This window comes from Lacerta agilis, chromosome 15 (genome assembly GCF_009819535.1).
Source record: "Lacerta agilis isolate rLacAgi1 chromosome 15, rLacAgi1.pri, whole genome shotgun sequence".
NCBI classification, from domain to species: Eukaryota; Metazoa; Chordata; class Lepidosauria; order Squamata; family Lacertidae; genus Lacerta; species Lacerta agilis.
The window spans coordinates 12,731,220-12,793,641 of NC_046326.1; the positions used below are offsets into that span (position 1 = coordinate 12,731,220).

Here is a 62,422-nt window from a genome sequence, read left to right on the forward strand (position 1 = left end):
CGTAATAGAATACCATTTCGTTTTTAAATTCTGATATTTTACCCTATACCCTCCCTTTCAAAGAACCTGGCCCATGAAACATAAAAAAGAAGATCCTGTAACTGTCCAACTAATCGCAGGTCTGTAGTCTTTTGACAATCCAGTGGCAACAGGAACCAGTCTTTAACACTGTTAAATTCTTCTTGCCTAAAGGCTCCAATTAATGTATCCTGTTCCAGCTCCTCTTTTTCAGCATTGTCACTGTTCCCTCCTTCCTTTCCCTTCTGTTCCAATGTAAAGTCCTCCAAATTGTCCACAGTCTCAATCTCCAATTCTTTATGTGCCAATTGTGCAATGCTGTTGATTCCCACGGCTACTTGCTGCAAAAGTTCCAAAGCTTGCTTTACAAACCGCGAGGACAGTTTTCCCTTTGTCATTTCAAGGTCGAGCTTCAAGTTGCTAGTCACAACAATTTATTTCTTGCTACGTAGATCCTTACTGCATAAGTACACCATTTTTATTTTTAATCATTGCCAAAGTTTATAATATCCACTCCATCTGGACCTCCAGGAAAGAGGAAAATAGATCCAATCCACTTTTAAAACTAAAAACACCCTTACAAAAGTTTCTTTGTTTCAATCGCATTGAAAATAGCTTCAGTTACAAAATCACACTGTCTCTTAATCTCAGCAGAGAGGGATTGACTTCCGTTTTTAGAATCCCCTCCGAAGCCAAATCAAATCAAATTACTTACAGTTTTCTCTTCAGATTTGTTCATTTGTCCATTTTTTATTTACTTGGAAGAATTGAAACGCTGTAGCCCCTCAGTATCGCAGCTTCGTGCAGGCAGGGAAAGCAGTATGTCCGATTTGCCGGGGCTCCACTCCCTCGCTCTCGGGGGCTCAAAACAGAGCCTTACCGGGGAGGGAGGAGCACCCTTCTGGCACCAGCCGGACGACCATGCCCCCAAAACTCTCGATTTGGGGTTCCTTGGGGGTCTTCTGCGCTGTAGAAGACACCCCGTCCCTGCCGCACTCAGGTTTGCTCAGCCGAGCAAAACCTGCGGCTGATGGAGCTCCGCGCTCAACCGGAAGACTCCAGATTGAAATGTTTTATAATATTTTCCTGGCAAGAGCCTGTGAATCCCTCCTAAAAGAATAAAGACGCCACAGTCTTATTCATAAGCAATAAAAAGAAAGTTTACTCACAATCAGGCAGAGCACAGTGTGACCCCTGAAGGCAGGCTTTAGGCTTAAAGTTACAAATGTATAAAAACAGGTTTATGCCATAAGGGAGATGACCTGAGGGACTGCTTGGCTGGCATCCAGCAGTTCTTTCCAGGAAGTTTGCAGGACGAAAGGAAGATGGAAAAGAGAGAGAGAATGGCAGCATGCCTTGGCCTTTGACCAGGTCTGGAAAGGTCATGCCCACCCATTAGCCACATGCAAGAAAGGATGCTCCAGGCCAGGGGGAACAGGAAGCTTCAACTGGCTGGACCAAACATTCCCTTGCATGTCCACTCTAGCAAAGCAAGGAATGTTGTATTTGACAGCTCCCAGTGGATTACATCCCACACAGAGGCGTAGGAAGGTCAGGTGGTACCCAGTGCGGAAAATTTCTTGTCAACCCCCCCCATTGATTCCCCCCCCTGTAAAAATGGTTTTACGTTATTTCATATTTTCTTACAAAGGAATAATAACAAGTAATAATAATAATAAAACTTTTATTTATACCCTGCCCTCCCCGGCCGAAGTCAGGATCAGGGTGGCTAACATCAGATACATAACATTGGTATAAAATCAAACAATAATTAAATTACCTCCTGAAAACAACTCAAAATCAAATTAAAGTCTAATTAGATGGCTTTCCACAGGGTTGGGAACAGTAAGTGCTCCACTGAACTGAAATTTCAGCCTTCACAACATAGGAAAACAGCCAAGTAAACAGCTATTTTGGTGGAGGAGAGTCAAGATATTAACCGATATGCATGAAATTTCTTATATAGCTATATAATCCCTAGTATAGTAAGATAAGACCTTTGGAGCAGGCCTTTTTTTAAAGTTTTTTATGAATCACCCTAGTAGGGCAGTACTTGTTCCTTGATAATTTGTCACCCCCTCCATGATGGAACATGGGGCAGTCCGCCCCCTACGCCCCCCTTGCTACGCCCCTGCTCCCACAAATATGACCCAGAGTTTCATCAAGGAATTCCATTACCTCCTGCAATTAATTCACCCCCCCATGTCTAGTCACATTGCACTGATCTTTAGTACCTAATCAGGTAAAGGTAAAGGGACCCCGACCAACAGGTCCAGTCGTATCCAACTCTGGGGTTGCGGTGCTCATCTCGCTCTATAGGCCAACGGAGCCGGTGTACAGCTTCCGGGTCATGTGGCCAGCAGGACAAAGCCACTTCTGGCAAACCAGAGCAGTGCACGGAAACACCGTTTACCTTCCCGCTGGAGCGGTCCCTATTTATCTACTTGCACTTTGACATGCTTTCGAACTGCTAGGTGGGCAGGAGCTGGGACTGAGCAACGGGAGCTCACCCCGTGGCAGGGATTCGAGCCACTGACCTTCTGATCAGCAAGCCCTAGACTCTGTGGTTTAACCCACAGCGCCACCTGGTTCCTAATCAGAGCAAACATCAATTTGAGTTTTCTCCATTTTTGTCATTTGCTCCAATTCAGCTTTAAAAAAAGGTGTGCTCAAACACAGAGCTTTGAAGTGCAGGCCATGTCTGGAAAGCATAGAGGAAGGGCAAGTGTGGATAAGCCCTGGGAGATGCTAATGGATAGGTTTTGGCTTGGTTAGGGAAATGGTGTAAACTAGGTATAGCTGCATTTCCAACCTGCAAAATCAGTTGTGATTGCTTCCTCCTAGAATGGGTTTTCTCACACTGTCTCACTTGCTGTCACACTAAAAACTCAAAGTTTTTAAAAAGCTCTAGCACTGGAACAAGGAAAATCATTGTATTTTGATCAATGAAGAACAATGTCATGCAGCGATCAACACTGCCACCATATTTTTCAGGATGTTGTTGTTCAGTCGTGTCTGACTCCTCGTGACCCCATGGACCAGAGCACGCCAGGCATGCCCATCTTTCACTGCCTCCAGCAGTTTGGCCAAACTCATGTTAGTAGCTTCGAGAACACTGTCCAACCATCTCATCCTCTGTCGTCCCCTTCTCCTTGTGCCCTCCATCTTTCCCAACATCAGGGTCTTTTCTAGGGAGTCTTCTCTTCTCATGAGGTGGCCAAAGTATTGGAGCCTCAACTTCAGGATCTGTCCTTCCAGGATAGTCATAGCCTAGCTCAGACACAACTTGTGCCAGACCCATTTCCCTGCTTCTTTCACAGTCTCTGTTCATAAAGCCCATACCAGAAAGCAAATAATGTATGCCATGTCAATGTGCATAGAGTACAGAACTATTATTATTATTATTATTATTATTATTATTATTATTATTATTATTTTGTACCCCACCAATCCAACAGGGTTGCCGCAGCCAATCTAGGTGGCTTCCAATATATATAAAAACATGATAAAACATTAAACCTTATAAAGCTTCCCTATACAGGGTTGCCTTCATAGTGTAGTGGTTAAGAGCCAGCATGGTGTAGTGGTTAAAAGCAGTAGACTCGTAATCTGGGGAACAGTGTTCATGTTTCTGCTCCTTCACATGCAGCTGCTGGGTGACCTTGGGCTAGTCACACTTCTCTGAAGTCTCTCAGCCCCACTCACCTCACAGAGTGTTTGTTGTGGGGGAGGAAGGGAAAGGAGAATGTTAGCCGCTTTGAGACTCCTTCGGGTAGTGATAAAGCGGGATATCAAATCCAAACTACTCTTCTTCTTCTTCTTCTTCTTCTTCTTCTTCTTCTTCTTCTTCTTCTTCTTCTTCTTCTTCTGATGTTTTCTAAAGCTTATATAGTCGCACAATAATAATGGCCTGTATGATCTGCCGATGCTTCAGGGAGCAGAAACTCAGTTGAGACAATGGTGCTGGGACCTTAGCCAAAGGGCAATGCTGAAGTCTCCTTGTTTGCATCAGTCTTTCCTTCTGCAGACCAAGTAAATCTGAAGGAAGCAAGAATATTTACCTGGCAGAGGAATGTTGACTGTCAAGCCTACTGATAAAACTATTTGTTTAGGGGAAATCATGGCCCAGAGGTTGGCCAAATGCATGTGTGAAGTCCCACACATGCTGTGCTATTAGCTCATAATTCTCATAGATAGTCCCATATGATTAAGCTGGACTCACTTGTGTATCTGGAGACAGATAGATGATGCCAGGAACGGCTGAGGGCAGGATTCCTACATTGCAGAGGGTTGGACTTGATAACCCCCAGGGTTCCTTTCAATTCTATGAGTCTATGTATTCCTCCAAACACTCTGTCTGGCACAAGGGGTGTATGGACTTTAGAAAACAAAGACATCTAGGATACTGCTGCTAAACCAGCAGCAATAATAAGGAAGAAACAGAGCCATGAAATTACAGATAGCTTTATTGGCAAGCATGCAAAAGATTTCTGCAAAGACTGGTACAGCAGGATGAAAGGCACCCATGTTTAGATGCAGGCATGGTTGAGAAAAATTGCATTCTGGTTTCCTCTAGTGCTTTTTTCCATAGGATTCAATGAGATGTTAATTCTGGCTGAAAACACAACAGGCCCAGCTGTGCCTAAAATTATTCATGGTTGTGAGGAAAGTGAGTAGAGAGCCGTTCTCTTACTGTCTTACAAAACTAGAAAGAAAGAAAAAACCCAGTGAGACTGAATTGTGGGAGATTTAGAAGAAAGAAGAGGAAGGACATCTTGACACTGTGCAGAACTGAATGATGGAATTTCCTACTCCAGGAGGAGAGGGTCGTCATCTGCTGAGATGGTTATGAGAGAAGAATAGGCCAATGGCTCCTGGAAACATTTTGAGTTGGCGAGGCTGAAATTTTTAACCTTGCTGCTTCCATCACAATAGGACTTGTGTGGCACTTATTTAGGAAAGTGTGCCATTACCCAATAACACGGTGCCGTATTTTCCACCCTAAAGAAACAAAGCCAGGTATTGATTACACCTACACATCAGTTACCAAAAAAAAAACAACCCAAAGACACAGAAACTTTTAACATATGAAAACTTATTTCCAGCTCCATGCCATGGAGCACATTGGCTTAGTACACTACCAATGCGTGGCATGCCTTGGTACAACACCAGGTCATTGTACTAATCTTTCAAAAACATTGCTTTGGTTATTCTTTGCTATCATTCTGGACAGGATTGGCGAGCCATGGGGAATGGTGTTCATCTAGCCTACTAGTGAAAAAGTAGTTTGCAGCAAAAAATAAAAAAATAAAAACACCACCTCTCCAGCAATTCCTGGGGGGCATTTTGTGGGGTTTTTTTTAAAAGGGGCTCTGCACTTTTCTTTCTCAACTTCTCCCTCCACCAGTAACCTGTCCTTTGACATTTCTTAAAGGAAGGCATCAAACAGAGTGCATCTGCTTCTATCCTGATCCATAGCTAAAACCTATTTCAAGAAGAAAAACTTTTCCCTCTCTCTCCTATGAAATAAGGACATTGAGTTAATGCAGTAGGATCAGAACGACTGCATACATAAAGTTAATATTGAAAAAAGCAGGTCTCTCTCTTGGACTCTCTCAAGAAGTGCTAAAAACATCTATGTCCTTACTATGTGTCGCACATGTGTCAATGCAATCCTCTTTGGTCCGAAAGTTATTTTCGTTGCCGTTGCAGCCGCCATATTTGAACAGCTTGCACTCCTTGGTTTTGGCATCATAGTAAAAGCGAAGAAGGCTTTTTTTGCATGGTCCTGTGTCTTGTGGCTGTTGGCATGTGGGAAGCATAAATTCTGGAATTTCAGGAGGGAGAGAAGGACAGAGACAAGAAAGACACCTATTATTTCACTGTTTGAATGACAAAAGAAAACAATGTCTGAAGGTGTCATGTTTGTGATCGCCACTCTTAAGATGATCTCAGTGACATTAATGACATATCTGCTTTGAGATTCAATAGTTACACTGATGGAGGGATAAAATCATATACCAAAGGAGACTGGCTAAAACTAGCTAGGTGCGACTATGATTTCTGTAGTTCCATAAGGCAGATTTAGCATGGTACCATGAAAAAAATCACAAACAGCCTTCAGGATTTGGTGCATCCTGGTTTCAGGTAGCTTTATAGGGAGAAGTCAGGGTGTGAAATGAGAACATTGAATTCTAAGCTGTCCTTGCTACATTCTGAGGTAGTGTGAACAGTGGCGGAGCTTCATGCTCTGGCCCTGGGGGGCAGAGAGAAGGCTGGGGTGTGTCCTGGGGGTGGGGCACGCTGCCTGCAGGGGCGGGGCACCCAGCGCAGGTGTGGGGGACAGCCGCAATGGCACCCTGCCAGAATCGCACTACCGGAGGCGGTGCGCTCCCTCCGCACTCTTCTTCCTTTGCCAGTGAGTGTGAAGCTGCTGTATATCCCACCCGGTTTCCTTCAAGCAACAGCGTCACATCCTTTTCTGGCATCTGGTGTGCACACATCAGCACACATGCTGGGCAGGGATGGGGCACAAAAGGTCAATAGAACCCACTACACTAGGTCAGCCCAACGCCTCCAGACCAATATGTAGTTTAGAGAAGAAAAGAGTGAGAAGTGATTGGCTGAGAACCTTGAGTTCAGAACTGAATGACACATGCAGAAGATAAATGTCCTCTTGGGACATGATCCTGTCTTTCCCCAATCCATAAGTTGTGCAATTCACGGTAGCCTCTTCTGAGTGATGACAAACCCAGTGGTTGAGTACAGAAGACGAATGAACCAGAATGTGGCTTCCAGGTGGAGCCCTCTTCCAGTTGTGTTGTGTACTTATGGCCAGATCCCTTTGTATCTTGGAAGGAAATAAGCCCTAGAGTCTTTGGACGCTGGTGGAAAATACCAAGTAGTTCAGACACAGTGAAGAAAAGCGTTAAGAAGTAGTATTCAGTACTGAAGAAAGCCAGCAGGAGTAGAAGGAACAATGCATATGAGGGTCAATTCTTACCATCAAACAAGTCAGGATTTATCAGGAATTCAGGGCTACCTATAATAAAAAGGCAAAGAAAAGTAAGGACAAGGAGGACCATGGGAGAGATGAGAACCCTTTTTCAGATGGAAGGTTGCAGTCCCTCCTGTCCAATCTAGAACTACTCTTTGCCTCAAGTTATATCCTGTTATTGAATAAGCACTATGTTGTTTCAGCTTAGGACCTATTAATCAGAAATACTGCCTTGCCTTTGCCCATGAATCTGACAATAAATTAACATCTTCCCTTTTCCATGTGCCATCCGATATTAGGTGGAAGGCAATCAGATTAGATACAGTTCCCAGCCTATCTTACCATGGTGTCCTAAGGGATACTCCCCAGCTCAGCTAGACAGTAAATTGACTTTTGTTGCTGTTTCTAAACAATAACTTGAAAAAATAAAAAAACATCCTGCCTAGTTCTTATTAGTGTTTCTTCTTCAGAAGCTCTATTCACTCATGCAATCCTATTTGGAAAGTAAATACTCTTGGGAGTAAAAAGGGGAGTACCAGAAAATCACCACCCATGCAGGGCATTCTCTAGACTTCTTTTTCCACTTTGAAGCCTGGGCACTTTTCCTATTCTAGCATCAAAAGTTGTGTTTCTTCTCATTTCTCAAATAGCATCAACAGGAGAACCCATTCCCCAAGAGGAGGCCTGCCCCCCCCCCACTCCCAAAGCTAACCTTCCCCAATGTTTATGGATCAATATATTGCAGAGTAATAATGCTACTACAGCATGATTAATGTTTAGAGAAAAGTGTTCTGTTCTTACCATACTTTTGACACTCCTCATAGCACTCCCTGAAAGATTTAAAATGATTCCTGGTGGCTCCACATCCACTGTATTCATATTCCTGACATATATTCAGCCTGCTGTTATAATAATAGCGTTTCATCAAAGCCATGCACAATCCATTTTTTACTGGCTCCTTACATTTCGGAGGTAGCCCTGGAGGAAGAAAGTGTGTGTGCAAAGCTTGCATTTATATAATCCATATATAACAGCTGGTGTAGATTCTATTTCAAAGTCTTGCATCTATGATTCAATTGGCTGAGATTATCTCTTCCGAATGCGCAGCAGCAGAAAGCCTAGAGGGGCATCAGTGGTCACAATGCCAGGGGGTTAAAATCCTAAAACAAAGCCCACGTGGGGTTAAACTGCTACTGCAATTCAGAAGCATTTAGCATTCCACCATAGAGGCAAGTTTAATGGAAACCTGTTAGGGTTGCATACAGACTAGAGATAAGGGGGTATATGAGGGAAATGTAGGATTATGAAATAATAAAAAACCTGAAATTGTGCTTGGCCCTTGACCTTCAGCCACATTATTCTACAGCCCTTGACCTTCAGCCACATTATTCGGCAGGTAAACTGTGCCTTCCAGATGATGTTGGACTACAACACACAGCAGCTACTGCCACCATGGCCAATGGTCAGGAATGATGGGAACTGTAGTCCAATAACATTTGGAAACCCGTGTGTGTGACATGTTCCCTCTCCCATCTTTCATTCCCATCTTCTGTCATGGGAAAATGAAGCCCTGCTTGCTAAAGTGCTTCTGGGGACAGGACAGAATATCCAACCCACACCTTGAATAAAGAGGCAAGATGCTTGTCATTGGGTTAACTCTGGCCACAGCTTACTTAAATGTTATGTTACCAAACAAGGTGATCTTTGATTATTAGTATTATTCAAAAATGTCAGCCACTTTCTAAAGTGGGAGCAACCATGTGAAGGCAAACCTAACTGGCCCATGAATTCCATGAAGTGGAAGCAGTATACAGCCTGGTTCCATCCTATTGAGTTGAGCTACCCCCAGTGTTGAAGGAGGCCCCACCCAGCTCCCAACCCCTTGATTCTCAAGGTTCTGGATGTGTGAACCATGAAAGGCCACAGCAGGGCTGCCCTTCTCTGCTCCCAATTCCCACAGAATCAAGTGGCATCCTGAAGTGGGCCCTGCTCATCATACTGGTGCTTATTGTTAAATATACATAGTTTAATGTGCATAAAATGCAATGTTTGTATGCACAGAAGTCTGAAAAACTTGTGCAAATGTTGGCATTTGCAAAGTAGAGAAGTTTGCATTAGGCAGGAGGTTAATTGACAGCTCATCTCTCATAGTAGGAGATGAATCCTGAGAATTCAGCTTCTTTGTCAGCAATGGAGGTAGTAGCCAGAGTAACAATAGTGGCTCTGTAGTGATGAACAAACAAATTGCTCAAGATCTCTCTCTGGCTAGGAGTAGAGAGAGGAAAATTTATTGAATTGTACTAAGGACAAAAAAGAAAAGAAAAGAATGCGGGGCCTCATTGTTGATTGTTGCAGAGCAATGTGTTACTTTGCATCTATTAACCTTTAATTGTAACTATTTTAAGACTATTTCCAGTAAAGTTTCAAAACTCATTCTTGTAGTGGAGAGCCAATTCTTTTTTCTTTTTTCTTTTTACTCTATGCAGGGTCCAGACCAGGCATTCCCTTGCAGAAACTCTAACACATACATGTCCTGTCTCTTCTGCGGTGCTTTTTTCCTGGGGGTACTCTATAGTATGCAGTACCAGAACCTTTTAAAAAATGTTTAAAGTGTAGCACTCAGGCCATTTTTTCAGCCTGAATTTGCCTGAACTCAGATCCAGCACCTCTCAGGTGGGCACCATTGCCATTATAAGAGAACAAGGGAGGCATTCATGATGAGTTCCAACACCTCTGTTTCTAGAAAAATAGCACTGGTTGCACTTTCAGTAACAACTTCATGCTGAGTACAGACACTTTTTTCTATTAAAAAAAAAAGCACAGCTCTTCTGAGTGAATTACCTCTTGAACTAACATGTGGTCCCTGGCACAATTTGTGTGACAACAATAGGAACTCTTACCTTGTATTAAGTTAGTCTCACCTATCGGGCTTTGCCAGGATTCAGGAACTCCTATGAAAAGGAGAAAAAAATGACACACTATGGCATAAGTAATGCCAGTGTGAGAGCACATTAATAATATGAAGAAGGGGTATTTGGGGAGCTGAGACTGTATGCTGCACACTCATTTAGGAACCGTTCTTCATCCAGTTCTTAATTAAATATTATTTAAATATATTTATTTTAATATATTTAACTGGGGACATATTGGAAGCTTGAAAGAAATCATCCTAATCTTGACATGGCCAAAAATAAAGTCAGGCTCCATGGTATCGTGTCAACCAAAGCTCAGTACAATATTTTTCCCCTTCATCATATATTAGTGGTATTGGGGGACAGAGTTCCCCATTACCCACTGGCCACCAAGCCACACACACTGAGCACACCTTGAATTAAAAAACCTGACCTTCGTCCAACATGCTGCATTCAGATTTCTAGAGACAGATGCTCAAGATGTTCAGCTAGAATATTCCTTGTAATTGTGAGTTAGGTGAAGAATGGGTTTATATGGACAGCATGGGTTCTCCTTTAAAACCCATACAGGCAGTAATAATCTTCCCAATTCCCTGAAACTGCCTTGGTCGCGCTGGTCGGTGATCTCCGGCGGGCTAGGGACAAAGGTGAAAGCTGTTTCCTAGTTCTGCTGGATTGCTCAGCGGCCTTTGATACCATTGACCACAACATCCTTCTGGACTATCTAGAGGGGCTGGGAGCTGGGGGCACTGTTATAGTGGTTCCGCTCCTTCCTCCTGGGCCGTGTTCAGAAAGTGGTGTTGGGGGGTGAGTGTTCAGACCCCTGGGCTCTCACTTGTGGGGTGCCTCAGGATTCCGTCCTCTTCCCCATGCTTTTCAACATCTACATGAAGCTGTTGCGAGAGATCATCAGGGGGGTTGGGCTGGGTGTTCATCAGTATCACCTCTCTTTTAAATCAGAACCAGTGAAGGCAGTGAAGGTCCTGTGTGAGTGTCTGGAGATGGTTGGAGGATCGATAGTGGCTAACAGATTGAGGTTGAATCCTGACAAGATAGAAGTACTGTTTGGGGGGGACAGGCGGGTGTGGAGGACTCCCTGGTCCTGAATGGGGTAACTAAGCCTCCTGGGAGTCATTTTGGACTTGCAGCTGTCCATGGAGGCACAGGTCAATTCTGTGTCCTGGGCAGCTGTCTACCAGCTCCATCTGGTATGCAGGCTGAGACCCTACATGCCCGTGGACTGTTTTGCCAGAGTGGTGCATGCTCTGGTTTTCTCCTGCTTGGACTACTGCAATGTGCTCTACATGGGACTACCTTTGAAGGTGACCCGGAAACTGCAACTTTTTTAAAAATAATTTTTATTAGGTTTTCCAATTACAAAAATCACATCATATAATTATAAATATCAAATAATCCAAATAGTCCAAATAAGTCCAAATATATTGCTAAATTATTAATTTTTATATATGACTTCCCTTGCTTCAGACAATTAGGATTTTGATCATAATTCTGTTGCTTTCCGTAGGAAACTACAACTAATCCAGAATGCAGCATTTTAACTGTCAATCCCTGGTGACTGGGAGCGGCCACCGAGACCACATAACACCAGTCCTGAAAGACCTACATTGGCTCCCAGTACGTTTCTGGGCACAATTCAAAGTGTTGGTCCCCAGCTTTAAAGCCCTAAACTGCCTTGACCCAGTATACCTGAAGGAGCGTCTCCACCCCCATTGTTCAGGCTGGACACTGAAATCCAGCTCCGAGGGCCTTCTGGTGGTTCCCTCACTGCGAGAAGTGATGTTTCAGGAAACCAGGCAGAGGGCCTTTTCGGTAGTGGCGCCCACCCTGTAGAACGCCCTCCCATCGGATATCAAAGAAATAAACAACTATCTGACTTTTAGAAGACATCTGAAGGCAGCCCTGTTTAGGGAAGCTGTTAATATTTAATGAAATATTGTATTTTAATATTTTGCTGGAAGCTGCTCAGAGGGGCTGGGTATGTATGTATGTATGTCTCTAACAACTCTCAGCACCCTGAGCAATCTACAGTTCCCATGCCAGAGAACTGTCATCATGAAGGCGCTAGTCCAGTCCTCCCAACCCCGTATGTATGTATGTATGTATGTATGTATGTATGTATGTATGTATGTATGTATAAATAAATTATTATTATTATTATTATTATTATTATTATTATTATTATTATTATTATTATTATTACATTCCATCATCTGTTTAAAAGAGAGTTGGGGGACCTTTAGCCCTACAGACGCCATTGGGCCCCAGTTCCTATCAACCTCTGATAGCACAGCCAGGAAGGGGGGGTACAGCTTCACCATTCCTAGATGAATGTGTCTTGCTTTCATTTCTAATTATTTTACTAACATGCATTAAAAAAAAAGATGTGCAACATAAATACAGCAACAGCAGAAAATGAATTCAGTCAAACACCCTAGCAAAACAAGAGGGGCTTCTAAATGGATTTTCACTTCAAACATTGGATAATTTTAAAGGTTTATTAGTCCTTACCAAACTTTTTACACTCTTCAAGGCACTGGGTGAGAAAATTAAAGTTGTTTCCATTTCCTCCGCAGCCACTGTAAATGAAGGTCCTGCACATCTTGCTCTCAACATCATAGTAATAATTTAGATGGAAGGAACTACAGTTTCCATATTCTGGACGAAGTTTGCAATTGCTAGGCGTGGTTTCTGCGGGAAGGGTGGGAAGAGGATGAATGAGAAGATCCATAAAAGTTATCCATTCTTGTGAAACACAGAGGAAAATGCCATTCCCTCAAATAATCCTGGGAACTGTAGTTTCTAGGGGTATGAGGAATCATACCTGTATAGACCACTACAGGACTCTTTTGTGTGAGGGGAGCCATGTGCTCTTGATGTGCTTTCAGTGTTTGGTGTGTGCAAAGCCAGTCTTTCCAAAGGCTTTATTGGGGGGGGTGGATATGGGTGCTCCCATGTCATGATTTGGGAGAACAACAACTTCAATTAACTCTTTAGCACTGTTTCCAGAGACTTTCCTGCCTCTGTTCTGAAAGCACACTACGGAAACTGCACTTCCTGGTCTCTAGGAGATGCTGCTTTTACCTTTAGTAAAGTTATAGAGAATAAAGAAATATTTGCATTCCCTCTAACATCTCATATTGCTGCAAGTTCAAATGTCAAGATAGGAATTTATGAAACTGAATTTGTAAATCAGAACCCTAACGGTGAATTCTGACAGGGTCAGATTGTCAATTGCTTTTGTAAACGGAGGCGAATAGGGGTCTCTAACAACTCTCAGCACCCTGAGCAATCTACAGTTCCCATGCCAGAGAACTGTCATCATGATGGCGCTAGTCCAGTCCTCCCAACCCCGTCCAATCTGCAGGGGTTGTATGGCAGCTTGCAGACTCGAAGCCTATGAGGGCCAGAAGTTTTACCTGCTGAATAGGCAAAGAAATCCTGCTTCTTGGACAAAGGTGCCAATAATCCCAAGATGAGGACAAGGAGTGCCGTATTAATGCACTGCATGGTGGCTGCTTGATGTGAATGCTCAGTGCTAAGAAGAGCCACGTTATATAGTATTCAACAGTGATATGGAGGGAGATAGTCATTTGGACATCAAACATTTTTTTTAATAGGCAGGGACATACTGAAATAGCTCTGCTTAGATCAAGGCAACCTCCTGCTCATGAACAAGGACTGTTCCGAACCAGGGACATAGAGGAGCCATCAAGTTCATCAGCATAACCTTTTCTGTGCCCATAAAATAGTGGTACAAACCCACTTTGCTGCCTCCCCCATCTCTAGGTACAACAGGGGATTTGTGGAGTAATGAGCTCTCCTGCTAGGTGGCTAGTATAGGCTTTGGGAATGTTCCTCACCATTCATGCAGTTTTGAATTTGACTAAAGAAATCACCTTTTCATTTTGCAGAGCCTGTCTCTGCATGCATGGGCACTCCTTGCATGGCCATCACTCTGTATACCAGCAGAGGGGAACCTCCAGTTGTCAGGCCAGATTAAGTTGAACAAGGGTCCTAATGTATAGCCTGCAAAACCATTTCCCTCCAACCAAACGCACTTGCCCCACACCTAATGTCCCATGTGACATCACATCAGGTGTGTGGCAGGTAAAGTCACAACTGCAAGGAAACCACCCGCAGCCTCAGTGTACATTCAGCAGGGCCCACTGGGATTGGCTGTACGAGCAAGTTTTCAGTCAGGAACTCTGTAGCTGATTTGCTCTCACAGCAAGGACCATGTGGAAATGCTTCCTTTCCCTGTGCTGTTTGAAATTCAGCCTCTCAAGGGGGAAAGAGCATTTCACCTGATGCTATGGTGATGTCAGATGATTGACAGGTGGGTCAAAGTGTCTCTTGTGGGCTTGAGGAAAGCAGAATCCTGCCCACTGGCCTGGTCCACTTCCGTACCCCTGGTGTATAGGTATATACAGCCAGAGCCAGCCTTGTCATTAGACAGAGTGAAGTGGCCACCTGAGGCATATGTGATGTCAGGTGTGAGGCTGGTAAAGATGGGGGTCCAGAGGAATGTTTGGGAGCCTGAAAATGGCTACTGCTTGTCCCTTGTCTAGTGAGGTTTACTGCCAGGGCTGGTCAGCTGATCTGTGATGACAGCAAGGATCGCAAAGGAAAACCATTCTCGGGGACAAGGAAATACTTCGCCTGATGTCATGGTGATGTTGTATGATTATTGGCAGGTGGGTGCCCACACCTACCTGTCGAAGTGGTCCCTGGGGTTTGGGGAAACATCTGGATCCAGCCTCCTGGCTGAATCCAATCTTTGACCTCTGTTGCCTGAGATGGAACAGGCAATGGCACCTGCACCAGAGTCACATTATACTCAGGTTGTAAAATAACTTGGCCAGGCTCAGTATAATGAGGGAAAGTCGTAGCCTAGAACAGTGTTTTTCAACCTTTTTTGGGCAAAGGCACACTTGTTTCATGAAAAAAATCACGAGGCACACCACCATTAGAAAATGTTAAAAAAATTAACTCTGTGCCTATATTGACTATATATAAAGTAATTCTCTTGAATAGGAATCAAATAAACACAAAGAAAGTATTTTATAATTACTTTTCAATTTTTTCCACGGCACACCAGGCAACATCTCGCGGCACACTAGTGTGCTGCGGAACAGTGGTTGAAAAACACTGGCCTAGAAGGTGAACGAAAGCATGTTTGGAGCCCCACACATGGTGTTCTATCAACACATGGTTTCCATAGATCCCCTCATAGCATCTCTTCCCACTGAACTAATCTGGACTCACCTCTCTCTCTCTGGAGGCAGACAGATAATGTATGAATTGGAACACTCCATATTAGGGTAAAACCTCTTTCTGATTGGGAGTTGCTACCCTTCTTCAAATAACCTTGCCCTGGTTAAAAGACCATCACTTCCCATTCTCCCCACATTCACAAAAGGGAAATGTGGACTTGAAGATGGCAACAACAACAACAACACTCAAGAAACACAGCCCACAGGGTGCAGAAGAACATGTGAGTTTATTGGCAGGAGCGTGAGAATTTTTGGCAAAGACTGGTACAGCAGGATGAGCCATCTGCCTTTACATAAAGGCACAGCTGAGAAAAAGAATGCCTTCTGGTTTCCTCTTCTGCCTTTTCCCCACTGGACTCAATGAGATGTTAGTGGGTGTGAAAATAGAACAGGCCGAGCTCTGCACAAGGACTCAAGGTTAACCTGAAGAAAAAAGTGAGAGGCGTGAACAATTAAATGTGAAGGTGCAGCCGAGACCCGTTTCCACCACGAGGAAAGTTTTGGGGGCACTTTTAGTTTGTGGAGAAACTGAGTTACGGGAAGCATGAGACAAGTTTATAACATCATGCATGGCAGAATTGGTTGAGTGGTGCAGGCAGCTGATTGACCAGAGAACAGGAGATTGACAGAACCCTGCCACCGCCGCCTCAGTATACTCTAAAAAGTATGAAATGCATTGGTGGGGTGAAAAAAGAGTCTGTGTTTTTGAGATTTGGGGTTATATTACTTCCAATCCATTGAATGTTCTCCAACAGTTTTACTGCATTTTCCTTTCACCTTCCCTACTTTAAAAGGTGTTGTTTCTTAAAGCGGGAGAGATTTGTCAATTCTGCAAAACAATGACAGTCTGGAGTTGGTCCATGATGGCCCCTCATTGACAACCTTGAGGGCATTTTTGGAAGGGATGCAATGGGGATGGTTCAGAGGTTCAGCCCCAAAAATGTAGAGGGCTGGTATGGCAACTGAACCACCAAATTGCCTTTGGATTAGTTAAAGCTGCATAAACACCATATATTTAAAGCACCTGGCCATTCCCTAACAAATCCTGGGAACTGTAATTTATTGAGGGCCCTTGTAATCAGAGCTCAGTGCAGGTTCACGTTCAGAACTCAGGATAATTGTGGGAGAAGTCATGAGCTTTAAATGTGCAGCCTGTGTGCAGCCTTAAGTCAAAAAAGAAAAATTGCCACCCACTGGTCACCTCATTTCATAGTAAAAATACAAACAAACAAAAACCCATCTGAATGTTCAGGAACCCTGTGGTGACCCATGCCTGCTCTTGATTCGCTGATTAGGTGAGTGGGTGGGACCTATAACCCAGGCAGCAAGCTCAGCCCAGATGCTTCCTTTGCTGTCAGAGAACCAGTCCCTGGGTATTCCCACATTGAATTCCGGTGCGTGGAGGAATGCCAGTCCACAATGGTGCCCACCAGAGAGGGTGAGGGGACTTCTCCCCCTCCTATGAAATGAGCATATTGAATTAATGCAGTTGGAACGCAATCACTGCATAAATAACATTCAGAGAATAATGAAAGTTCCTCTCTGGGAAAGTTCTAAACATTTTTCTGTGTCCTTACCTTTGCCTGCACATCCCCAAAAGCATTCATATTGCTCCTCAAAGTTATTTCTGTTCCCTCCACAACCAGTGTAGTTGAACGGCTTGCAGGTTCTGCTCCTGTCATCGTAGTAAAAGCGACGAAAGGCGCCGTGGCAGTGTCCCACGTCTAGGGGTTGATCACAGTAATCAAGCAGGAAGTCTGATATTGCAGGAGCAGAGAAGAACAGAAACAAGGTTCATATTTATTACCTGGTTCTTTGAAGGAAATAGAATTTTAAGGTGTCATACTTGTGGTTGTAACCAAGGGCACTGACTTGCCCCCACATCATGGGGGTGCATCACTGGGCAGTGCTATGCAGGCGTCCCACCGCCATGATGCCGGCCCTTGCACACCAGGTGGGTATTGAGGAGTGTGGAGCTGGGCCACCTCCTCCCCACGTGACATTGACGGGGAGGCAGAGGCAGAGCGGAGCCACAGGATTTTGGGGCAGTTCAGCCCCCTCCTTGAAAAAAAATGGTGGGGGGCTGAAGACCCCTCAGCCCCCATCACTTGGAACACCTGGTTGCAACACCTGAGATTATCTCAGTGACAATTATGAAAACTCTGCCCTGGGATTCAACAGTCACATTGACAAGAGTGGAAATGTGGACAACAGATGAAAGAGACCAGTTGGGACTCGTTACATTTACTTTTGTTGGTTTTTTTTTTTTAAAAAAAGTTATAAATGCATTATAGCATTATAGCACTGTGAAAATTTATTAAAATTGGAACTCTATGAAATTTTCCATTGTGAGCTTTAAAACGGGTTTTTTTCCATAGCATTTTCAGAGTTTTATTATTATTATAGAGTGTTTTTTTTATAGCTGTGTAGATGCAGTCAAGGACTTAGATAGGATGAGATTATGGTTTCTGAGATTCCTTAAGGCATATTTAACATACTATCACAGAAAATTCGCCAACAGCCTCTGATTTGGTGCAGCTTTTCATAGAAAGTAACAGCTTAGTAGTACAGTGGTACCTCAGGTTACAGACGCTTCAGGTTACAGACTCCTCTAACCCAGAAATAATGCTTCAGGATAAGGACAGAAATTGTTCTCTGGCGGCGCAGCAGCAGCGGGAGGCCCCACTAGCTAAAGTGGTGCTTCAGGTTAAGAACAGTTTCAGGTTAAGAACGGACCTCCAGAACAAATTAAGTTCTTAACCAGAGGTACCACTGTATAGACACGGCAAAGGAGACCTGAAAAAAACAGGCTGCAGAACTGAAGAAATGCAGCAGGAGTAGAAGGCAGAATGCATATGAAGGTCAGAAGGAAAATGCCATGCAGCCCTTACCTTTATTTGGCCCTTACCTTGAAGCATGTCAGGATTTATCAGGTATTTGGGTATTTCTGTGGTAAGGAGAAGGAGAACCATGTTAACCAAATGGCAGAGACTGGAGACCTTTTTCATGCTGAAAGTTACAATTGCTACTGAGCAATCTAGAGCAACTCTAGTTAGAGTTCTGTTCTTGAAAAACCACTATGCTAAGGACTTTCTGCAGCTCAGTTTAGGATCCATTAATCCAGGGGTCAGCAAGCTTTTTCAGCAGGGGTCCACTGTCCCTCAAACCTTGTGGGGGGCCAGACTACATTTTTTTGGGGGGATGAACGAATTCCTATGCCCCACAAATAACCCAGAGATGCATATTAAATAAAAGGACACATTCTACTCATGTAAAAACATGCTGATTCCCAGACCATCCGCAGGTCGGATTTAGAAGGCGATTGGGCCGGATCTGGCCCCTGGGCCTTAGTTTGCCTACCCATGCAATTGGTAGGCTGTCTTGTCCTTTCCTGTGAATATGCACAAAAATTAACATCCTCCCTTATCCATGTGCCAGTGGAGTTTAGGTGGAACGGAATCAGATTAGATACAGTAATTAGATACACCGGCGTGGCAGGAGAGGATGGCAAGTGTGGTGGAAAAATTTAAGGACAATAAAAGATACTTGTTTATAATTACTGCATTTTTCTGTGTACAGTGGTACCTCGGGTTAAGAATTTAATTCGTTCTGGAAGTCCATTCTTAACCTGAAACTGTTCTTAACCTGAGGTACCACTTTAGCTTATGGGGCCTCCCGCTGCCACCTCACTGTCACCGCACAATTTCTGTTCTCATCCTGAAGCAAAGTTCTTAACCCGAGCTACTATTTCTGGGTTAGCAGAGTCTGTAACCTGAAGCATCTGTAACCTGAAGCATCTGTAACCCAAGGTTTGTTGTTCAGTCGTTCAGTCGTGTCTGACTCTTCGTGACCCCATGGACCAGAGCACGCCAGGCACCCCTATCCTCCACTGCCACCCGCTGTTTGGCCAAACTCATGCCAGTCGCTTCGAGAACGCTGTCCAACCATCTCATCCTCTGTCGTCCCCTTCTCCTTGTGCCCTATATAATACCACTGTATAATACTATATTTCCCCCCAATTTTTTAAAGTTTAAAATAGGGGGTCGCCTTATACACGGAACGTTGCAATTATTTATTTCTCAATTTGGAGCTCAAAAAACAAGGGGCGTCTTATACATGGGGGTGTCTTATTCATGGAAAATAAGGTATATTTGGGGAATGAATCATGTTCTTACATAGTGTATTGTTTTATATTTTCCGGATGGCCCATGATCATATTGTAAAGTAGGTGCATTCGGCTTCCAGTTTGGCTTGCCATGGTGGAGGCTGTTTTTTACATCTGAGCCTTTTCACATGAAATATTTTGAGGATGAGATGGGAGTAATCATCCTCCCAACCTCCCTCCCCCCAGGGCCGGGGGGGCAGCTTTACCCGCAGATTGCCCAACACCTGCCCCCAATCTGGTAGGAATGAGGGGGCTGGGGTGCTGGGTGGAAAACACCGTACGTCTCTTTGGGAACTCTCCAAAGTCGCCGCCATGAGCGAACAAATGCCTGTTTTTTAAGATGATAATTCAGACTTAATTAATGGGCATGCTCTGAGTGAGGGGAGATAAACTACTGTACTCTGCTGATTCAGCCACTGAGGAGCTAAACGATTTGAATGGAAAGAGGGATTGTCTTTATTATGGAACTGGCATGTCGGAACGGAAGGAGGGGTGAGCCTCCATTATTTCCTTTTGGTATACTTCGTATTGGCTATCTTATTTGGCAAATCTCCCTGGAAGGACTACTGATGGATTACGTATGCAAGCGGGGCACTGCTAGGAGTTCTTTTGTTTTCCAGTGTATTTCTTATCAATAACAATTTTTGGTATGGCGCAAGCAAACCTTTATTTTGAAAGTGTGGCGCAGAGAAAAAAGTTTGAGAACCATTGTCCCAAGGGATACTCCCCTGGTACTAAGGCTGCATCTACACAGTTATAAAAAACGCTTGGGGGGGGGGAGTTTCAAAGCTCACAATGGAAAATATCATCAAGTTCAGATTTCAGCTCTACAGTGACATCTGGTGTCACAGTGTTTTAACGCAATAATAATGTGGTGGGTTTTTTTTTTTTGGTTTTTTTTTACTAATGTAGCTGAGTCCCTAGTCTGATATGTTTCAAATTGCCAGCACTGTGGAACCTCCGTTCCCGAACACCTCCACTATTGTACGTTTTGGCTCCTGAACACCGAAAAGCTGGAAGTAAATACTTCTGTTTTCAAACATTTTTCATAACCTGAACGTGCAACGTGGCTTCCACTGAGTGCAAAAAGCTTTTGCAACCAATGGGAAGCTGCACCTCAGTTTTTGAATGTTTCAGAAGCCAAACGGGCTACCGGAACGGATTTCGTTCAAGAACCGAGGTAACAGTGCCCCAAACCATTTGTTCAGCCAAGCATTCAAGTGACTTTCGTCACTGTTCTCAAATGGTAAAAAAAAACCTGCAACCTTTCCCTTTTTTTCTTAGTGCTATACAAGATTTTCTTTCACTTTGAAGCCTGCACACTTTCCCTGCTCTAGCATCAAGCTTTCACACTCTAGTGTCAAATCTTGCATTTCTTCTGACTTTTTCCAAATCAGCAATGCTGAAAGTACCAAAGCTACCCCACTCCCCCCATGTTTATAGGGCAATATGCTGTTGTAGTGGAGCTGCAATGCCACTAGAGCATGCATAAAGTTAAGCAAAAAGTGCAAGTTCTTCGAGTTGATTGGGAAAAAAAAGATAAAAAGTGCCGGGGTTCGGTGCTGGAGCTCCCCGTGCGTGAGCTTAAGCTGCCCACGCACGAGGTACCAGTTGCGGGGGAAAAGCGGCCAGCGTTCCGCGTGCTTATGAGCACGGGCGCCGGCCAAGTCTCACAATCTGAAGGAAGCTGAGTAAGACGGAAAATGACTCCGAAGGTGCGTGAGTGGATGAATGCCTCAAAATAAAATAGGTGCCTCGAAAACTAATGGATGCCTCGAATCTGAATTGGAACTACTTGTAACCTCCTGCACTGTCATTTAGCAATAAAGAAAACCAAACCAAGGATGTTATTTAAGCATGAGATTTCTCTGGCAGAAATTAAAAAATCCTAAAACCTTTACCCTTTTCCCCAATTGACGACAGACACTGAATCTATCTTTAGTGGCTTTGGCAAAACCCGCATAGGCTCGTCTTCTGGCCCTAAGCTAAGTTTCCCTGAGCTCTCAGTCCCTGCGCGCCAATTCTTCCGCGATGCTAACTAAATAAAACTAAACCGAAATATCTTCCGCAAATCTAGCCCTAGGCTAAACCTAAAAGCCTAACTAAAACCTCACCGAAAGATCTTCCGCGAACTAAACCTGACTAAAAGAAACCCATCCAGCCCACTCCCAAAAACCCCTTAAACTAAACTTGACTCAACTGAAAGAACTAAAGAAGAACGTAAAAGAACGTGCCTAAGCGGGGAGCCTCAGCCTTTTATTTAGGAACAGGTATGACATCACAACAAATAATTCAACCAATAAAACCACTGTTGCTGCCCTCCAAAAAGGCGGGAAGCAGGATAAACGTTCATTGATAACTTTGAAACATTACCGGAACTACAAGTTAAAGGCGGAATAATCCTAATGGCAAAATGACTCTTCATTCTTACTTTCACTTTCACTTTTAAGTGTAAGGATACGAAAAGTAGTTCTTAATAACCATTAAAATAAATAAATAACCGCGGATCTTTAACGGATCCACGAAGTGTATTCCGACAAAAAAGTGACTCATTCTTACCATACTTTTCACACTCCTCGTAGCATTCGCTGAAAGAATTGAAATTGTTCTCGTTGCTTCCACATCCACTAAATATGAACATGAAACATCTCTTCCTCTTGACATTATAATAATAGCGCAGCTCACTAGAATAGCAATCTCCGAATGCAAATGGCCGCTTGCATTTTAGAGGTAGCTCTGGAGGAGGAGGAAATGGGGATGTGGAAAGCTCACACATATATAATATAAGCTCTTCTACCATTGTAGATGTAAATCCTATTTCAAAGTAAATCCTATCTCTTCCAAGTGGGCAGTGACAGGAGCCCTGGAGTGGCATGCAGTAATGTCAGGTGTTGAAAAAGACCCCACCCGTCTCCCAGCCCCTTCGACCCCAAGATTCTGTATCGGGGTGCCAACTTGAATAAAACATTGGGGTAAGTCCTGCCCCACATAATCAAAAGACATGGCACACAGAGACCATTTGAATGGCAATCCCCATCAATTATGGGGGGCCTGGATCTCATGGTTTGTATATCCTATGTTCTGGATGTGTAAACCATGAAATGCCCTCGTAGGGTTCCCTTCTCTGCTCCCAAGTCCCACAGAATAAGGTGGCAGGCTGAGGCAGTCCCTTCTCATCATCTTGCTGCTTATGTCCTGTCTCTTTTGTCTCTCATATTTAGAGGCATCTCCCCCACTCCATTTCTGTATCATGCTGCAGACAGCCATAGGAACTCTTACCTTTGTTCCACTCAATTAGCCTGTCTAGTTGAAGTGCTGTGAAAAGGACAAGGAGAACAATATTACTGTACAGAACATTTGATGTGAGTGTGAAACAGCTTAGATACAGAGTTTTACAGGGAAATGAAAAAAGGACCATTGGACAGCTGAAACAATTACTGGTAGCTAGATATTAATTCAGGAGCTACAGGTACTCTTTCCCATCCAGTTCTTAATAAAACATTGTACTATCTCAGGCATAGGCAAACTCGGCCCTCCAGATGTTTTGGGACTACAACTCCCATCATCCCTAGCTAACAGCACCAGTGGTCAGGGATGGTGGGAGTTGTAGTCCCAAAACATCTGGAGGGCCGAATTTGCCTATGCCTGTACTATCTCCATTAAACATTACACTTTTCCCATCACCTTCCCAAAGCTGGGCAAGCACTAGGTAGGCTTTGGGAAGGATCTGGTAGGACTCTAGGACCCTGTCAGACAGAGCCCTAATGCCTCCTTCACAAAGCAAGTTAGGCTTTGGGAAGGAGGTGGGTAGAAGGCCTCTCAGCTCAGTTCACCCTGTGCCGGGAAACGGGCCACACTGCCCTAAAAACACCTCTGCTGATGGCACAGCCAATAATCCAACAGGTAGGTGGGCTAGAGTTTCCCCATCCGTAATCTAAAGTGTGCTGCTTTCACTTCTAATTGTTTTATTTATTCAGAGAGTACTGTAAGAACTAAGGGCAGGGATAATAATAATAATAATAATAATAATAATTATTATTATTATTATTATTTTATTATTTGTACCCCGCCCATCTGGCCAGGTCCCCCCAGCCACTCTGGGCGGTTTCCAACAAATATTAAAATACATTAAAATATGGAGATGCTTACATTCCCCTTATTACAGGGTTAACACCTCCCTAGGCAGCTTACAAGAATTTTTGGGTCCCCTCTGAAGTTGAATTTGTGGGCCATGGGAGTCCGTAGGGGAAGGGTGTGGAAAGTTGGAGTCCCCATATGTTGCTGAACAACAACAACTATTAATATCTCCAGCATAACATCACGAGCAGCAGAGAATCAATTCAGTACAACGCTCCCTAGAAACACAAGGGAAACTTTTAAAAAGATTTTCACTTCAATCATTTGATTGTTTTTAAGGTTTAGGGGAAAGGGGGAGGGGAATTAAAATTGTCCTTACCAGACCGTTGACACTCAAAAGCACATTGGTATATGTCTAGGAAGTTGTTTCCATTGCCTCCGCAACCACTGTAAATGAATTTCATGCACATTTTGCTCTTGACATCATAGTAAAAATGTGTAAGGAACGACTTGCATTTTCCATAATCCGGAGTGAATGTACATTTTTTAGGTTTAGTTCCTGGAGGAAGGATGGGAAGAGGAACAGTCATATATACCATATATGTTATCTCATCTTTTGAAGCACAGAATATAATACCATTTGAAGACATTTGTGAACCCTGTTGGAAAAACGCTCTGGGGAGACGGCGAACTCCCCAAGATTCCGGAGCGTCCTCCCGGTGGCCCTCTCTAGCTGGCATGTTCCTTCAATCCAGAGTGCCAGTAATCTGTGACCCTTTTCTTATGAAAAGAGCATGCAGGTCTTCTAGCATCATGCAGCAAGAAGAAAGACCCATCTGTAGTTCTAAACTACTTTATTTACAGTCTATATACAGAGACTCCATAATCACATCTGTGTTCTCCGAACAAGAGTACAAACTGCGACATGACAGAAGTGAAACTAACTTGTACAATAACAAAACTTAGGTGGAAGAGATAAGACAGACTTCCGGTCCCACACTCTCTCAGACACTCATGTGATTTACACTAATCACAAAAGTCCTGCTGAAGTGTGGGAATACACTCCGTGGGTGCGCTTGCACCTGCAATTATTTGTACCTGTTTAAATGTCAATTATGTGCACTATTTAACGTATACTTCCGAGTTAAAGCGAAAGTGAAAGCAGGATTCAGTAGGCGTCTTGCCACTGAGATCCCTCCGCTTAGACTTTTTGGCTCCAAAGGTTTAAACTTGTTAATGGTCAGTTAATCTGCTTCCCGCCCTTTTCAAGGGCAGCAACAGTGTTCTGATTGGTAAAAGTATTGATCATGACGTTGTCTGTTCGTTGTCAATAAAAGGCTGCGGCTCCCCGTGTTGGGCAGATAGTCGGGTGTTTAGATGGAGTAAGGAACGGATAGGTTAGAACGAGGGTTGGTTGGGTTGGTTGGGTTAGAAGAGCGTGCAGGAGGTAGAGAGAGATAGATCGCGGAAGATATGGCGGTAAAGGGTCAGCTTGTTTAGAAGATTTTAGAGCGGACAAGCCCAGAGAAAAAGTTGCGTGGCAAGGTAGAGAGAGAAGAAAAAGCCCACGCGGGTCAGCCAAAGCCATCAAAAGAAACCATGGTTGTCTGTCTTCATTTCGTCTTAGTTTAATTTTTTGCAGTTTATTAGCGCTTTTATTTGGTCGCAGTTTTGGCCACTCTTTATTTAAGTACTTTGCTTTAGGGAACAACTTAGGAGGTCGCAAGTGCTTGCAGATACATCTACGAGGCACTTATTCATCCGAACTACTCACGCACCCTTCAGATTCAGCCTGGCGGACAACCTTCTTCACGGCGCGGTGTGAGTTAAGCTCCGGAATTACCGGCCGTCCCATCCACAGGCTTGGCCGGCGCCCGGACAAGGACGCACGTGAGACGCTGGCCACAGATCCCCCAGCAACTGGTGTCCCGTGTGCAGTTGACCTTGTCCTGCACGCGGGAAGCTCCAGCGAAGAATCCCCGCACTGAAGCAGCAGAGCATATATAAAAATCCTAACATCTGATATCTTCTCTACCAAGTAGCCAAAGATGAAGCCTACACATTGGGACCCAAGAGGCATACACATTAAAGAGCTCAATCTGGAGTCCAGTTGTAGAGTTCAGTGGTTGTCCCCCCCCCCCATAGCCTTTAAGAAGACTGCAGCACTTAAGAACAATAAATTCAGTGAATGTCTGTGGGGTCACACTGACAACGAAGCTGTTGCACCTCCCCCCACCCCCCGCTCCGAGGCACTAAAGGCAACAGATTCCCAAATGGAATGTGTTAGTTGCTGTCGAATGCAGTGCATCCATAATTCTCAAGTCAAATGTAGAATCAGCTGCGACTTTGAGCAAAGTTTGCTATTGTAATCCAAACTGAGATCATGAAATAATTTATATTTCCTACCCCATGGGATGCTAGACCAAGGGCTTTTTAGCCATATTGACTTCATTTTCTTTAACATTCAGAATGTCTCTCCAAAATGTGTTGCCTGCCTCATGCTCCCGAATTGGAGCTGGAAATTTTCCTAGAAAGGGCACTATGAGCTCATGTGATGTTGCCTGTGTAGACACTGTATGTTTAAAGCAAATTATGTTCTTCAGAGAATCCTGGGAACAGTAGTTTGTTATGGGTGCCGTGAATTGTAGTTCTGTTGGCATTGTAGGCCTTGGGGTGGGGGTGGGGATCCATGTGCTTTAAGTGTATGGTATAGAGGCAGCCATTGTTTCCAAGAGGAAAAAAATATGGGTTCTCCAATGTCATGATTTGGGGGCATTTTTTAAAAAATTTTTGTAAAGCATTGTTTCCTGAGACGTTTCTGGATTTGTTCAACAGGAACTGTACTTCCTAGTCTCTGAGAGATGTTGCTTTTACCTTTAAGAAGTTATAGAGTATAAAGAAGGAAATGATTTAAAATCACGGTGAACACTTCCTATTACTGTAGATTTATGTGTCAAGTTTTATAAACTTGAATTTATAAAACTGGATTTGTAACAAAGAAGGGTATGCCTCCCATTATCACTAGTAACAGTGTGGTGTAGTGGTTAATAGCGGTAGACTCGTAATCTGGTGAAACGGGTTCGTGTCCCCGCTCCTCCACATGCAGCTGCTGGGTGACCTTGGGCTAGTCACACTTCTCTGAAGTCTCTCAGCCCCACTCACCTCACAGAGTGTTTGCTGTGGGGGTGGAAGGGAAAGGAGATTGTTAGCTGCTTTGAGACTCCTTCGGGTAGTGATAAAGCGGGATATCAAATCCAAATCCAAACTCTTCCCATTATCACTAGTTACAGGGCAGACTCAAGGCCATAGCCAAACTATTATACCACTTTAAACATTCATGGCTTCCCCAAAGTACATTGGGAACTGTAGATTATTAGTGGTGATGAGACTTGTTAGGAGACCCCAAACCCCCTCCCACAGCAACAGCAAGGTGGCTTGGCTCTTAAAGGAGGTCTCCTAACAACTCTCAGCCCGTTGACCAAGTTACACTTCCCATGAATCTTTCGTAGAAACCATGGCAGTTTAAAGGGAAATAATACTGCTTTAAAATGTAGAGCACAGATGGGACCCTATGTATTCATTAGGGTGAAAGTATAGAGGCAAGGATACAGGCAGGCTGAACAAAAGGTGAAAAAGCAGAGCATTTCTCTGAGTCTCCCAGAGTCAATGGTGACTTACACATGCCAGAGAACTGTCACCATGATGACGCCCAATGCCCAACCTGCCCAACCCATACAATCTGCATGGGATTCCTAACTTGCAGAGAAGCCCGGCATATATATTAATAATAATACCGGTAACTTATTATTTGTACCCCACCCATCTGGCTGAACTTCCCCAGCCACTCTGGGCTGCTCCCAAACAAATATTAAAACAATACAGCATTAAATATTAAAAACGTCCCTAAACAGGGCTGCCTTCAGATGTCTCTTAAAAATAGGATAGCTGCTTATTTCCTTGACATCTGATGGAAGGGTGTTCCACAGGGTGGGTGCCACTACCGAAAAGGCCCTCTGTCTGGTTCCCTGTAACCTCACCTCTCGCAATGAGGGAACTGCCAGAAGGCCCTCGGCGCTGGATCTCAGTGTCCGGGCTGAACGATGGGGGTGGAGACGCTCCTTCAGGTATACAGGACTGAGGCCGTTTAGGGCTTTAAAGGTCAACACCAACACTTTGAATTGTGCTCGGAAACGTACTGGGAGCGTATTGCACACTTGATGCATAGAAGGGCCAGAAGTCTTACCTGAAGAGAAAAACCCCTTAGAGCAAGGTGCCAATATTCCCATGATAATGACCAGGAGTGTAGTGCACTGCATGTTGATGTGAATATTCAGTGCTGAGAGGAACCTCTTTATATAGTATTCAGTAGTGAATTGGAGGGAGATAACCATCTGGACATTGGACATAATTTTTTAATAGGTAGGGACACTCTGAGGCACCTCTGCTTAGATCAAGGTAACTTCCTGCTTGCAAATGAGGACTGCTCTGAACTAGGGACATAGAGGAACTATCTATCAGGTCAATCAACGTAAACTTGGCATTGCCAGAAAGAGTTCTGTTTCAATTAGATGGTGATACAAACCCACTCTGCTGCCTCCTCCTTCTCTAGGCAACTGTACATCCTGGCACCTGATGACAACCAACAGGGGATTGTTGGGGGCAGGTAAAGTCATGCCTTCCAACATTGTTGGGTAGAATTCCTAAGGCATTTTGGGTGCAGGAACCCATTCTTTTGTCACCTTGCTCTGCAATGCTTCATGTGGATGCCCTGTACGCTGGGCATGTGTGCTTGGTTGAACGCAGGAAGGGTGGGACTTGGTGTACTTGCCTCATTCATGGTCCACGTCACTAGTGGCAAGGATGAAGAATTTCAGTCCTTTTTGTGGGGACACAGGTGAGGCCTGATATTTTGCCCAAGAGCAGGAAGGGAGATGATACCTCCCTGAATTACTGCTTGGAATAATTTGATCTGCTTGATTGGTTCAGTTATTTGATTATGCAGATCACCTGAGTTCTTATTGCTACAGTGGTACCTCGGGTTATAAACACCTTGGGTTACAAACACTTTGGGTTACAGACTCCGCTAACCCGGAAGTAGTACCTCGGGTTAAGAACTTTGCTTCAGGATGAGAACAGAAATTGCACGGCGGCGCGGCAGCAGCGGGAGGCCCCATTAGCTAAAGTGGTACATCAGGTTAAGAACAGTTTCAGGTTAAGAACAGACCTCTGGGACAAATTAAGTTCGTAACCAGAGGTACCACTGTATATTTAAAGAAATACCACCTTTTCCCATTACAAGGTGTGCTTTGAGTTTGCTTTGAGGGTGCAATGGCAAATGGTGTATTGGCATTTCAATGTGCAGAGAGGACATATTAACTGCTTGTGTGATCTGCTTCTTCTTCAGGGAGTGAAACCCAGTTGAGACGATGGTCCTGGGACCTTTGTCAAGGGGCAATGCTGAAGTCCCCTTCTTTACTTGAGTCTTCCTTATGCAGACTAAGGCCTTATCCACACTTCTTCTTTCCCACCTGCTTTCCTCTGGGGAAAACCACTCAATAGGAGCAAACAGCAACTCAGGGTTTCTCCAGATTGATGTTTGCTCCAATTTAGCCCTAAAGAGAGGGTTTTCCCAGGGATAGGAGCAGAGCAAAGGAGAAACTGCTCAGACCCATTCTTTCTAGGCACAAGAGAAGCAGAAGTGTGGATGAGCCTTTAGCAAACACTAATATATATGGAAACAGTTCTCAGTTTTACTACAGCAAAGTGATTTCTCTTGCCCTGAGAATATTTCTTGGCAAAGTGTTAACACAGTTGAATTATGGTGGAGAAATCTTGGGACTAGCTAAGTCAATGGTAAACTATTCAAAACAAATTTCTCAAAATACCACTTGGTTTATCCACCTCTGTTCTGGAGCTTTCCCTGTGAAAACCTGCTCTTTAAAGCTCAATCAGAGCAAATGTCAATCCACGGAAAGCCCAAATTAATGTTTGCTCCAATGGAGCACTAAAGAACAAGTTTTCAGGGGGAAAGCTCAGAGCAATTTACACACACACACACACACACACACACACACACACACACACACACACACACCCCTGCTTAGGTACAGAGCTTTTAAACACTGAGCAAGGCAAAAGTTACGTGTGGATGAGCCCTGGAACTATTCCAGTACAGTTTTATAATTTCATGGCTTTGCTTATGTACAGAGCTGTCAACCTTCCTTTTTTTGCATTGGGAAATGGCCATAGCGGTCCACTTTCCCTTTTTTTGCAATGGGAAACGACGCTGGAATAAGGGAATTTCCTGCAAAAAAGGGAAAGTTGACAGCTATGCTTAAGTACTATTTTGAACTTCCTAATATGGAGAATTTTGGAATTCTTGGGAAAGGTTTTATGGAGCAGCTACAATCATATAGGGAGACTACTTGGTTAGCAAATTGTTAGTTTTTTATATAATTCCCCAGGTTCTTACAGCAGCTCTTTCCATTTAACTAATCTGAACTCACCTCTCCCTTTGGAGGCAGATAGATGGTGTATTCCTCCGAACACTCCATATTAAGGTAAAACCTCTTTTTGATTGGGAGTTGCTACCCTGCTTCAAATAATCTTGCCCTGGTTTAAAAGATCATCAATTATTATTCTCCCCACATTCACACTAAGGATGTGTGGACTTTAAGACATTTGGGATAATAATAATAATACTCAAGAAACACAGCCCGCAGGATGAAGAACAGGTGAGTTTATTGGCAAGCATGCAAGAATGAAGCCTTTAGATGAAGGCATAGTTTTGGGGGGATGCACATCCTGGTTTCCTCTGGTGCTGTTGTTCCATAGGACCCAATGAGATGGTAATGAACCTGAAAATAGAAGAGGCCAATCCCTGCACAAAGACTCAATGTGAACTTGAAGAAAGAAGTGGTAGGTAGGAACAATTAAAAGTGGCGGTGCAGCCGAGACCCATTTCCACCAAGATGAAACTATACTTTGGGAGCTGTTTAGTTGGCGGGGATGCTGAGTTAGTGCATGGTACAAGTTTATAAAATCAGGCATGGTGGAAAGAAAAGGGGGCATATGGCACATATACAAGCCACCCACTATTTCGCCTCCTACTTCTCCAATTCAAGGCGGGGGGGGGAGCAAAATGAGATTATAGAAAAGGACTCACTGTTGCTCGCTTGCTGACTCTCCCTCTAGCAAGGTCAGAAATCAGATGCTAAACCAAAGAAAGGAAAAGCTCATTAAGGTCAGGAAATACTCTCTGTTGCTCCCCTGCTTGTCTTTGAGGAGATCTGCCATTCAGCAACACAGCTCTGAACACGCTCACAACCAATGAGGTACAGCCACAAACACATAGAGGGATGCTGTGGCAACTGAACCACCAAATCACCTTGGGATTAGTTAAAGCTACATCATATATTTAAAGCACAAGGCTTCTTTCAATGAATCCTGGGGACTGTAGTTTATTAAGGGCCCTTGGTAATTAGAGCTCTCTGAGGGTTCACCCTTCACTACCCAGGATTTTTGGGTGGGGTGGGGAGTCATGATGTATAGCATCTATACAGCATAAATCATAGTAGTAGTAGTAGTAGTAGAAGAAGAAGAAGAAGAAATTTGAATGTTCATGCAACCTCTTTATTTGCTCCTCAATTATTGTCTTAAGGCCATAGATTTACAGGTACATGTATGCGGCTACTTGAAATTTCTGCCTAGAATAACCACTAAAGACTGTAAGCATTGTGTGGAATGTACTGATATGAGTGCCACAGATCACTATGGAATTGTACATTACCAATGTGTGGCACACCTTGGCACATCACCAGGTCATTCTACTAATCTTTGTGGGGACACGGGTGGCGCTGTGGTCTAAACCACTGAGCCTCTTGGGCTTGCCAATTGGAAGGCTGGCGGTTCGAGCCCATGTGATGGGGTGAGCTCCTGTTGATCTGTCTCAGCTTCTGCCAACCTAGCAGTCTGAAAGCATACCAGTGCAAGCAGATAAATAGATACTGCTGCGGCAGGAAGGTAAATTGTGTTTCCATGTGCTCTGGCACTCGTCATGGTCTTCCATGCACCAGAAGTGGTTTAGTCATGCTGGCCACATGACCAGGAAAGTTGTCTGCCGGCTCCCTCGGCCTGAAAAGTGAGATGAGCACTGTACCCCATAGTCGCCTTTGACTGGACTTAACCGTCCAGGGGTCCTTTACCTTTTTACTAGTTTTCAGAAACTTTTAAAAAATTGATTATTCATTACAATTCTGGGCAGACAGATTCTTTTGTCAAGGGGAACAGTGCTCATCTAGCTTTCTGGTGAAGTAGTAGCTTGCAGCAAAAAGATACCATGTTTCTTGCAACTGCCAACCATTTTGTGGGAGGTTGTTGTTGCTTTTGCCTCCTCCGCCCCCAAATCCTTTCACATTTTTTCAACGAAATGCATCAAACAGAATGCACCTTTCGCTACCTTCATCCACAACTCAAAGGCTATTCCAAGAAACAGAGCTTCTCCCTCCCTCCCTCATGAAGTGAGGATGTTGAATTAATGCAGTTGGAACACAATCATTGCATACAGGTAAATAACATTCAGAGAATAATTAAAGTTCTCTGGGAAAGTTCTAAACATTTCTGTGTCCTTACCATCGGCTGCACATGCCCAAAGGCATTCATTTTCTGTCTCAAAGTTATTCCTGTTCCCTGCACAGCCACCGTAGTTAAACGGCTTACAGGTCCTGCTACTGTAATCGTAGTAAAAGCGAGGCAAGTCCCTGTCGCAGGATCCCACGTCTAGGGGTTGGTCACAATAATCAAGCAGAAAGGCTGATATTGCAGGAGGGAGAGAAGGACAAAAACAAGGTTCATATCTATTACTTCATTTCTTGAAGAAAACAGAATTTGAAGGTTTCGTGCTTGTGGTTGCAACACCTGAGATGATCTCAATGACAATTATGAAAACTCTGCCCTGGGATCCAACAGCCACATTGACAAGAGTGGAAAAAGCACAGATGAAAGAGACCAGTTGGACTTAAATAGGATGATATTATGCCTTCTGAGATGCCTCAAGGCAGATTTAGCACACTATCACAGAAAATGTACCAACAGCCTTTGATTTGGTGCAGCCAAGCTTCATAGAAAGAGACAGATCAAGATGTGAAATGAGAGTCTTGGGTTTCCTGCCTGTCCTTAATGCTATCTGAGGCAGTGGGGAGAGTGGGGCGTTGCCTCACATCCCACCCTGTTTGCTTCAGGGAGCCTCTTTCCCCTTCCATGCCCACCTTCTATGGTATAAGTAAGGCGAGTCTTGCTTGCTACGACAGGTGAGGAAGCATGGTGGGCAAGGAGATCAGTAGAAGGACACAGCAATAGGGGCAGTAGGCTGCATACTCGTACACTGCTTCAGATACTCTTCCACTGTCAATGAATAGGCCCTTGAACCTAAGAGGAAGGAGAGAAGTATGGGGTTTCCTAAGCTTCTTGGGCCGAGAGACCAATATGTAGTTTGGGGAAGAAAAGAGTGAGAAGTGATTGGCTGAGAACTTTGAGTTCAGAACTGAATGACACATGCAGAAGATAACTGTCCTCTTGGGACATGATCCTGTCTTTCCCCAATCCATAAGTTGTGCAACTCATGGTAGCCTCTTCAGAGTGATGACAAACCCAGTGGTTGAGTACAGAAGGCAAATGAACCAGAAAGTGGCTTCCAAGTGGAGCCCTCCTCCAGTGGTGCAAATCTGCTTTCCTCCAGGGAAAACTGCTCTTTAGCACTCCAAGCAAATGACAATTTGGGGGTTTTTTTCCAGATGGACCGTTGCTTTGATTTAGCACTCAAGAGTCAGTTTCCCCTGGGAAAGGAGCAGCACAAGGGGAAAAGCACTTGGACCCATGCAGGGAAGGTGAAGATCAAGCTGAAAACTGCTTGGACTGGTGTTTTCTAGGTGTGGACTAGTCCTTATTCTGAAATGCCACTCTCTGCCTCAGTCAACCCCATGAGAATTTATTGGACTGCATGAGCATGCCTCGGGATTTTAGCTGGGCTGCAGTAGCCCCTGCTCAGCTTAGGGCAGTGATGGCCAAACTTGGCCCTCCAGCTGTTTTTGGACTACAACTCCCATCATCTAACAGGACCAGTAGTCAGGGATGATGGGAATTGTAGTCCCAAAACAGCTGGAGGGCCGAGTTTGGCCATCACTGGCTGTAACGGATGTGCATAGGCTGTATGCTTCTGGCCAGATCCCATGGTGTATTGGGAGGAAACAAGCCCTCTAGTTCTTGGATCCTGGTGAAAACTGCTAAGAAGTAAAGACACAGTGAAGAAGGAACTTCCTTAATAAGGCCTTAAGGAACAGGCTGAATCAGAACTAAAGAAAGCCAGCAGGAGTGGAAGGCAAAATGCATATGAGAGTCAGAAGGGAAATGCCATGGAACTTTTACCTTTACTTGGCCCTTACCTTCAAGCATATCAGGATTTATCAGATGTTCGGGTGTTTCTGTTATAAGGAGAAGGAGAACCATGTAAACCAAATGGCAGAAATGAGAGACTTTTCAGGCTGCAATCACTCCTGAGCAATCTAGACTAACTCTTCACCCCAATTGTTTCTCCATTTGATCCTTTTGCATGGTTCTATATGATTTGTCGTATTTTATGCATTGTGACTTGCCATTGTTTTTATTGATTGTAGCTTAGTAATTCTTTATCGTAATTGGAAAGTGTGAACTGTTTAATTATTATTTACTGATTGTTAATTTTACACTTTGCTATTATATTCTATTGGATTATTGAATATTGCTTTATTTGATATAAGTTGACTATTTTAAAGCTATTGTGACTTTCTTGTATTGGATCAGGTTGCTATTAGGTGTGTGATCTTCGCTGTCTATTTTGTTGTTTCTTCAGCTTGTAAATCGCCTTGTGGTTAGTAATGCACAGTGGCGGAGGAAGGGTCCGCACTACCCGGGACGGCGAAAGGAAACGCCCCCAGGGGCACATTGTGACGTCATGGCGGAGTGCCGCCGCCGCTTCCGCAGCCCCCTTTTAAGCTGCAGAGCGAAAAAGCGGCGCGTGGGGCTGCCGAGCGCTATCGGTGGCTCCCCGCCGATCGTGCACGGCAGCCCCACAAACCGCCTTTTTGTTCTGCGGCTGAAAAGGGGGCCGCTTGTCACCCCCATGCGCCGCCCTGGGAGAAACGGGGCGAGCAGCGGCGCATGGCGGTGACAAGCTGTGGCCCCTTCCACCATTCCCCACACTCCGCCGGTCACCCCGGGAGCAGCGCTGAACGGACGGGGTGCTCGCTCGGCCGTGCACTGCTGCTCCCGGGGCAGACAGGGTGCTGGGCAGCGGGGCTCCCCTTGGGGAGTGGAGGGAGAGGCTGCCGCTTGTCACTCCACCCCTCCCCTGGCACCCGGGGCGTAGCGCCCCCACCGCCCTCCCCCAGCGACGCCCCTGGTAATGCAGAAACATGGTATACAAATTAAAAGTGAAATGAAATGGATGTTAGTATCCTGGAGCTCAGTTTAGGACCCATTAATCCAGGGGTAGGCAACCAAAGGCCCATGGGCCGGATGCAGCCCAATCGCCTTCTCAATCTGGCCCATGGACAGTCCAGGAATCAGCATGTTTTTACATGAGTAGAATGTGTCCTTTTATTTAAAATGCATCTCTGGGTTATTTGTGGGGCATAGGAATCCATTCATATTTTTTTTCAAAATATAGTCCGGCCCACTACATGGTCTGAGGGACAGTGGACTGGCCCACGGCCAAAAAGAAGAAGAGTTTGGATTTGATATCCCACTTTATCACTGCCCTAAGGAGTTTCAAAGCAGCTCACAATCTCCTTTCCCTTCCTCCCTCACAACAAACACTCTGTGAGGTGAGTGAGGCTGAGAGACTTCAGAGAAAAGTGTGACTAGCCCAAGGTCACCCAGCAGCTGCATGTAGAGGAGATGGGAATCAAACCCACTTCACCAGATTACAAGTACACCACTCTTAACCACTACACCACACTGGTTTGTCTGGAGGGCCAAGTTTGTCCACCACTGCTTTAGATATTTGTGGGCTAAGGCTTTATGCACTAATGCTGGCTTCCTCAACCTCAGACCTCCAGATGTTTTGAGACTACAATTCCCATCATCCCTGACCACTGGTCTCGCTAGCTAGGGATCATGGGAATTATAGGCCAAAAACATCTGGAGGGCCGAGGTTGAGGAAGCCTGCACTGTTGTTGTTGTTCAGTAATTCAGTTGTGTCCGACTCTTCGTGACCCCATGGACCAGAGCACGCCGGGCACGCCTATCTTTCAATGCCTCCCGCAGTTTGGTCAGACTCATGCTAGTCGCTTCGAGAACACTGTCCAACCATCTCATCCTCTGCCGTCCCCTTCTCCTTGTGCCCTCCATCTTTCCCAACATCAGGGTCTTTTCTAGGGAGTCTTCTCTTCCCATGAGGTGGCCAAAGTACTGGAGCCTCAACTTCAGGATCTGTCCTTCCAGTGAGCACTCAGGGCTGATTTCCTTAAAAATGAATAGGTTTGATCTTGTAGTCCATGGGACTCTCAAGAGTCTCCTCCAGCACCATAATTCAAAAGCATACTATTCATAGTAGCTATACTACTGAATAATGATTAGAACTTGTCTCATTGAAAAGATTTCTCGGTCTCAATGCAACATGGTTTGCGTACAGTGCCAAAGTACTGGAGCCTCAACTTCAGGATCTGTCCTTCCAGTGAGCACTCAGGGCTGATTTCTTTAAGGATGGATAAGTTTGATCTTTTTGCAGTCCATGGGACTCTCAAGAGCCTGCACTAGAGCATGCATAAAGTTAAACAAAAAGTGCAAGTTCTTTGGGATGATTGGGGGGGGGGGAGATAAAAAGCGGCTCATTCTTACCATACTTTTCACACTCCTCGTAGCATTCCCTGAAAGAATCAAAATTGTTCCCGTTGCTTCCACATCCACTATATATGAACACGAAACATCTCTTTCTCTCGGCATCGTAATAATAGCGCCGCCTACTTCCTTTGCAGTCTCCTAATATTAATGGCTCTTTGCATTTCGGAGGTGGGTCTGGAGGAGAAAAGCAGTATGTGGAAAGCTCACACATACCGTATTGGCCTGAATATAAGCCTCACTTTTTTCCCGACCATGAAAAGTTAAAGTGCGGCTTAAATTCGCTACCTTACAAAAACTGGCTTTTGCGATATCGCTGCTGAAACAGACATACGTTAAAACGGAACAGGTGTGAGTGCCTGTGGAATTTTAAGGCAGCGGCTTATATTTGGGTGCGGCTTATATGCAGGCCAATACGGTATATAAGCTCATCTACCATATTAGATGTAAATCCTATTTCCAAGTCCTGCATCTATGGTTCAAACTATGCTGAGATTATCTCTTCCAAGTGGGCAATGACAGGAACCCTGGAGTGGCATGCAGTAGTGTCAGGTGTTGAAGAAGACCCCTCCAACAGAAGTAATTTCAATTAAAAGGATAAATATGGAAGGGAAATGGCCGACATATAGAGATCTGTTGATAGAAAGAGAAGGGAAATTAAAACTTAAGGTCTGTGATAAGATATGTTTATGACTGGCTGAAATATCATCAATTAAATGAGGTTTTTTTTTTAAAGAAGATAACAAGAAAGGATTTGGATATACCATATGTAGATTTAAAAGAGAAATTGTAGAAGATAGTAACAAACTCTTAAAGAAAATGTATAATTTACTGTTAGAATGGGAGACTAAAGATGAACAGGTCAAATCTGTAATGATTAAATGGGCACAAGATATAGCACATAATATACAATTGGAAGATTGGGAAAAATTATGGAAAGTCACATTAAAATTCACTGACTGCATATTGTTAGAAGAGAATTACAGTATATGAAAATGATGTATTGATGGTATATTACCCCTGTAAAATTGGCAAAAATGTATAGAACAAGTTCTAATAAATGCTGGAAGTGTAAAGAAAAGGTACTTTTTCATATGTAATAGAATTATTATAATAATTAATAATAATAATTTATTATTTATACCCCACCCATCTGTCTGGGTTTCCCCAGCCACTCTGGGTGGCTTCCAACAAAATATTAAAATACAATAGTCCATCAAACATTAAAAGCTTCCCTAAACAGGGCTGCCTTCAGATGTCCTCTAAATGTCTGGTAGTTGTTTATCTCTTTGACATCTGAAGGGAGGGAGTTCCACAGGGCGGGCACCACTACCAAGAAAGCCCTCTGCCTAGTTCCCTATAACATGGCTTCTCGCAGTGAGGGAACTGCCAGAAGGCCCTCAGCGCTGGACCTCAGTGTCCGGGCAGAATGATGGGGGTGGAGACGCTCCTTCAGGTATACTGGGCCGAGGCCGTTTAGGGCTTTAAAGGTCAGCACCAACACTTTGAATTGTGCTCGGAAATGTACTGGGAGCCAATGTAGGTTTTTCAAGACTGGTGTTATGTGGTCTCAGTGGCCACTCCCAGTCACCAGTCTAGCTGCCGCATTCTGGATTAGTTGTAGTTTTGGGGTCACCTTCAAAGGTAGCCCCACATAGAGCACATTGCAGATGCCCAAGCAGGAGATAACCAGAACATGCACCACTCTGGTGAGACAGTCCGCGGGCAGATAGGGTCTCAGCCTGCGTACCAGATGGAGCTGGTAAACAGCTGCCCAGGACACAGAATTGACCTGTGCCTTCATGGACAGCTGCGAGTCCAAAATGACTCCCAGGCTGTGCACCTGCTCCTTCAGGGGCACACTTGCCCCATTCAGGACCAGGGAGTCCTCCACACCCGCCCACCTCCTGCAAAATAATCAAAAATTATTGGGAAATGATTTACAATGAAATAAAAAAAATGTTTAAGTTAACTTTTGTTAGGAGAACATAAGCTTTTTTATTAGGCATTTCAGGTAAAGATCTGCCAAAAGGCAAGAAGATTTTATTTATGTATGCTACTACAGCGGCTAGGATTTTGCTAGCCCAAAGATGGAAAAATGATGAAATACCTACGAAAGAACAATGCCAAGAAAAACTGATGGAGTATGGTGAAATGGCAAAGTTAACTGGAAGACTCAAAGATAAGGACAATAGAGAGTTAAAAAAAAGACTGGGTACCTTTTACGTTATATCTACAGAAACAATGTAAGGATATGAAATCACTTGCAGGGTTTGACTAAACACTTACAATTAGCAAAATAAATAGAAAAAATAGAAAAACGAGGTTAAAACATTGAGAACAAAATAGGATAATACCGTAAGCAGGAGAAATGAATGTGTAAGAAACCAGGGAGGGAAGTTGGGGGAAATCGTGGGGAGGAGGCAATTGAGAATTCATTTTGTGTTTATATTGTTAGTTGCGATTGTTTTTTTAAAAATGTAAAATTCATTAAAAATCTTTTTTTTAAAAAAAGGGTATTGAAGAAGACCCCACCCATCTCCCAGCCCCTTCGACCCCAAGATTCTGTATCAGGGGTGCCAACTTGAATAAAACATTGGGGGAGGCCAAGGTAAGTCCTGCCCCACACAATCAAAAGACATGGCACACAGAGACCATTTGAATGGCAATGCCCATCAACTTGGGGGGGCGGCTGGATCTCATAGTTTGTACATCCTATGTTCTGGATGTGTAAACCATGAAATAACTTAGTAGGGTTCCCTTCTCTGCTCCCAAGTCCCACAGAATAAAGTGGAAGGCTGAAGCAGTCCCTGCTCATCGTCTTGCTGCTTATGTCCTGTCTTTGACTGGTTTGCCTATCATATTGACAGGTTCCCCCAACTCAATTTTTGAATCACACTGCAGACAAGCATAACAACTCTTACCTTGTATCCCTGTTGATGACCTGGCCATTGGATATGCTGTGAAAAGGGCAAGAAGGCAAATCTTACACATTTGATGTGAGTGTGAAACCAGGTTAATACAGAGGGCAACTTTTTAACAGATTTTCACTTCAAACATTTGGTTGTTTTTAAGGTGTAAGGAAGAGGGGGTGGGTGGGAATTAATTGTCCTTACCAGACTGTTGACATTCCAAAACACAATGGTATAAATATTGGAAGTTGTTTCCATTGCCTCCGCAACCACTGTAAATGAATTTCCTACACATGTTGCTCTTGACATCATAGTAAAAATATGTAAGGGATAAACTGCATTTTCCATACTTTGGATTGAGTGTGCATATTCTAGGCATAGTTTCTGGAGGAAGGATGGGGAGAGGAACTGTCACAAGTGCAATATATGTCATCTCATCTTTTGAAACAGAACATAATACCATTTGAAGACATTTGTGAACCTTACACCTGGTATCATCTCTACCAAAGATGCAAGCTCCACAGTGGGACCCTACACACACTAGAGTCCAGTTTTAAAGAGTCCAGTGGTGGTTTCTTAAAACTAGGTCCATGTGCTTTTTATATATGGTGTGGAGGGAGTCATTGTTTGTAAGAGTAGTATAGTAAAAATAAATAAATGGGTCCTTACAGAGAGGCCTGGCATACTGCACACTTAATACATTTAAGGGCCAGAATTCTTACCTTCTGAATGGAGAAAGAAATCCTGCGCTTTAGTGCAAGGTGCCAATAATCCCATGATGAGGACCAAGAATGCCATGTTATTGCACTTCATGGTGGCTGCTGGATGTGAATGCTCAGTGCTGAGAGGAGCCACTTTATATAGCATTCAATAGTGATGTGGAGGGGGATAATCATTTGAACATTAAACACAATTTTTAATAGGTAGGGACACTCTGAAGCACCTCTGCTTCCATCAAGGTAACGTCCTGTTCTTGAACGAGGACTGCTCTGTACTAGGCACATAGAGGAACTATCAGGTCAAGCAGAAATAACCTTTGCATAGCCAGAAAGAGTTCTGTAGATGGTGATACAAACCCACTCTGTTGCCTCCTCCTTCTCTAGGCATCTGTACAGACTGATAACCTGATGACAGACAACAGCCAAAGTCATACTCTCCAGCATTCTTGGGACCCAAATCAGGGTGCTTCTTTTTGGTTGAGCTTAATGTTCAAAAAATAAAATAATATGCCCTGCCTGCTATACAAATGAAACATGGACTAGGAAATTTACAAATAATTAATAACACTATCCTGAGAAAGACAAAAACATATGTAACATAGCCCCTGGGCTGTGTAATCAGCTGCTTCAAAAACCTCACAAATGTCCTGTACTCAACACAAGAAAACTAGCCAGGTGAGCTATTCTGGAACCATCTTGTACTTAAGGAAGGGATGCAGGTGGGAAAAGGAACAGAATACAATGGGTTTATCCACAGCAGAGCACAATCCGACCCCACTGGCTATTACTGGGGTACTGGGAGATGTCTCAGGCTGTGTCTCAAGAGGAGTGGCTGGCAAAACAGGACTGGCTTCTACAGGTTTGTACCTCTCTTGTTAACTCTCTGCTTACTCTATGGCAGGATCTTGGCTTCTGCTTGCTTCTAAGAGTGTGTGGGTAAGCAAGAGCCATATTCATTCCACATCTTCCACCGGAACCTGCTACGGTTTGGGAATTGTTCCACAGATTGGGGCAATTACACTGTGTGAAATAGTCCCAGTTTAAAATAAGAAGCTTTTTCCAATGACAAGCTGTATTTCCCAAAACAGCTTGCAATTCATGATGCAATAATGATTTCGATTATGAGGAATTTCCCCTCACAAGTCTGTATCTGGGTGAGCTTGTTGAATTAATACAGCCTACCCCAGCCTGGCAGACACGATCAGGTGCAGCTTCCATCTCCCCTGACCAGTAGGAGTTGTAGCCCAACAACATTTGGAGGTCAGCAGCTTATAGAAAGGGCACTTAACTGTTTTCCCTGTCTGTGTTTGAGGGATGTTTTGTTTTATTTTGTTTTTCTGGTTTTTTGTTTTCTTTTCTTTGCCCTGCTGCCCTAATATATATTTTTGTTCAAGTGTTTTTGTTTCAGTTTATAGACAATGCAAGGGGTGACATGATAGAGGTGTATAAAATTATGGTTGACACAGAGAAGAAGATGGACTGAGAAAAGTTTTCTCCCTTTCTCAAAACACTGTAACAAGACCACAACATATAAAATCAAACCAAAAACAATAACCCAATAAAAAACCCCAAAAAACCACATTCTAAAAGGGTGTTGGATGTATAATGAAGGTGCCAGGCGATCTTACCTGGAGAGAGCATTCCATAGACGGGGAGCCACTGCAGAGAAGGCCCGTTCTCGTGTTGCCATGCTCCGGGCCTCTTGAGGAGGAGGCACATGAAGGAATTCAATGGAGGACGGAAACTTGATGAGGCTGGAACGCAAGGCCAGGAGCGCTGAAACTGGATCTGGAACTGAAACTGGATCTGATATTGGACCAGGATCAGGAACTGAAGCAGAATCAGGCAATAGGAGGGTATAAACCATGTTGCTGTGGCAAAGAGCCAGGGGAAAATGCTGGCCTCTTGGGCTAGCCTCCAGGTGCTGCACATCTCCTGATCTGGCCACACCTGCCAGGCCATACCCGACTCCCCCAAGACAAACACAGCGAGGCCCTGGTTCTGCAACTCCTCACTGTGGTCAGGGCCTGGCCCCTGCAAATACTCATGGTACTCCCTACAAAAGCATCGCTGGGCCACCTGGCTCAAAATGCCTTACCGTGAGGAAGAGCCTGCTCCCTCAGAGCACCTCATGGGGATAGAAGGCACACAAAGAGCCCTCACTGGATAGTTGGTGTTGGTGAGAACAGCAGTAGCCAGTGAAGAAAGGCAGGCCGGAGGCCTGGGCTGGCCGGGTCGGGTCGTCCTCTTATATACCTGCTGGGATTGACAGTCACCTGACCCTCACCCTCACCTGAATCTCATAGCTCTCTGGTAGCTGCCTCTGATCAGTTATCATTTAACTCTTGGGGGAAATAATTAGCATCACACATCATGTGCCTGGAAGTTGCCAAACCAATTAACCAACCAGATGGATTACTGTTAATAACACCAGTTTTCCTATAACTTGATATTGCTGGATAGTTTTGATCAACTGCAAAAGCATTTTTAGTTTGCTTTCTGTTGCCACACTGGAACATTTCTTTATTAGTGCCACTTTGTTTTGTATGATTCTTTGCAAATGACAGAAAACAACTTTTCTGCTTGTATACGTTGATAATATAATTTTGGTTACTGAGGACAAACAAGATTGTACAAAAACAACATTGGGTGCAGGCCATGCTGTAGTGTAGTGCTTATGCAACTGTGAATAAAAGGTGACTGGGCTCATTGTCTCAGGGTTTGGGGGGGAAGAGGTGATAAAACTGATTTCCATTAAGTGCCCCCCTACAGGGTAGAGAAGTACCTGGGGAGAGGAATATTCCCTTTGAAATAAGGGGAATTTAAGGGATATAAAAAAATCAGGGATAGCAGCGGGAAACGGCTTGGAATAAGGGAGTTTCCCGCAAAAAAGGGAGGCTTGACAGCTATGCCCAAGAGGCAGTATAAGGAGGAGGAGGGAGAAACAGGAGAGGAAGCTCCCACCCACTGTGAAGAAAAAGGAACCATCACCGCAGGCACCACAGCTGCTGCTCTGACTCAGGTAAGCAGCTCTCCATCCTCCTGTCCCTGTAAGCGGCTAACCAGTTTTTCCAACACATGGTCCCAAAATGGCCACCTCTTCAGTCTTTCCTTCCTACCCCAACACTGGGCCCGGCTTGGTGGGGACAGACCTCTGATGTTTTACCTATGTCAAATGTTATACTTGAAGCTCCTTGCGACAGTGACATGTTCTCTGTAAACTTGTAAAGTGTCTATCTCGCTGATGGTGCCATAGAAAGAAAATACTGTAATAATAGAAAGATGTCTCAACACTTGTGGCAAACATACAAGTGAGTAACTTCTTGAAATGCCCATATTCTATACCAGGCTTCCTCAAACTCGGCCCTTCAGATGTTTTGAGACTACAGTTCCCATCATCCCTGACCACTGGTCCTGCTAGCTAGGGATCATGGGAGTTGTATGACAAAAACATCTGGAGGGCCAAGGTTGAGGAAGCCTGTTCTATACTCACTGGGGACTCATGTGTTATAAACATGTAACACCAGATGGCACTGGAGAGCAAAAAAACAAATTCTTTGTGATTTCCCATAGCGGTTTTTTGTTGTTGTTGTTATAACAATTTAATTTCTGACTTATTTATAGTGGGTTTTCCCCTGTGTGTAGATCTACCCTGTGATTTTGGGTTAGGCATAAAATATCTATCTATCTATCTATTAGCATATGACTGACATCAAAGTTTAGAAGAAGAAACTCCTACTTTTAAAAATGATGTTGCATGTATATGGCACAGGAGGCACCTTCATCAAAGATGCAATCCATCCTATGCAAGAGTGAAAGGAGGCCTGCCTCTTCTAAGATGGTGCCTGCTGCTAGCTAGCATCTCATGCTGCCAAAGGCTCCTTTTTAAAAATTAATCGTTCATTTTTATTCAGTTTTAAAAGTCTAATAATTGAAAGGATGATACCCTACTACTTTTTAGAAGGCTAATTTGTTGGCGTGGTTTCTGCCAACGCCCTTAAACTGGTACCAGGGTAGATTCTGAAAACTCTGAAGGCTGAATATTCAGAACTGGAGAAAAGGCCCTTTCTGCTTGGGAGTTGCTGTCCTACTTTAAAAGACTCTCCCTCATTCTCCCCACTTTTGCACAAGGGGTGCATGGACTTTCTAAAATGAAGACATCAATAATAACAGTAGTAACAGTAGTGGTAGTAGTAATAATGCCCAACAAATAGAGCCCACGGGATCTGGAAGAACAAGTGGATTTATTGGCAAGCGAGAAAGACATTCCAGCAGGCTGATACAGCAGGATAAAAGGCATCCATCTTTAAAAGAAGCTGTTGGGGGGGAAAGGCTTCCTGGTTTCCTCTGGTGCCTTTATTCCACAGGAGCAAATGATATGTTAATGGGTCTGAATACAGTTCTGCACAAGGATTCAATGTTGTTAACCTGAAGGAAGAAGCAAGATGTCGGGACAATCAGATTTAAAGGTGAGAGATGCCACTATGAGGAAATGTTTCTTTGAGGGCTTTAGGCAGGAAGCTCATGATCCAAGCTTATAAAATAATGTAAAGTGTGGCGAAACTAGGCAGAGAGAAAGTTTTCTTGTTCTCACAAAACTAGAAAAAACAATGAGGCTGAATGGTGGGAGATTCAGGAACAGACAAGAGGAAGGACTTCTTCATACAATTAAACTATAGAATTTACTACCCCAGGGGCCGATGATGGCCACCAGCTTATAGAGCAATCCAAACTATAGAGATCTGCTTTGTTTATCAGCTTTGTTGTTGTTTAGTCGTTTAGTCGTGTCCGACTCTTCGTGCCTCTGGTTTATCAGCTACATTGGCCTAAAAACTATTGCATTGAAACTCATCCAGCTGTGACTGGCAGAAAGTCCCCATATCTGGTGGAGGACAGAAGCACACATCCACTGTATCTACAACATCACTGATATAACCCAAACCACACACACCGTCCATGCAGGAAGCTTCTGCCAGGCTTGGAGGGGAAGGCACAGTGCTCTGACAGGTCCAAGGGCCCTCCCGCCACCTTCCCAAAGCCTGCTCAGCTTTGGGAAGGAGGCAGAAGGGCTCCAGCTTCCTGTCATAGGCCTGGCACCTCCTTCCCAAAGCACGGGAAGCTTCTGCTCAGCTTCCAGAGGTACAATGTTCACACACACAGTGTTGCAACATCACGCACGCAATGTCACCCTCCCCATCGCCTTTGCAATCTGGAGCCTCTGGCCCTAAATGTTACCCTGTGAAAAGTTTCACCACACACCACTATTTTCCACATTTTAATTCTGCAGGAGCTGTGGGATCCTTAGCAATACTAGCCAAAGGATAACAGTGTTTATCTAGACTTCAGGTGAGAAGGTAAAGGTAAAGGTAAAGGGCCCCCTGACCATTAGGTCCAGTTGTGTCTGACTCTGGGGTTGCGGCATTCATCTCGCGTTACTGGCCAAGGGAGCCAGCGTACAGCTTCCAAGTCATGTAGCCAGCATGACAAAGCTGCTTCTGGCGAACCAGAGCAGCGCACGGAAATGCTGTTTACCTTCCTGCTGGAGCGGTACCTATTTGTCTACTTGCACTTTTTGACGTGCTTTCGAACTGCTAGGTGGGCAGGAGCTGGGACTGAGCAACAGGAGCTCACCCCATCTCAGGGATTCGAACCGCCAACCTTATGATTAGTAAGCCCTAGACTCTGTGGTTTAACCCACAGCGCCACCCGCGTGAGAAGGTAGTTTGCAGCAAAGATACCACCTCTCCAGTAACTGTCTGCCATTTTTGGGGGGGGGTGTATGCAAGGTATTGTTTTGTTTTGTTTTGTTTTGTTTTGTTTTAAAAAGGCTCTTCTCATTCCATTTTCCACTTCTGTCTTCTCCAGCATCAGAGTGCATCTGCTTCTACCTCAACCCACAACTCAAAGGCTATCACCAGCAACAAGGCTTCCCCCTCTACCATGAAGTAAGTATATTTATTGTATTACTGCAGTTGGAGCAGGATCACTGCATAAACCATGTCAAGAGGTTCCTTAGGTTCTCTGGAAAAGTTGTAAAAATTTCTGTATCCTTACCAGGGCTTCCACACTCCCGAAGGCATTCTGCTTCATTCATAAAGTTATTTCTATTGCCATTGCAGCCACCAAATTCGAAAGGTATACACTTCTTGGTTTTGGCGTCATAGTAAAAGCGAGGAAAGTTTTCTTTGCATGGCCCTGTGTCTAATGGCTGTTGGCATGTGGGAAGCATAGATTCTGGAATTTCAGGAGGGAGAGAAGGACAAAGACACCTATTATTTCATTGTTTGAACGACAAAGGAAAACAAAGTCTGAAGGTGCCATGTCTGTGATTGCCACTCTTAAGATGATCTCAATGACAATAATGACATCTCTGCCTTGAGATCCAGCAGTCATACTGACGGAGGGGTAAAATCATATACCAAAGGAGACTGGCTGAAACTAGCTAGGTGCGACTATGATTTCTATAGTTCCATAAGGCAGATTTAGCATGGTACCACGTCTACTGCCATTGGGTGGATAGCTGAGTAGAGGAGCACAGCTGAGGCTAGAATGCTACTCTCTTCCTCAGTCATCCCTACAAGAATTGCTTGAACTCCTGATTTTTGCCAGGCTGCAGTAGCTCCTGCTTTGCCCAGTGGGTCCAATGGCGGTAGACTTGGTGCTTATGGGCAGATGCTACTGCGTCTTGTGAGGAAACAAGCCTTACTGTCCTGGGAACAAGGTGGAAAGTGCCGAGTGATTTAGAAACATTAGAAAAGGACTTTAAAAAGGAGACTGCAATACTGAAGAAAGCCAGCACGAGTGCATATGAGGATCAGAAGCAAAATGCCATGGGGTTCTTACTTAGACTCAGTCCGTACCTGGATTCATTTCAGGGTTGATTTGAGGTTTTCCTGTTATAAGGACAAGGAGCGCAATGTTACAATATGGCAGGTGTGAGAAACCTTTTTCTACCTGAAAGTTGCAACCCCTCATGGCAACCTTATATGGCCTGCATGCTAGTGGTGGTAAGTTAGGACCAGGAGCTGCTCTTAGCTGCCCAATGCTCATTCAAGAACAAAATGGTAACTTGCAGCTAAGGACTTACTGGAGCTCAGCTTAAGACCCAAGGGCTGCCTTGTCTTTTTGCATGAATCAGCCTATAAATTAACATCTTCCCTTCTCCATATGCCATCAGAGATTAGGTGGGAGGCAATCAGATTAGATACAGTAATGCTCCCACCCAACTATGGCAAGCTGTCCCAAGGAATGCTCATCTGGCACCATGCCTGATGTTCTCCCCTTTAAAAGTGTTACTTATTCAGAGGCTGCGTTAACTCATGTAATCCTAATAGGAGAGGGTTGTAAACACCAGAAACCTACCAACCATGCAGCACGTTTTCTGGACTCTTTCTACCACCACCACCCCTTTGACAGCTGTGTACATTTCCAACTCTAGCATCAAAGGCTGCATTTCTTTTGATTTTTTTTTAAATGCAGCAGCAGGAGAACCCCTTCCCCAGCAGGATTCCTACACTCTCATTACCTCTCTCATGTTTAAAGGGCAAGATATTGAGGTACTGGAGCTAAAATACCCTTAATGAGTGGCTAATGTTAAAAGAAAGGTGCAAGCTGTTCCGGTTGCCTGGAATTATCATTACCAAAAACTGATTTGTACTTACCCAATGGTTCGCACACCTGAGAACACTTCCAGTAAGACTCAAAATTGTTCTCATTGCCTCCGCAGCCACGATAAACAAATGGCATACATCTCTTGATCCTGGCATCATAATAATAACGCGTAATTTTATCTCTGCACCACCCTACACGTTTCCTCTTTTTGCATTTCTCAGGTGGGTCTGGAGGGGGAAAGGAGGGGTGAAAAGCTCATATAATCTCTTATTCTGCAACATGTTGTTTAAAGTGTTGGGTGCCACCCCCACTTTCTGCAAGACTCCGGGGGCCTGCAGGGTCTGTGTTCCTTTGTAGAAGTGAGACACGGCAGAGACTGTTGTAGCTTTAAGAAATATGGTTTATTCACCTCTTCTACACCTACAGTCTGCATGGAGAGAGTTGCAGCATGGTGTGCATGGAGAGAGAGCCAGTGTGGTGTAGTGGTTAAGAGCAGTAGACTCGTAATCTGGTGGACCGGGTTCGCGCCCCCGCTCCTCCACATGCAGCTGTTGGGTGACCTTGGGCTAGTCACACTTCTTTGAAGTCTCTCAGCCCCACTCACCTCACAGAGTGTTTGTTGTGGGGAGGAAGGGAAAGGAGAACGTTAGCTGAGACTCCTTCGGGTAGTGATAAAGCGGGATATCAAATCCAAACTCCTCCTCCTCCTCCTCTTCTTCTTCTTCTTCTTCTTCTTCTTCTTCTTCTTCTTCTTCATTTCAAGAGGGGCTTGTCCCCCACAGCAGTGCGTCCAGCCTTTTGCCAGCTTGCCCAAGATGGATCCCAGTCTCTCTTCTCCCTTCTTCTTCCCAGAACACCCTGCTAAATACTCTTTTCCTGTCACCTCACACCCAAGCCCACTCCCATGCAAAGACACATTAATTATTTCTTTGAATTGGGGGGGGGCATGTTGTGGGCCAAGCCACTGCAAGCACCTTGTCCAGATCCTAAGGCCTCATCAACTGAAACCACTCCCGTATGAGCAGGTAAGTTGTGTCAGACACCTTACCTGCTCCATAATAATGGTAGCATCGTATTCAAGAAAGTGACATTGAAATTATTATTATTATTATTATTATTATTATTATTATTATTATTATTATTATTAAATACTGCCCTTTATCTGAGAATCACAGGGCAGTTTACAATATAAAAACACAAAAATATGTACCATAGTAACAGACAAAAACAATACCACCACATAGTTTAAAAGGCCATAGATTTTTTAATTAGGCAAAGGCCTGGGAGAAGAGAAATGTTCCTATCCAAAAAGCACCTGGCAAACTTGTCATTGAAGGCCTCTGATGATTCCAACATTCTGTTCCCATCGACAAATGTCAACAATTTCCTCACCACATGAAAAGCTCCACTGGCCAGCTGCTTGAGGATGCAGTGAGGGAGCAAAGTAAACATGATTTGTTTCCTTCATCACAATTCAGTAGGCACAAATATGCACTCTTGTTCCCTGCAACTTCACGCAATGAGGGAACCACCAGAAGGTCCTAGGAACTGGACCTCAGTGTCTAGGCTGAACAATGGGGGTGGAGACGCTCCGTCAGGTATACAGGGTCCAAGGCAGTTTAGGGCTTTAAAGGTCAGCACCAACACTTTGAATTGTGCTCGGAGACACAGCGAGAGCCAATGTAGGTCTTTCAGGACTGGTGTTATATAGTCCTGGAGGCAGCTCCCAGTCACCAGTCTAGCTGCCTCATTCTGGATTAGCTGTAGTTTCCAAGTCACTTTCAAAGGTTGCTCCACATAGAGTGCATTGGAGTAGTCTAAGTGGGAGATAACTGGAGCATGTACCACTCTGGTGACACAGTGCGCAGGCAGGTAGGGTCTCAGCCAGCGTACCAGATCGAGCTGGCAGACAGCTGCCCCGGATGCAGAATTCACTTGTGCCTCCATGGACAGCTTTGAGTCTAAAATGACTCCCAGGCTGTGCACCTGGTCCTTCAGAGGCACAGTTATCCCATTCAGGACCAAGGAGTTCCCTACACCCCCCCCCACCCTCTACACCCCCCGAAACTGTACAAATTTGGAGAATAGGATAGGATATTATATAAACTTAACAAAACAAGGTGATCTGCAATCATTATTATAACTGTGTTGGACACTTTCTAAAGTGGGGGGTCAGTGTGCAACCTCCCCAATGCAGTGAAGGCCTACCTCACTTGGTCGTGAACTAGAAGCAGTATTCAGCTTAGTTCCCTCCGGATGAGCCACACAACTTCCAGTGTTGAACACCAAGATCCTTGATGTGCGAACAAGTCCAACCCCCCCCCCCAAGTCTCACAGAACTGAGTGGCAAGCTGAGGGGGTCCCTGCCCATTATCTTGGTGCTTAAGTTACAGCACAGGCCTTCCTGTTGCGACTCTCTTACCTCTCATATTTGCAGGCATTCTCCCTGCACTAATCATGCACCTCACTGAGGAATGCAGTGCAGACAAGAATAGGAACTCTTACCTTGTCTCCACTTCATATCAATTGCCATATTTGACCAGGATACAAGGAGATCTACAAAAAGGACAAGGGGAAGATTGTTACAGTATGGTATGTTTGATGTGAATGAGTGTCCAGTACTGGCAAAACCACTTTCATATTAGAGTTCTATAGGAAAACAAAAGGGGGTATTTCGGCATCTTAACAATTAGCTAGACACTCAGGAGCTGTTCTTAATCTGAGTTACCATTCTTTCCTTGAATAAATGCTAGGCTATTTTAACTGAGCCTTATTGGAGCCTTAGAATAAATCAGCCTCATCTTGACATAGCCCAAAAATAAAGTCAGGCTTTCCAGTAGGCTACCGATCAAAGCTCAGTTGAAAGTTCATAGCTTGTGAACATTTGACTCAAAATTCAGGTACCAGTGTGAGAAATGAGACAGAAATTTTGCTCCACCACATTTTAACAGCATTGGTAGCAGAGGACAACTGATACCCACCAGATGCATGCACACACTCCAAATGTTCCCAGAATTCCAAAGCCTAATATTGGTCCATTGCATGAAGTCATCAGGTTTCTAGAGGCAGGTGCTCAAACATTCAGCTGCCACATCCATCGTGTGGCTTAACAGACAACCCCACATCCATGTACCATTCTGTCACACTGGCATGTAGGGCCTGCACTTCCATTTGTTATTAGGCTCCAGCTCCCATCAACCCCTGGCAGCACAGATTTGGAGAATAGGATAGGATTTAACCCTGGGTAAATTTACCGGAATGTTATCGCCCTTTGAAGTGATCATACTTTCCCCCCTCTCTAGCAATGAAAACCAAAACATTTGCTTTTCTTTTGAGGTTCCTCTCTAGCAGTGCATAACCTTCCTGCATTGCATAGTGATACCCTCTCAAGGCAATACTCACTCTCTCTCTCTCTCTCTCTCTGTCTCTCTCTCTCTCTCTCTGTGTGTGTGTGTAGATATAGATATAGATATAGATATATAATGTATGTGTGACATCCAGTTGTATTCATCTGCTAGCAGAACAGACAACACTGGCAGAATTGATTCTCCCTCACTGGAAAATCTGCTCCAGTGATTTGGGAAACTCTCTGAAGTAGTTTTGTTTTGTTTATTAAATCCCTATATTGTCCTTCAACCAAAGATCACAGGGCAGTTTACATTATAAGAACACAAATATATATACCATAGTAACAGACTAAAACAATAAATAACCATTAAAACAATAAACGGTTCAGGACTGCAATACCTCAACGACAGCCTCTTTCCATATAAAGAGGACCCTGAGATCATCTTCTGAGGTCCTCCTTCATGTGCCTCCTCCTCGAGAGGTCCAGAGGGTAGCAACACGAGAACAGGCCTTCTCTGCAGTGGCTCCCCATCTGTGGAATGCTCTCCCCAGGGAAGTTCACCTGGCACCTTCATTATACACCTTAGGCGCCAGGCAAAAATGTTCCTTTTTAACCAGGCCTTTGGTTGGTTTGATTGACATCCTATGCCCTTTTAAAATGTGATGGGGTTTTTTTGGGGGGGGGGGAGGTTATTGGGTTGTTGTTGTTTGTAGATTATGTATTTTGTGGTTATATATTTCGATTTTATTCTGTGAACCAGAATGCTCTGTGTGTGTGTATCCCACACACCCCAGTTTAAAAGGCCATAGATTGTTTAATTAGCCAAATGCCTGGGAGAAAAGGAATGTTTTCGCCTGGTGCCTAAAGATATTTAATGAAGGCTCCAGGCAATCCTCCCTGGGGAGAGCATTCTACAATTGAGGAGCCATCACAGAAAAGGCCCATTCTTGTGTTGCCATCCTCTGGACCTCTCATGGAGGAGGCACACAAAGAAGGGCCTCAGAGGGTGAACACACAGTCTGGCTCCATTCATATGGGGAGAGGTAGTCCTTGAGGTATTGTGGTCCTGAGTCACTTAAGACTTTATAGGTCAAAACCAGCACTTTGAATTGGACCCAGCAACACATTGGCAACCAGTGCAGTTAGGTGTTATATGCTCAAACTGTTTTGTACTGGTTAGCAACCTTGTAATGACACACACACAACTTAACAGGCTGTATGTAACAGTATAACTTCTATTTCAAAAAAACAATTCAACATATCATATCACAATATGTAATTCCATAGACCAACTTATCATATGAGTGGAACATACCGGTATACTGAGAGATTAAAGTCCAATTTATTTAAATTATTAAATAAAATAAAACCTACAATTTCCAACAAAATATGAACTGGGGGAGAAGTTTGGTTGTGATCAATCAATAGTTCCTGAATCTGTGACTTAACAACATCTAAAGGAACATTGGTATATAGGGAAGAGACATCCCACATAGCCACAATACTATGTTGGTAACAGTCATGTTCTCAATGAGGGTTATAATGTGTTTAGTATCCTGAATGTAGGATGGCGTTTCTTTGGGAAAGGGATGTAAAAAAGAATCAATAAAATGTGAACAATTTTCCAAAAGGGAACCTGAAGCTGAGATGATAGGTCTCCCAGGTGGTGGTAACCTATTTTTATGTATTTTTGGAAGGGTGTAAAATATTGGTACTCTGGTATGTTCAGGACATAAAAATTATGCCAGCGGTATGTCTATGTAGCCCAAAGATACAGCTTCATAGTTTGTTCTTCATCAATATGGTGGGATCACCAGATAAGGGTGAGTAGAAATTAGAATTATTCAATTGTTTCTCTGCTTCTTTAATGCAATTGTTTCTCTGCTTCTTTGTTTTGCTTCTTTAATGTAATCAGTCTTGTTCATTAAGACAATAGCTCTGCCCTTATCCGCTGGTTTTATAATTATATTCTTATCTGCGGTGAGTTTGGTCAGGATCACTGCATCCTCCTTGCTTAGCTTAGATTATATTGTATGTGTCCCTTCTTCTTTTCTTTAATATTTAAATCATGATGTACCAAATGCTGAAATGTTCTAATTAGGTGATTGTGGGAGACTGGGGTGAAGGTAGATTTGCACTTGAAATGTTCAGGTATCCATGGTCTGTTACAAAAAAAAAATCCCTTAATTTAATCTGCCAAATCAACTTAAATAAATAAATCCTTTTTTGGAAAGCAGAGTACTTGGGTGTAGGTACAAAACCTAAACCTAAATTCAATACGCGGAGTTCATCTGGAGTAAGTTTTCTTTGGGACAAATTAACTACTAAAGAAGTACTATTGCTGTCTGCGATTACTTCCTCCGGTATGGGCGAATGGTGCGCTGTTTGGAAAAAGAACGGTAAGTGAGACTAGATCTGAGTCTAAGCCCCCTACCTTCATCTGTACCACTGTTACTGGATAAACTCGAACTATCATAATCTGTAGGCGTGGTAAAACGATGCTGCTTGTCGGACCTATTGGATAGTCTGTTGACTTACCCAGATGGGCTAAGCCATAAATAAACCCTACCTGTAATGTAATCATTGTGGTCTCTACACTTAAAATTAGATAATTCATTGGAGAAACTCTAATTCTCAAAAGCATCAACATGTGGAACACTACAAGATTGATATAAGCATTCCACATCGTGGTTATTGCTAATATAAGAACTGAATAGACTGTATCTCCTCATCAATCCACTGGACCTTAATCTCTCAGTATATGTTGCGTGTTTAGACCTTTAACCTTCCCCAAAATAAATTCACACAGGACTCAGATATTTGGTTTTTGGCAGAATTTAGGCCACAACTTTATTGATTACAACCAAGTGAGTGGTTGCATAGGTTCTGGTTCGACTATCTACCTGCACCCTTGCAGGCAGCCCTGTCCCAGAGCCACGTTCGTAGGACAGACAAGGATGAACACCAGGGACAGCTGATGGAAGGTTCACCAAACAACCGTCTGATGTCCCCGGGACTTGGCCACTGGCCGGACCCCTTTCGGGGACCTACAAACCATTGAGTCCCTGGATTCCTGTACTGGAATATCCTGCATTTCCAGAGGCGTGGCCACATCACGTGCCGTGCCTATCACCTGAACCAGAGGCTATCCGCAACTTACAAGTTGTGACTAGTTGCTACACGGCAGGCAAACCCCAAATGGCACCAGCCAATCAGCCAAGTGGGGAAAATTCCTACCGTGCCCCTGTCCCAACGACAGACGACACAGAACGGCATAGCAAGGTCAACGCAAGCCCTAAATATAGGGAGTGGTGGGTCGGTGTTCCGATGCATTAGGCCCCAAAGAGGAAGCTCAGCAGCCTTGCATGGGCTTAAATAGGTCCCGCGTTGCTGTATTTTACGATGCCCCATTGGCCAGATTTCTCCCCAGCAACGCGGTACCAACCTATCAGGGGTTGTGGCCTTGATTTCCAATTACCCCCACAACACTGAGTTGGGTTGCAGGTTGCACCGCAACACGTGCCCTCTTTTAATGGAGGACCTAATTTCCGCTCATATGATAAGTTGGTCTATGGAATTACATATTGTGATGTGATATGTTGAATTGTTTTTTGAAATAGAAGTTGTACTGTTACATACAGCCTGTTACGTCGTGTGTGTTGTTACCAGTATTGTATTTATGTAACAAAAGGTTTGGCAGTGTTTTGTATCTGGTTAGCAACCTGGCTGCTGAATTCTGCACCAGCTGGAGTTTTTGAACTCTCTTCAGAGGCAGTCCTGTGTATAACACGTTGCAGTAGTCTAACCTGGAGGTTACCAGAGCACTGACGACAGAAGTTAGGCTATCCCTGTCCAAACAGGGGCACAGTTGGCTCACCAGCCAAACCTGATGGAAGGCGTTTTGCACCACCAAGGCCACCTGAGCCTCAAGCAACAGAAAGAGTGTAACCCCATCAAGAGCAAGCAACCTCCCATCCATCTAGTCTAGGGAACTACCCAAAAATAGTGCCTCAGTCTTATCTGGATTTCATCTCAGTTTGATGGCTCTCTTTGATTCCATTACCGAAGCAAGACAATGATCCAACAGATGTAAAGGAGAAGTAGAGCTGTGTGTCATCTGCATATTGCTGACAACATACTTCAAAACTCTGGGTGACCCCACTCAGAGGCTTAATGTAGATGTTAAATAGTATGGGGGATGACATTGAACTCATGGGGCTGCACCTATCAGCCATTGGTAATGATTATTGGCTGAGCGACATTATGCATGGCCTTTTGGAATGGATGGCGGATGGCGAAGCGTCTTTTCAGGTGCAGGTAGTCTTGGTGGCGAGACCGCCTTGGGTGGTGGTTTCAGGCCTTGGGCAGAATACTTTAGTGTATCTTCCTAAATGGGGGGGGCGTGAAGCGGTGACCCACACCTCCCCCCTTGCGGCAGTGATACCAGGGTTCCCCGTTAAAGGGGTCTTGGGTGGAGGCATTGGCTGTACGCCGAGAGGTTGTCATTGCTCTCCCCTCAACGGTTCGGAAATGGGGGGTGGGCTCTCTGCTTGAACATATGTTCTCCAGAGCCAGCCCAATCCCCATACATTCTGCCCAATGCCTGAGCCAAGGTCTCCCTACAACTGAATCTTAATAAAGTTGTGGCCAATTTTAATCCCATAGCACATTGTCTTGTGTCATTATTCCGCTCAGGGGTTGCCTGGGTTTGGGGGACTCCACCTGTCCTTGCAAAAACTCCAGCAACAGAGAGCATAATCAGTATAACAGAGATTCTCAAACAAGGAGATATTTTAAACAGATTTTCACTTTAAACATTTGGGAATTCTAAAGGTTTAGGAAAATAGAGGGGGGATATTTGCCCTTACCAAACCTTTCACACTCGTAAATGCAATCAAAGAGATTTGCAAAGTTATTTCTGTTGCCTCCGCAGCCACCGTAAATGAACGTCTTGCACATGCTGTCCTTAAAATCATAGTAAAAATTTTCAAGCTCTAATTTGCACCGTCCAGGTCTTGGAGGGAGTCTACATTTTTTAGGCATAGATTCTGGGTGGGGGAGAGATGGGAAGATATCATATATTGCATCTCATTTCATTTCATCTTTTGATACACAGAAGAAAACAAAGTTGTTACATTTGTGAATCAAACATCTAATATTATCTGATACTATCTCTACGTAGTAGCTACAGATGGAACCTCCAGAATGGGATCCAATGATCATATCTACCAAAGAGCCAACTGGAAGCCTAATTTTGCCCCATTGTAAATAGTCCAATTGTGATCTCTCCCATCGTCCTTAAGATGATTATAACTTACCAATGTGGTAAATATGGTGAATCAGTCTGTGAGCTCATGATGACTGTGAAGCTGCTACCCAACCTTCCCTATCCCCCCACTTGTCTCTCCATCGGTCTTTCACTTCCACCTGCTCTAATTTAAAAAATATTTTTGCTTGGTGCATCATCAAGAACAAGAAATGTGGAGGTATTAGTGGAGGAATGAGGCAGGGGCTCTTACTCCTTCGCTTCTTTGGAATGGATGATGGGTTGTGATGCTTCTGAAAATTGCAGTTAGTCCGTTCGTAAGCTGAATGCCGTACACTGATAATGTCCACATGTATAATAAGCCAACTTCATTTTGATCCAGCCAAGTTTACTAGTACTTCAATTCAATCTGAGATTGATTTTGAGTTCATTTATATTCTACACCCCTGAGATGTCTGCAAGATGGAAGGCAGGAGTTTTTAGGTAATTACGAGAGGCTTTCCAAAGGCGATTTAATCAAATTCTCTTTGTTTATGTAACTTCCTGAAATCTAAAAGTGTCTTTGAGAAGTTAGGAGGAATGACTCCTGATGCATGCTTTCAAAATACAGCTGTAGATGTTCCTGTAATTAGTAGTATATGTGGTACATAACATTGTTTCAGGAGCTGTATGGGGAAGAAATATAGCTGCTCCCATGGCATGATTTGTGTATTATTATTATTATTATTATTATTATTATTATTATTTATCATACAACCCCTGGAAATAACTTAATGTGAGCACAGACGTGTTTCTGGCTCTGTTGTGAAAGGTGTGCAGAACGAACTGTGCTTCTAGGCCTCTAGATCTCTTACCTTGAAGAAAATTACGGAGAATAAAGAAGAAGCAGTTTTAAATCTCTTGGACCACTTCATATTAACGGAAAGATCCTTCAAAATCTTTTAATAACAGGTAACTTGAATTTGAAGCACAGTGAGCAAATTGTGAGTGGTTAGGGTGCAAGTACTTCTGCAAGTCCCAAGGGAATGTATCCAATATAGAAGGCATGTCCAACAGGTAGATCGTGATCTACCGATAGATCACTGGACGTCTGCGGTAGATGACTGGTAGATCATTGGCTCCCCCCAAAGAAACTGAACAACTGTGGCTCCCTTAAAAAAAAGCTCAACATTGTACTTCCTCCCTGAAAAGACTCAACAACTTTGACCCGACCCACCCCCCATGGGCCTTCCTCTTCCTAAAGAAAAAGCTCTACAACTTTGACCTGAACCCCCCAAAAAGAGGGTAGATCACTGCCAGTTTTTAACTCTGTGAGTAGATTGCAGTCTCTTGGGAGTTGGCCACCCCTGCAATATAGGGAACACCCCAAGAGGAGGGGCCAGAGAGACAAGTATACAGGCAGGCTATACACATGCCAGAGAATTGTTGTCCCTACGACACCAGCACACTACTCACGGTCCATGCCTCCGTGTCCCATCCATTCTGCAATGAATGCCTCACCTGCAGAGAGGCTGGGGGCTTGCAAACTAGTTGGCTACATGAGCCAGAACAATGGAAAGCTTACCTTTTGAATAGGCAAAGAAACCCTGCAACTTAGACCAAGGTGCAAATAATCCCATCATGAGGAAAAGGAGTGCAGTGTCACTGCTCTGCATGGCGGCTGTTTGATGCGGACGCTCAGTGCCGAGAGGAACCTCTTTATATGGTGTTCAGTAGAGAGAGGTGTTCATTTAGATGGCAATCAAAAACAATTTTTTTGGCAGGTAGGGACACTCTGAAGTGACTCTGCTAAGATCAAGGTAACTTCCTGTTCTTGAATAAGAACTGTTCTGAACTAGGAACATAGTGGAATAATCAAGTCAATCAGCATAACCTTGGCATGGCCAGAAAGATTTCCAACCCCATAAGATGATGATTCAAGCCTACTTTGATGCCTCCTCCTTCTCCAAGTATTTGTACAGCCTGGCACCTGATGACAAACAATAGGGGTTTGTTGGTTAATAGGCTCTTGTGACTTGTGGCTGTTAGAAGCTTCAGGGAGGCCCTGGCAAGAAAGATCAGATCAAATGAAACTATTAGAGGAATAACGGTAGGAAATAAAAGCATATACAGTGGTACCTTGGGCTAAGAACTTAATTTGTTCTGGAGGTCCGTTCTTAACCTGAAACTGTTCTTAACCTGAAACTGTTCTTAACCGGAGGTACCATTTTAGCTAATGGGGCCTCCCGCCACCGTCGTGCCGCTGCCACACAATTTCTGTTCTCATCCTGAAGCAAAGTTCTTAACTTGAGGTACTATAGCTGGGTTAGCAGAGTCTGTAACCTGAAGCATCTGTAACCTGAGGTACCACTGTAGACTAAAAGCATTCACAGATTACCTTGTGATTACAGTAGAGGACCCCAAAAAATTCTCTACCAAAGGTGTTGGAAAAGATACAGGATTTTGGACAGGTATCAGGTTTTTAATTAAACAAGAACAAGACTTGTCTTGGTGAAAAATGTGACGGAGCAATATAAAAAGGAGTTACAACTGATTACAGACTTAACTATTTACAAAAAAGTCAAATATTTGGGGGTATGGCTGACAGCTTAGAATATTAATATATTCAAAGATAACTGTGAAATTATATGGAGAGAAAAAGGAATTTAGAAATCTGGGGAAGAATGAATTTATCACTTTGGGGAAGAATATCAGTGATTAAAATGAATGTATTACCAAGAATGTTATTTTTATTCCAATCGATCTAAGTGGTAGGTGGTACTGGATACTTTTAAGAATGACAAAAAGATATTTCTAGATTTATCTGGCAGGGGAAGAAACCAAGGATAAAATATAAACTATTATCAGATGCTAAAGAGAGAGGGGGCTTTGCCTTGCTGGATTTGAAATTATTTTATGAGGCATCCTGCATTTGCTGGATCCAGGAATGGATCATATTGAAAAATAGAGATATTCTAAATTTAGAAGGACATGATAATAGATTTGGATGGCATGCATACCTATGATATGAAAAAGCAAAAGTACATAAAGGATTTAAGAATCACATAATAAGAAAATAAATTTTAGGGTATGGGAGAAATATAAAGACTATTAGAACAAAAAACACTGTGGTGGCTCTCCCCATTAGAAGCAATATCTTTGAAAAAAGTGAACATGAGGGCTAATTGGCAGACATATAGAGAGCTGTTAACCGAAGTAGAAAATCAGGTGAAATTAAAAGGCTTTGAAGATATAAGAGAACTGGTAACAGACTGGTTAAAGTATCATCAATTAAATGATATCTTTAAGACAGATAAAAAGAAAGGTTGTAGATATGTGTTATCAAGATTTCCAAAAGATGTTTTAGAAAATAGTATAAAATTATTGTAGAAAATGTATAATTTGCTCCTGGAATGGCATGCAAAAGACAAACAGGTCAAATTGGTGATGATACATTGGGCAAAATATTTGGGACATAATATACAAATGGCAGACTATGGAAAACAGATTTAAAATTCACAGCACGTTGTTCACTGAAAGAAAATTACATGAAAATTATGTACCGGTGGTATTTGACTCCTGTTAATTTAGCAAAAATGTATAGAACAAGTACAAATACTTGGTGGAAATGCAAAGGAAAAGAAGGTACCTTTTATCGTATGCAGTGGATGTGTAAAGTAACTAAAAAATTCTGGGAGATGATACATAATGAAAGGGGAAAAAATGTTTAACCAGGAGCTTTTTTATTAGGAATTATAGCTACCGAGATACCAAAGGACCAGAAAAGATTGTTTATGTATGCAACAACAGCCACACGGATACTATTAGCCCAGAGATGGAAGGAAGAGACAACCCCGACCTGAGAGGAATGGCAAACCAAGTTGATGGACTATGCCGAAATGCCAAAATTAACTGGGAAGCTCAGAAATCAGGAGGACAAGAACTTTCTAAAAGAATGGGGAAAGTTTATAAATTATCTATAAGACAGGTTAAAACATTAGCAGGATTTCAACCACACTTGTGAAGTAATGGAAAGTATGGATAATATAGAAGGATAAAAATTTGGATAAGTATTGATATGCAGTTGTAAATATTATCATGACCACCTATGGAAGGCTTCAGCTACCTGGAAATTGATGGTTGCTGGTGGGATGCAGCTTTGCTACTGCTCTAGTGCTCTTGCTGTCTGTCCTCATTAGCTGGTCCATCTATATATCAACAGCAGTAAATAAGGGGAGCTTATGAGCCACAACAGAAGGTAGGGGTTATTCTGCGTTTATTTAATGATCCTAGAAACATGAAACAACTGGACATAAGAGAGTTTCTCTTGCAAAAGTAAGTGTATAGCTCGCCGCATGTTGTGCATACTGTATATTGCTTTGCTATACATAAATTTTGTGGACTCATTTCTTTTAGCTGTTGCAGCACAGCTACTGTCCTGGGATTTCATTGTGGATGTCGTTGTATCATATTTTATTCAGTTTTCCCCTATGCTGGTTCTTATTGTGAGTTTGATTTTGTTGTTCTCTGTATTTCCACTCTGGGGCTTCCGTATGAAAGGCGGACTGCTAATCTGTGCTTTTTTCTGGGGGTACTCAAGGGGATATTTGAAATATCAATATATAACTAAATGACCTGTAAAAATACTGTTGAATGGAGAACAAGAGGCAGCGCTTAATAAACCTCTTGCCGGTACATGCAGGATGTTGGATCTCCAGACTGAGAGTCTGCTCCTCCTTATCTGAACTTCTGAGATTGGATACAGGCTCTCTGGACTTTAAAACACTGGGAAAACTGCCGAGCCAACCAAAAGTAACAAAGCTACTTCTCAAATTTCAAAGTCATGCCAATCCCCTTCTTCTTCCCAAAATGTACGGCTTCCTGAGTCGCTTCCACAACATAGTCAAAAGGGTGTTTGCAGACTTGGACACTGTACCTCTACTCCCAGCTATACAGAGGCTGGCAAATCGGTTAGCCCCTAAGCAACCCCAACCCCCGTCCCAAGCTTTGCTCCACCCTTAAGGTTAAGCCAATGTGGAAGTCTACCAGCTCCCCTGACTGATAATAACACAGCTGTAGTTAATACAGGAGGGCTTCAAAGAGTGACTCCAAGGAAATCTCCACTCCCTAGGAATGTTGAGGGAAGAGCAACGATAAACATAACCCCAATTAACTCCATACTAGAGGAAATTGAAGAAATAACAAACTACATCCAAGATTTGATGCGTGACTTCCTCAAGCCCAGGGCAAACCCCCATGAACCTGCTAATGTGGGCAGCAGGAATATGAATAATGATAGGCCTGGAAAAGAGGAGATGCTGGCCTTTCTGTAGGAGGAACCCCCGGTAACGGACTCACCCAATCAAGATAGGCGTTTGCAGATTAAGGGACTAGATCCAACCATACGCCGAATTAGCATGTATGACACTATAAATATTTTATTCACACCTCTGCCCATAGAACAGACTTTGCCCACAGTTACGGAGGACAAGCAAGCAAGATCAGAAACTACACAGATGTCTGGGGGATTATCTCCACCAGGAGATGCACACTGGGAGGCCGGATTCCCCGAGTGCTGAGTGGTGATTGCCCTCAGCCGAGGACCAATCAGAAACTCTTCTGATAGGTAACACAATGCCTAACCTGCCGGATGTTTCACCTGCACCATGCATTTGGGAAGAAGATTTTAAGGATTTAAACAGAGAATGAATCAATGTAGACATAGCCTGATACTCAGGAATTAGGATACAGAGGATGCTGCACCCCCATTGTCTTTATTCAGAACATTCAGGAACCACCAGCTAAGGTGAATAGGACATCTGGAAATGGCAGGATATCTGGAATTAAGCTCTCTGGGGGTTTTCTTCTTCCTCAAATGAACTGGTAGGATCTTTGAAGTTCTCAAATTATTACTGGCTCTGGCAGCAGATTAGATGACCACTGTGGAAGAAAGAGATATTCCTTTGTTATGGATCTAACGACACATTCCTTATATTCCACCCTTCCTCTGTCAGGGAGCCCAGGGCAGCTTGCCACAAGGGGGCAGCAATAAGAACAAAGGGAAAGAAAGCACAATGCACAAAGAGCAGCAGACAAGTCAGCATCGCGTGGTACAAAAGTAACTTGAACTCTTCGTACTTTTGCCACGGGTGCTTCTAAACGGCCATCTTGACCAAAGGGGAAGCGGGGTGTGCGTGTGTGTGTGTGTGTGTGAGAGAGAGAGAGAGAGAGAGAGAGAGAGAGAGAGAAA

At 43.8% G+C, this 62,422-nt stretch overlaps 2 protein-coding genes across 2 annotated transcripts; both read right to left on the reverse strand.

The window, feature by feature from the left end:
* Positions 1-30,594: 30,594 nt before the first annotated feature.
* Positions 30,595-36,578, reverse strand: LOC117059938 (carboxypeptidase inhibitor SmCI-like). The gene is made up of 4 exons (XM_033171893.1): positions 36,337-36,578; positions 33,903-33,941; positions 32,095-32,274; positions 30,595-30,676 (listed from the first exon to the last, which is right to left on the reverse strand). The coding sequence occupies exons 1-4, from the start codon at positions 36,548-36,550 to the stop codon at positions 30,663-30,665; spliced, it is 447 nt and encodes a 148-aa protein (XP_033027784.1). The 5' UTR covers positions 36,551-36,578; the 3' UTR covers positions 30,595-30,662.
* A 9,372-nt stretch (positions 36,579-45,950) lies between these two features.
* LOC117060303 (kunitz-type serine protease inhibitor bitisilin-3-like) lies at positions 45,951-50,111 on the reverse strand. Its single transcript, XM_033172517.1, has 3 exons — positions 50,084-50,111; positions 47,608-47,832; positions 45,951-46,201 (listed from the first exon to the last, which is right to left on the reverse strand). The coding sequence occupies exons 1-3, from the start codon at positions 50,109-50,111 to the stop codon at positions 45,951-45,953; spliced, it is 504 nt and encodes a 167-aa protein (XP_033028408.1).
* Between the last annotated feature and the right edge of the window lie 12,311 nt (positions 50,112-62,422).

Coding starts and splice junctions, on each gene's coding strand:
- LOC117059938 (XM_033171893.1), bottom strand. CDS start 36,550: ATGTGTGAGCTTTCCACATACTGCTTTTCTCCTCCAGACCCACCTCCG. Junction 33,942..36,336: donor CGAGGAGTGTGAAAAGTATG/GTAAGAATGAGC, acceptor TCCTTATAACAG/AAACACCCGAACATCTGATA. Junction 32,275..33,902: donor AAATCCTGATATGCTTGAAG/GTAAGGGCCAAG, acceptor CTGCAATATCAG/CCTTTCTGCTTGATTATTGT.
- LOC117060303 (XM_033172517.1), bottom strand. CDS start 50,111: ATGGCAATTGATATGAAGTGGAGACAAG. Junction 47,833..50,083: donor TGATATGAAGTGGAGACAAG/GTAAGAGTTCCT, acceptor AGATTATATGAG/CTTTTCACCCCTCCTTTCCC. Junction 46,202..47,607: donor TAAGTACAAATCAGTTTTTG/GTAATGATAATT, acceptor CTGAAATTCCAG/AATCTATGCTTCCCACATGC.